The 72089-nt window shown below is 48.6% G+C and overlaps 2 protein-coding genes across 2 annotated transcripts; both read right to left on the minus strand.

The window, feature by feature from the left end:
- Positions 1 to 42570: 42570 nt before the first annotated feature.
- On the minus strand, positions 42571 to 53928 carry RPS19 (ribosomal protein S19). The gene is made up of 6 exons (XM_072113789.1): positions 53845 to 53928; positions 51650 to 51720; positions 51462 to 51562; positions 44775 to 44958; positions 43497 to 43551; positions 42571 to 42640 (listed from the first exon to the last, which is right to left on the minus strand). Exons 2-6 carry the CDS (start codon positions 51718 to 51720, stop codon positions 42614 to 42616), a joined length of 438 nt encoding a protein of 145 aa, XP_071969890.1. The 5' UTR covers positions 53845 to 53928; the 3' UTR covers positions 42571 to 42613.
- A 15958-nt stretch (positions 53929 to 69886) lies between these two features.
- On the minus strand, positions 69887 to 71337 carry LOC140065255 (adenosine receptor A2b-like). The gene is made up of 2 exons (XM_072112852.1): positions 71012 to 71337; positions 69887 to 70619 (listed from the first exon to the last, which is right to left on the minus strand). The coding sequence occupies exons 1-2, from the start codon at positions 71335 to 71337 to the stop codon at positions 69887 to 69889; spliced, it is 1059 nt and encodes a 352-aa protein (XP_071968953.1).
- Between the last annotated feature and the right edge of the window lie 752 nt (positions 71338 to 72089).

Raw genomic sequence — 72089 nt, forward strand, 5'->3', positions numbered from 1 at the left:
CAATACATAACACTGGCTGCAGAGAGCACAGAGCACAGCAGTGTGAGGTATGATTACACATCTCTCCAGGGACAATACATAACACTGGCTGCAGAGAGCACAGCAGTGTGAGGTCTGATTACACATCTCTCCAGGGACAATACATAACACTGGCTGTAGAGAGCACAGAGCACAGCAGTGTGAGGTCTGAGTACACATCTCTCCAGGGACAATACATAACACTGGCTGCACAAAGCACAGAGCACAGCAGTGTGAGGTCTGATTACACATATCTCCAGGGACAATACATAACACTGGCTGCAGAGGGCACAGAGCACAGTAGTGTGAGGTCTGAGTACACATCTCTCCAGGGACAATACATAACACTGGCTGCACAGAGCACAGAGCACAGTAGTGTGAGGTCTGAGTACACATCTCTCCAGGGACAATACATAACACTGGCTGCACAAAGCACAGAGCACAGCAGTGTGAGGTCTGATTACACATATCTCCAGGGACAATACATAACACTGGCTGCAGAGGGCACAGAGCACAGTAGTGTGAGGTCTGAGTACACATCTCTCCAGGGACAATACATAACACTGGCTGCAGAGAGCACAGAGCACAGCAGTGTGAGGTCTGATTACACATCTCTCCAGAGACAATACATAACACTGGCTGCAGAGAGCACAGAGCACAGCAGTGTGAGGTCTGATTACACATCTCTCCAGGGACAATACATAACACTGGCTGCACAAAGCACAGAGCACAGTAGTGTGAGGTCTGATTACACATCTCTCCAGGGACAATACATAACACTGGCTGCAGAGAGCACAGAGCACAGCAGTGTGAGGTATGATTACACATCTCTCCAGGGACAATACATAACACTGGCTGCAGAGAGCACAGCAGTGTGAGGTCTGATTACACATCTCTCCAGGGACAATACATAACACTGGCTGCAGAGAGCACAGAGCACAGCAGTGTGAGGTCTGATTACACATCTCTCCAGGGACAATACATAACACTGGCTGCAGAGAGCACAGAGCACAGCAGTGTGAGGTCTGAGTACACATCTCTCCAGGGACAATACATAACACTGGCTGCACAGAGCACAGAGCACAGCAGTGTGAGGTCTGATTACACATCTCTCCAGGGACAATACATAGCACTGGCTGCAGAGAGCACAGAGCACAGCAGTGTGAGGTCTGATTACACATCTCTCCAGGGACAATACATAACACTGGCTGCACAGAGCACAGCAGTGTGAGGTCTGATTACACATCTCTCCAGGGACAATACATAACACTGGATGCAGAGAGCACAGAGCACAGCAGTGTGAGGTCTGATTACACATCTCTCCAGGGACAATACATAACACTGGATGCAGAGAGCACAGAGCACAGCAGTGTGAGGTCTGATTACACATCTCTCCAGGGACAATACATAACACTGGCTGCAGAGAGCACAGAGCACAGCAGTGTGAGGTCTGATTACACATCTCTCCAGGGACAATACATAGCACTGGCTGCAGAGAGCACAGAGCACAGCAGTGTGAGGTCTGATTACACATCTCTCCAGGGACAATACATAATGCTGGCTGCAGAGAGCACAGAGCACAGCAGTGTGAGGTCTAATTACAAATCTATCAAGGGACAATATATAGCACTAGCTGCAGAGAGCACAGAGCACAGCAGTATGAGGTCTGATTACACATCTCTCCAGGGACAATACATAACACTGGCTGCAGAGAGCACAGGGCACAGCAGTGTGAGGTCTGATTACACATCTCTCCAGGGACAATACATAGCACTGGCTGCACAGAGCAAAGAGCACAGCAGTGTGAGGTCTGATTACACATCTCTCCAGGAACAATACATAACACTGGCTGCAGAGAGCACAGAGCACAGCAGTGTGAGGTCTGATTACACATCTCTCCAGGGACAATACATAACACTGGCTGCAGAGGGCACAGAGCACAGCAGTGTGAGGTCTGATTACACATCTCTCCAGGGACAATACATAACACTGGCTGCAGAGAGCACAGAGCACAGCAGTATGAGGTCTGATTACACATCTCTCCAGGGACAATACATAATACTGGCTGCAGAGAGCACAGAGCACAGCAGTGTGAGGTATGATTACACATCTCTCCAGGGACAATACATAACACTGGCTGCAGAGAGCACAGAGCACAGCAGTGTGAGGTCTGATTACACATCTCTCCAGGGACAATACATAACACTGGCTGCAGAGAGCACAGAGCACAGCAGTGTGAGGTCTGATTACACATCTCTCCAGGGACAATACATAACACTGGCTGCAGAGAGCACAGAGCACAGCAGTGTGAGGTCTGATTACACATCTCTCCAGGGACAATACATAACACTGGCTGCAGAGAGCACAGAGCACAGCAGTGTGAGGTCTGATTACACATCTCTCCAGGGACAATACATAACACTGGCTGCAGAGAGCACAGAGCACAGCAGTGTGAGGTCTGATTACACATCTCTCCAGGGACAATACATAACACTGGCTGCAGAGAGCACAGAGTACAGCAGTGTGAGGTCTGATTACACATCTCTCCAGGGACAATACATAACACTGGCTGCAGAGAGCACAGAGCACAGCAGTGTGAGGTCTGATTACACATCTCTCCAGGGACAATACATGACACTGGCTGCATAGAGCACAGAACACAGCAGTGTGACATCTGATTACACATCTCTCCAGGGACAATACATAACACTGGCTGCAGAGAGCACAGAGCACAGCAGTGTGAGGTCTGATTACACATCTCTCCAGGGACAATACATAACACTGGCTGCACAGAGCACAGCAGTGTGAGGTCTGATTACACATCTCTCCAGGGACAATACATAACACTGGATGCAGAGAGCACAGAGCACAGCAGTGTGAGGTCTGATTACACATCTCTCCAGGGACAATACATAGCACTGGCTGCAGAGAGCACAGAGCACAGCAGTGTGAGGTCTGATTACACATCTCTCCAGGGACAATACATAATGCTGGCTGCAGAGAGCACAGAGCACAGCAGTGTGAGGTCTAATTACAAATCTATCAAGGGACAATATATAGCACTAGCTGCAGAGAGCACAGAGCACAGCAGTATGAGGTCTGATTACACATCTCTCCAGGGACAATACATAACACTGGCTGCAGAGAGCACAGGGCACAGCAGTGTGAGGTCTGATTACACATCTCTCCAGGGACAATACATAGCACTGGCTGCAGAGAGCACAGAGCACAGCAGTGTGAGGTCTGATTACACATCTCTCCAGGAACAATACATAACACTGGCTGCAGAGGGCACAGAGCACAGCAGTGTGAGGTCTGATTACACATCTCTCCAGGGACAATACATAACACTGGCTGCAGAGAGCACAGAGCACAGCAGTATGAGGTCTGATTACACATCTCTCCAGGGACAATACATAATACTGGCTGCAGAGAGCACAGAGCACAGCAGTGTGAGGTATGATTACACATCTCTCCAGGGACAATACATAACACTGGCTGCAGAGAGCACAGAGCACAGCAGTGTGAGGTCTGATTACACATCTCTCCAGGGACAATACATAACACTGGCTGCATAGAGCACAGAGCACAGCAGTGTGAGGTCTGATTACACATCTCTCCAGGGACAGTACATAACACTGGCTGCAGAGAGCACAGAGCACAGCAGTGTGAGGTCTGATTACACATCTCTCCAGGGACAATACATAACACTGGCTGCAGTGTCTGTATGCTCAGACTGGTAGCACGTGGCACATTCGGCTCTGCTACATCTTTATGTGATTTGCTCAGTTTATTGTCAGAATCAAAGTTTCTCATCAACATCACAGGAATCTCGTTGCTTTCTGCCTTGTGTCGAGCAGATGATAGCGACACTTTTATCTGCCAAATATTTCATTATTTTCCGCTTAGTGACAATGTGGCGCTCAGATACATGGAGGCGCGAATCCGTCTGGTGGACATTAAAGAAGGTTATTATTATTATTGTCCTTTTATGGAGAGTAACGAGGAGGACGAGCAGCGGTCAGCGATGGAGGATAAGGGGCCGGACGCCCACCAAGCGGACGCGGCTACGGAGATGAAGAACCTTCTAGAATAAAAGCTTCTCATCTGCTCCAGCCGCGGCCGAGGTGTCAAATCATATAAAGAGAAAGCAGCTCCTCTAAGAATGACTGAAAGAAAATCATTAACTCCTCCGCCGAGGGGATGATGGACGAAGACGTCCGTGTGAGACAGTGTCCGCCATTCATCAGACGCTCTTAATTTTACCGTGCTGTCAATAAGATGTCTCCATGATGGTGAGAACTTCTCTGCAGGACAGTCATTGGGTTCCAGAAAGGAGACGTTAGAGCAGAGGCCACCAGGGAATGTCCTTCTCATCTCCTTATGCCTCCCACCGGTGTCTCTTTTTGTGCCGCTGTCTGAGAGCCTGAGAGATTCCATAACAATTGGTGCGGTGCCACGTGGTGACCGGCGCAGGGCGAATGTGGTGCCAATATTTCTAAAGTCTCTAGAACTTCGACAGGTAACTACAGACCTGTAAACCTATCTTCTGCTCTCCACCAGTGTCTAGTACTATGATAACCATCTATGTGACCTCCCCTGTATAGCTCTTTTAGCCCTCACCTCCATCTTCTAGTTTCCATTTGGGTCCTCCATTGTTTGCATTCCCTTCCTTGTTGCCCATTCCAGGACCTATGCACATTGTTACTCACCGTCGTGCCTTTGACAGACGTCTTCAGTAGAAAACTATTTTAGGACATTAAGTGACTTCCAACAAGTCATGTATAACAATGTGTCCACCACCATTCATCAGACACCCCAAAAGGACATCTACCACCAGGATGAAGGACTGTAAACCAAGCACTGACATACTGGTGTGTGCCACCTCTGACTGCTTTGCATGCCCTTTGAAAGGCTTTGAAATTATGCAAATGGATCTAGGGCCTTGTTCACACTTGAGATAACTTTGATTGTGTATAAAACTGCATGTGTCTCCCTTTTTCATCTGAATCCTAGTACCACACTACCAGCAAGAGGCAGCACAAACCAAAATGTGGAGTGTCCTCCTGAGGTAGCAGTCTATGGCTGGTACCCTAGAAAGTCCCAGAACAGAGGGTCTATATATTTTCTCTCTGTCTGGGTTTCTGGGTCTTTGTGATTTTTGTGTCTCTGTGTGCAGCTACCGCTCAGATTGCTGATGTGCTGTTGAAGCAGCAGAGCCCATCTGGCTCCAGAGGAGATTCTTCCCAGTGCAGCTGACCACTGGCCCATGCTGATGTCCTCGCAGTCCACCAGCGCTAATTATCCCCCAGCCAGCCAATCAGCATCCCTCCGAGCCACTAATGGAAGGAGCTATAGCTACCCTGCTGTTATGCTGCTGTTTTGGAGCCTACCAATAAAAGTAACTGGGCTCTTTAAGTGATCTACACTTCACTTTGTGTGTCCCTGTTCTGATGCTACTGTCATGGGCCTCCCACATCACATCTGCTGGGGTAATAGACATCTAGACTAGGAGTGCCCCAGGTGCCCCAGGGGGATACCTTCTACACCCCCAGACTCCCCCTCTCCTCGCTGCTGCCAGGGAGCAAAACTTTTTTATCATCTCTAGGATCGTCCCTTCTCAAAGGTTCTGGATTGGGCAGCCAATCCCGTTACCATGTGACAGCATAACACAATGTAATACTAAGTGTCGCCATGTGAGGCAGCAGTGCACCTAATGGCCTCTGGGATCTAGTGGCTATAGCCAATTTGTGGCCCCTCCAGCCCTTGTAGATGAGTCTGTCTCCCACCTCTGCATCTACCTGAGCCACCATAAAGTCCCCGTACCTGCGTCATCTCTGTAGCTCTGGTATCAGCCTCAACCTCGGGTAACAGCGCAGGACCAGATGGCGCCCCACAGGTTCTATAATCCTGATCTAGTACTTGTAGCTGCAGAGTCTCTGTCTATACAGCGAGCTAACATTACACCTCGGTGACATCTGCTGAATGACTCCCCCGGCGCTACCTGGGAATCCGCTCTCAGGACCCGCAGCAGGAATCCTAATAAAGGAGCGATGCAAGGACAGGTGCCGGCACAAGACATGGAATAAATGAGATAATGAAAGGGGAGAAGTAGGTCAGGAGCTGATGTATAATATCTGGAGATTATAATCCTCCACCGTCACCAGTCACCTTCCTGGTTTTCACCCTTAAGCCCTATACAGGGAACTGGACTTTGTTTCAGGGTGACCACCAGGTCACTACCTCTTGAAATGATTGTAAGGCAGGTAACACCAATGCCAAGATCACCAGGGTCAGGCAAGGAGTGGTGAAGTACAAGCCGAGGTCAAGGGTTGGGCTGTATATGGGGGCAAATGGAGAGTCATGGTTGACACAGGATGTAATAACGGGAAGTGCAATGTTACCCCCACCGGGACCTTACCGCAGTGTCCATGGCCGGTTTGGAGTGCAGCCTAGGATTTGTCACAGTGGCTTGGTCCAGGCCTTGTCCATGCCCATCAGGGCAAGTGTCTGTGGCAATAGATCCCAGGGCAGATGGTGAAGGGGAGGCCCATGGTGTTAGTGGTAGCAGTTCGGGATCACACTTTCATGGCCGACACAATCCACACCACAGCAAGCAGCAGGTAGATGATGGCCCTTCCTGTAGGCACACACAAGGCAGTGGATTGAATGGCTTTAGTGGAGATTCCGGTGTGGAATAGAAATTTAGGAGAACCTCAGCCTCGATCCAGGGGCAAGAATGGTGGCTAGTATGAGCCAGACTGGCTCTGCTGCTTGGGCAGCAAACTGAATGAAGAGATGAATCTCTCTAAGGCTCAAGGAAAAATGCAGAGACTAATTTGGTCCTCACTCCAGACGGTTACTCACAGAAAGACTCGGAAGCTTGGAATGGCCCCCTATTTATGGATTCATTCATTCCGAAGCATCTACCCATCCCGGCCTGGGATTCTACAAAGATAACTAATGTTGCAACATAACATAAACATTACAACTTAACCCTTTAATAGGAGACATGATATAATGGAGGTGTCTACACAATATTTGATCAGTAGATGACAGCAAAGGACATCTATGGCAAGGATTACTTGTCAAACCAAGGAAACCCCAGTCTTAAAGGTGAAGGAATCTTAAAGGTGAAATGGGGGGGGGGGGGGGGGCTAAACCCTCTGCAGCCAACCAGGAAACTAACTGGAGCTAAATGTAGTGATGACCCATCCACCGTGACATTACACAAGCAGCCAAAGTGAGGATCACAGGAACCCGTCAGTGGGTCGGAACACAGGAACTTTAGAGCCTATAGTGCAGGCACCTTCCTGGAGGAGGAGGAGCCTTATTTACAGGGGAAACTCATAAGTCAAGTGGTTGCAGAACAGATACATTGTATTTAGTGTACAAAACATGGACTTGAGTCTGATACATTGTATCCCTGCCTGGCAGAGGACAAGTGATCTGAATAAGCCCCACTACATACGCGCTCCACAGCGCCATCTAGATCAATATTTGGCAATCAGTGGATTTTCTGAGGTCAGCAATTTATTTATTGTGGCAGAAGCAATAGGACGAGGTGTCGTTACAGTGTGACAGCGCGAGGCTCCGGATCAGAGTTGCTTTCATGTTTTTCCTCCCAGGTTTATTTCTAGGCGTGTTCACATTGTAATTATAGTCCTCACCATGTAAACTGCTGCGGAGCTTTCCGCGCACAAAGAGACAAAGCTGCAGCTCCACCTCTTCAGCACATGGGAAATCCATCACATTTCTGCTTCGTCTGCAAATCTTTTCACCAACTCATTACTGGCCCATATTATTACTATATAAAGGGAACCTGTCAGCAGGTGCGACCAAACAGACTGCAGCCAGTGCTTTGTATTGTTCCTGGAGAGTTAGTAGCAGCAGACTGTGATATATGGATTTATATTCCAGGATTGTTCCCAGGCAGCGCCCCCTGCAGTCCCCGGCACACACTGCAGACCCTGGCAGCGCCCCCTGCAGATCTCAGCACACTGCAGACCCTGGCAGCGCCCCCTGCAGACCTCAGCACACTCTGCAGACCCTGGCAGCGCCCCCTGTAGACCTCAGCACACAGTGCAGACCCTGGCATCGCCCCCTGCAGACCTCAGGACACACTACAGACCCTGGCAGCACCCCCTGCAGACCTCAGCACACACTGCAGACCCTGTGAGTCCTCCCTTCCCTCTGTGATGTCCTGTGAGTCCCTCCTTCCCTCTGTGATGTCCTGTGACTCCTTTCTCCCCCCTGTGATGTCCTGTGAGTCCCTCCTTCCCCCTGTGATGTCCTGTGAGTCCTCCCTTCCCTCTGTGATGTCCTGTGCGTCCTTCCTTCCCCCTGTGATGTCCTGTGAGTCCTCTCTTTTCCCTGTGATGTCCTGTGCGTCCTTCCTTCCCCCTGTGATGTCCTGTGACTCCTCCCTTCCCTCTGTGATGTCCTGTGCGTCCTTCCTTCCCCCTGTGATGTCCTGTGAGTCCCTCCTTCCCTATGTGATGTCCTGTGAGTCCTCCCTTCCCCCTGTGATGTCCTGTGCGTCCTTCCTTCCCTCTATGATGTCCTGTGAGTCCTCCTTCACTCTGTGATGTCCTGTGCGTCCCTCCTTCCCTCTGTGATGTCCTGTGAGTCCTCCCTTCCCTCTGTGATGTCCTGTGAGTCCCTCCTTCCCTCTGTGATGTCCTGTGACTCCTTTCTTCCCCCTGTGATGTCCTGTGAGTCCTCCCTTTTCCCTGTGATGTCCTGTGAGTCCTCCCTTCCCTCTGTGGTGTCCTGTGAGTCCTCCCTTCCCCCTGTGATGTCCTGTGAGTCCTCCCTTTTCCCTGTGATGTCCTGTGAGTCTTCCCTTCCCCCTGTGATGTCCTGTGCGTCCTTCCTTCCCCCTGTGATGTCCTGTGAGTCCTCCTTCACTCTGTGATGTCCTGTGCGTCCCTCCTTCCCTCTGTGATGTCCTGTGAGTTCCTCCTTCCCTCTGTGATGTCCTGTGAGTCCTCCCTTCCCCTGTGAAGTCCTGTAAATCCTCCCTTCCCCCTGTGATGTCCTGTGAGTCCCTCCTTCCCCCTGTGATGTCCCGTGAGTCCTCCCTTCCCTCTGTTATGTCCTGTGAGTCCCTCCTTCCCTCTGTGATGTCCTGTGAGTCCTCCCTTCCCCTGTGATGTCCTGTAAGTCCTCCCTTCCCCCTATGATGTCCTGCGAGTTCTCCCTTCCCCCTATGATGTCCTGTGAGTCCTCCCTTCCCCCTGTGATGTCCTGTGAGTCCCTCCTTCCCCCTGTGATGTCCTGTGAGTCCCCCCTTTCCTCTGTGATGTCCTGTGAGTCCTCCCTTCCCCCTGTGATGTCCTGTGAGTCCCTCCTTCCCCCTGTGATGTCCAGTGAGTCCTCCCTTCCCTCTGTGAAGTCCTGTGAGTCCTCCCTTCCCCCTGTGATGTCCTGTGAGTCCCTCCTTCCCCCCGTGATGTCCTGTGAGTCCTCCCTTCCCTCTGTGATGTCCTGTGAGTCCTCCCTTCCCCCTGTGATGTCCTGTGAGTCCTCCCTTCCCTCTGTGATGTCCTGTAAGTCCTCCCTTCCCCCTGTGATGTCCTGTGAGTCCTCCCTTCCCTCTGTGAAGTCCTGTGAGTCCTCCCTTCCCTCTGTGATGTCCTGTGAGTCCTCCCTTCCCCCTGTGATGTCCTGTGAGTCCTCCCTTCCCCATGTGATGTCCTGTGAGTCCTCCCTTCCCTCTGTGATGTCCTGTGAGTCCTCCCTTCCCCCTGTGATGTCCTGTGAGTCCCTCCTTCCCTCTGTGATGTCCTGTGAGTCCTCCCTTCCCCTGTGATGTCCTGTGAGTCCTCCCTTCCCTCTGTGATGTCCTGTGAGTCCTCCCTCCCCCCTGTGATGTCCTGTGAGTCCTTCCTTCCCTCTGTGATGTCCTGTGAGTCCTCCCTTCACTCTCTGATGTCCTTTGAGTCCCTCCTTCCCTCTGTCATGTCCTGTGAGTCCTCCCTTCCCCCTATGATGTCCTGTGAGTCCTCCCTTCCCCCTGTGATGTCCTGTGAGTCCTTCCTTCCCTATATGATGTCCTGTGAGTTACTCCTTCCCCCTGTGATGTCCTGTGAGTCCTCCCTTCCCCCTGTGATGTCCTGTGAGTCCTCTTTTTCCCTCTGTGATGTCCTGTGAGTCCTCCCTTCCCTCTGTGATGTCCTGTGAGTCCTCCCTTCCCCCTGTGATGTCCTGTGAGTCCTCCTTTTCCCTCTGTGATGTCCTTTGAGTCCCTCCTTCCCTCTGTCATGTCCTGTGAGTCCTCCCTTCCCCTGTGATGTTGTGTGAGTCCTCCCTTCCCCCTATGATGTCCTGTGAGTCCTCCCTTCCCTCTCTGATGTCCTTTGAGTCCCTCCTTCCCTCTGTGATGTCCTGTGAGTCCTTTCTTCCCTCTGTGATGTCCTGTGAGTCCTCCCTTCACTGTGTGATGTCCTTTGAGTCCCTCCTTCCCTCTGTCATGTCCTGTGAGTCCCTTCTTCCCCCTGTAATGTCCTGTGAGTCCTTCCTTCCCTCTATGATGTCCTGTGAGTTCCTCCTTCCCTCTGTGATGTCCTGTGAGTCCTCCCTTCCCCCTGTGATGTCCTGTGAGTCCTCCTTTTCCCTCTGCGATGTCCTGTGAGTCCCTCCTTCCCCCTGTGATGTCCTGTGAGTCCTCCCTTCCCTCTGTGATGTCCTGTGAGTCCTCCCTTCCCTCTGTGATGTTCTGTGAGTCCTCCCTTCCCCCTGTGATGTCCTGTGAGTCCCCCCTTCCCTCTGTGATGTCCTGTGAGTCCTCCCTTCCCTGTGTGATGTCCTGTGAGTCCTCCCTTCCCTCTATGATGTCCTGTGAGTCCTCCCTTCCCCCTGTGATGTCCTCCCTTCCCTCTGTGATGTCCTGTGAGTCCTCCCTTCCCTCTGTGATGTCCTGTGAGTCCTCCCTTCCCTCTGTGGTGTCCAGTGAGTCCTCCCTTCCCCCTGTGATGTCCTGTGAGTCCCTCCTTCTCCCTGTGATGTCCTGTGTGTCCTCCCTTCCCTCTGTGATGTCCTGTGAGTCCCTCCTTCCCTCTGTGATGTCCTGTGAGTCCTCCCTTCCCCTGTGATGTCCTGTGTGTCCTCCCTTCCCTCCGTGATGTCCTGTGAGTCCTCCCTTCCCCCGGTGATGTCCTGTGAGTCCCTCCTTCCCTCTGTGATGTCCTGTGAGTCCCCCCTTCCCTCTGTGATGTCCTTTGAGTCTTCCCTTCCCTCTGTGATGTCCTGTGAGCCCTCCCTTCCCTCTGTTATGTCCTGTGAGTCCTCCCTTCCCCCTGTGATGTCCTGTGAGTCCCTCCTTCCCCCTGTGATGTCCTGTGAGTCCTCCCTTCCCTCTGTGATGTCCTGTGAGTCCCTCCTTCCCTCTATGATGTCCTGTGAGCCCTCCCTTCCCCCTGTGATGTCCTGTGAGTCCCTCCTTCCCTCTGTGATGTCCTGTGAGTCCTCCCTTCCCTCTGTGATGTCCTGTGAGTCCCTCCTTCTCCCTGTGATGTCCTGTGAGTCCTCCCTTCCTCTGTGATGTCCTGTGAGTCCCCCCTTCCCTCTGTGATGTCCTGTGAGTCCTCCCTTCCCTGTGTGATGTCCTGTGAGTCCCTCCTTCCCTCTGTGAAGTCCTGTGAGTCCCTCCTTCCCTCTGTGATGTCCTGTGAGTCCTCCCTTTTCCCTGTGATGTCCTGTGAGTCCTCCCTTCCCTCTGTGATGTCCTGTGAGTCCCTCCTTCTCCCTGTGATGTCCTGTGAGTCCCCCCTTCCCTCTGTGATGTCCTGTGAGTCCCCCCTTCCCTCTGTGATGTCCTGTGTGTCCTCCCTTCCCTGTGTGATGTCCTGTGAGTCCCTCCTTCCCTCTGTGATGTCCTGTGAGTCCCTCCTTCCCTCTGTGATGTCCTGTGAGTCCCTCCTTCCCTCTGTGATGTCCTGTGAGTCCCTCCTTCCCCCTGTGATGTCCTGTGAGTCCTCCCTTCCCTCTGTGATGTCCTGTGAGTCCTCCCTTCCCTCTGTGATGTCCTGTGAGTCCTCCCTTTTCCCTGTGATGTCCTGTGAGTCCCTCCTTCCCCCTGTGATGTCCTGTGAGTCCCTCCTTCCCCCTGTGATGTCCTATGAGTCCTCGCTTCCACCTGTGATGTCCTCCCTTCCCCTTGTGATTTCCTGTGAGTCCCTCCTTCCCCCTGTGATGTCCTGTGAGTCCCTCCTTCCCTCTGTCATGTCCTGTGAGTCCTTCTCTTGTAATGTAATTACTTGTTCTTGGAAGTTTACTAATAAAGAACATTTTAGCCGTTCTTGTTTGTGCTGAACTCTTCAGGCTCCTTCAGGTTCTATAAAGAAAACCTTGATAAAGCTCATGGCGATCATTAGTGATCAGCAGAATGGTGTATACGATTCTCCATGACCTCTATAGGTTGACCTTATAATTCTGAGTCCTCCAGGATGACCGTCTAGCCCCTCCATATTAGTCTGTGATCTCCTCCTAGAGGACCCCGACACATCATTATATCCAGGATCTCGGCTTTCCAGAGCTTGCTGGTTGTTCCTCCTCTGATTAATGTGACTGTATGGGAGATCAGCTGCTTTCCAGGGGTCAGAAGATGTGCTTTTCCTTTAGATATTCGGTCATTCCAGTCCCTGGCGCTAATGGCTGCAGGACCGGGGATAAGAGCAGGTTGTCAGAGGATCAGAGTCAGCGCTGCACTTACAATAAGCGGCTATGATAATCATCTGGTGTGGGCGCCGCTGATTATCCAATGACACAGAATGTGGAAATAATCTGGACCAAATAAAGAAAAAAGGGAAATGTGGGTGCAGATCCCTTTAAGGAGGCCTTTAGGTGGAGCATGTTCTCACTGCAGTAATTCCTGATCGACCGATGGTTAAGTAGAGGGAAAGAGGGAACATCAAAGAAATTTTCATGGAAATTCTAATTTCATCATTTTCTAAGAACTAAACCTGTAAAAGGAGGAATCACAACACGGAATCAGCGTCAGCCGAAGATAGATACAGATATAGATTCTATCAGATGTATGAGATGACACACTCGGCTCTGCTACATCAGATCCCGGGGGGGGGGGGGGGCAGTGTCAGTGCGGCCAGACATCTCGCTCGTCTCAGATTTCGCTTCCTCGCATTTATTGGTTTCTGTTCCGCTAATTACTGTGATATTTTCTTGTGGCTGTTGCTTCTGTTTCAGCTGGAATTGTGTTTATGGCCGAGCGCAGAACGCGTCCGCTCATTACTGAGAATATTCCGGAGTATCCTGACACCGATCCAACACCTGATCCATTATTATACCTGCTGCCAACAAGAGAAAGTAGATAGAGAAATAGGGTAGATAGAGAAAGACAGATGTTAGCACCCAGTGACCTCCTCAGCAGCACCCAGGTGTGTGACACCCAGCACCCAGTGACCTCCTCAGCAGCACCAGGTGTGTGACACCCTGCACCCAGTGACCTCCTCAGCAGCACCCAGGTGTGTGACACCCTGCACCCAGTGACCTCCTCAGCAGCACCCAGGTGTGTGACACCCAGCACCCAGTGACCTCCTCAGCAGGGGCTTCTCCTGGAGGGGATCCCCCAGTGCTGGTCTCCTGCTGCACCCCTGTAATTCTGCACAGTATCCTCCTCAGACACAGTGGGGGTCATTTACTAAGGGCCCGATTCGCGTTTTCCCGACGTGTTACCCGAATATTTCCGATTTGCGCCGATTGTACCTGAATTGCCCCGGGATTTTGGCGCACGCGATCGGATTGTGGCACATCGGTGCCGGCATGCGCGCGACGGAAATCGGGGGGCGTGGCCGAACGAAAAACCCGACGGATTCGGAAAAACCGCCGCATTTTTAAAAAAAATTGTGTCGCGAAAATTTCACTCACCTTCATCCAGGATAGGCGGGTGTATTTCGAGGCATTCCAGTTGACTTCAGCGCAGCAGCGCCACCTGGTGGACGGCGGAGGAACTACCATCATAAATCCCGCCCGGACCCGAATCCAGCGCAGAGAACGCGCCGCTGGATCGCGAATGGGCCGGGTAAGTAAATCTGCCCCAGTGTGGTCATCCTGCTACAAGTGACACTTCTCTGTCTCTACCTCACTCACTTCTCTACTATCCTGCTACACAGGGACACTTCTCTGTACTGTCTTTCTGCTCACTGCTCTTCTATCCTGCTCCACGGGGATATGTCTATGTACTGTCTCCCCCTCATCCTGATCTTCTGTACTGCTACAAGGGACACTTCTCTGTATTTTTTCTCCCCTCTCCTTGCTCTTCTAAAGCGCTACACGGGGACACTTCTCTGTACTGTCTCTCCCTCTGCCTGCTCTTCTATCCTGCTACACAGGGACACTTCTCTGTACTGTCTCTCCCCCTCTCCCTGCTCTTCTATCCTGCTACACAGGGACACTTCTCTGTACTGTCTCTCCCCCCTCTCCCTATTCTTCTATCCTGCTACATGGGGACACTTCTCTGTACTGTCTCCCCCCTCTCCCTGCTCTTCTATCCTGCTACACGGTGACACTTTTCTGTACTGTCTCTCCCTCTCCCTGCTCTTCTATCCTGTTACATGGGGACACTTCTCTGTACTGTCTCTCCCCCTCTCCCTGCTCTTCTATCCTGCTACACGGTGACACTTCTCTGTACTTTCTCCCCCTCTCCCTGCTCTTCTATCTTACTACATGAAAACTTTTCTCTGTATGGTCTCTCCCCTCCATGCTCTTCTTTCCTATAACACGGGGGCACTTCTCTGAACTGTCTCCCCATCTCCATGCTCTTCTAAACTGCTACACAGAACATTACTGTGTACTTTCTCTCCCTGCTCTTCTATCCTGCTACACAGGGACACTTCTCTGTACTGTCTCTCCTCCTCTCCCTGCTCCTCTATCCTGCTACACGGGACACTTCTCTGTACTGTCTCCCCCCTCTCCCTGCTCTTCTATCCTGTTACATGGGGACACTTCTCTGTACTGTCTCGCCCCTCTCCCTGCTCTGCTATCCTGCTACACGGGGACACTTTTCTGTACTGTCTCCCCCCTCCCTGCTCTTCTATCCTGCTACATGCTGACACTTTTCTGTACTATCTCTCCCCCTCTCCCTGCTCTTCTATCCTGTTACATGGGGACACTTCCCTGTACTGTCTCGCCCCTCTCCCTGCTCTTCTATCCTGCTACACAGGACACTTCTCTGTACTGTCTCCCCCTCTCCCTGCTCTTCTATGCTGCTACATGCTGACACTTTTCTGTACTATCTCTCCCCCTCTCCCTGCTCTTCTATACTGCTACACAGGAACACTTCTCTGTACTGTCTCTGCTCTCCCTGCTCTTCTATCCTTCTACATGGGACACTTCTCTGTACTGTCTCCCTCCCCTCTTTACCTGCTCTTCTATCCTTCTACATGGGACACTTCTCTGTACTGTCTCCCCCCTTTCCCTGCTCTTCTATCCTTCTACATGGGACACTTCTCTGTACTGTCTCTCTCCCACTCCATTCTCTTCTATCCTGCTACACAGGGACACTTCTCTGTACTGTCTCTCCCCCTCTCCCTACTTTGCTATCCTGCTACATGGGGACACATCTCTATAAAATTTACCCCTATCTCCCTGCTCTTTTCTCCTGCTACATAAAGACACTTCTCTGTACTGTCTCCCCCTCACCCTGCTCTTCTATCCTGCTACACGGGAGACTTCTCTGTACTGTCTCTCCCCCTCTCCCTACTCTTCTATCCTGCTACATGGGGACACATCTCTATAAAATTTACCCCTATCTCCCTGCTCTTTTATCCTGCTACATAAAGACACTTCTCTGTACTGTCTCTCCCCCCCTGCACTTCCATCCTTCTACATGACGACACTTCTCTGTACTGTCTCTCTCTCCTTGCTCCTGCTACACGGGGCACTTATCTGTACGGTCCCTCCCCCTCTCCTATCCTGCTACATGAAAACTCTTCTGTCCGGTCTCTCCCCTCCCTGCTTTTCTTTCCTGCAACATGGGGCCACTTCTCTGTACTGTCTCTCTCCATCTTTCCCTGCTCTTCTATATTGCTACATGGGGACACTGCTCTGTACTGTCTCTCCCCTCTGTCTGCTCTTCTATCCTGCTATATGGGAAGCTACTCTGTACTTTTTCTACACCCCTTTCAATTTTCTTCTATCCTGCTACACAGGACACTTCTCTGTCCTGTCTCTCCCCCATACCTGTTGTTCTATCCTGCTACATGGGTAAACTTCCCTGTACTGTCGCCCCTCTCTTCTTTCCTGTAATACGGGGGCACTTCACTGTACTGTCTCCCCCACTCCCTGCTCTTCTATCCTGCTACACAGGGACACTTCTCTGTACTGTTTCTCCCTCTCACCCTGCTCTTCTATCCTGCTACACAGGGACACTTCTCTGTACTGTTTCTCCCCCTCACCCTGCTCTTCTATCCTGCTACACAGGGACACTTCTCTGTACTGTCTCCCCCCTCTCCCTGCTCTTCTATCCTGCTACACAGGGACACTTCTCTGTACTGTCTCCCCCCTCTCCCTGCTCTTCTATCCTACTACACAGGACACTTCTCTGTACTGTTTCTCCCCCTCACCCTGCTCTTCTATCCTGCTACACAGGACACTTCTCTGTACTGTCTCCCCCCTCTCCCTGCTCTTCTATCCTGCTACACAGGACACTTCTCTGTACTGTCTCCCCCACTCCCTGCTCTTCTATCCTGCTACACAGGTCACTTCTCTGTACAGTCTCCCGCTCTCCCTGTGCTTCTATCCTGCTGCACATATGTATTATCTGTGCACTGTATGGCGCTGTGTACTACATACGGTATTATCTGTGCACTGTATGGCGCTGTGTACTACATACGGTATTATCTGTGCACTGTATGGAGCTGTGTACTACATACGGTATTATCTGTGCACTGTATGGAGCTGTGTACTACATACGGTATTATCTGTGCACTGTATGGCGCTGTGTACTACATCCGGTATTATCTGTGCACTGTATGGCGCTGTGCACTACATACGGTATTATCTGTGCATTGTACGGCGCTGTGTACTACATACGGTATTATCTGTGCACTGTATGGCGCTGTGTACTACATACGGTATTATCTGTGCATTGTACGGCGCTGTGCACTACATCCGGTATTATCTGTACACTGTATGGCTGTGTGTACTACATCCGGTATTATCTGTGCACTGTATGGGGCTGTGTACTACATCCGGTATTATCTGTGCACTGTATGGCGCTGTGTACTACATACGGTATTATCTGTGCACTGTATGGCTGTGTGTACTACATCCGGTATTATCTGTGCACTGTATGGCGCTGTGCACTACATCCAGTATTATCTGTGCACTGTATGGCGCTGTGTACTACATACGGTATTATCTGTGCACTGTATGGCGCTGTGTACTACATCCAGTATTATCTGTGCACTGTATGGCGCTGTGCACTACATCCGGTATTATCTGTGCACTGTATGGCGCTGTGTACTACATCCGGTATTATCTGTGCACTGTATGGCGCTGTGTACTACATCCGGTATTATCTGTGCACTGTATGGCGCTGTGCACTGCATCCGGTATTATCTGTGCACTGTATGGCGCTGTGTACTACATCCGGTATTATCTGTGCACTGTATGGCGCTGTGCACTACATCCGGTATTATCTGTGCACTGTATGGCGCTGTGTACTACATCCGGTATTATCTGTGCACTGTATGGCGCTGTGTACTACATACGGTATTATCTGTGCACTGTATGGCTGTGTGTACTACATCCGGTATTATCTGTGCACTGTATGGCGCTGTGCACTACATCCAGTATTATCTGTGCACTGTATGGCGCTGTGTACTACATACGGTATTATCTGTGCACTGTATGGCGCTGTGTACTACATCCAGTATTATCTGTGCACTGTATGGCGCTGTGCACTACATCCGGTATTATCTGTGCACTGTATGGCGCTGTGTACTACATCCGGTATTATCTGTGCACTGTATGGCGCTGTGTACTACATCCGGTATTATCTGTGCACTGTATGGCGCTGTGCACTGCATCCGGTATTATCTGTGCACTGTATGGCGCTGTGTACTACATCCGGTATTATCTGTGCACTGTATGGCGCTGTGCACTACATCCGGTATTATCTGTGCACTGTATGGCTGTGTGTACTACATACGGTATTATCTGTGCACTGTATGGCTGTGTGTACTACATCCGGTATTATCTGTGCACTGTATGGCGCTGTGTACTACATCCGGTATTATCTGTGCACTGTATGGCGCTGTGTACTACATACGGTATTATCTGTGCACTGTATGGCTGTGTACTACATCCGGTATTATCTGTACACTGTATGGCGCTGTGTACTACATCCGGTATTATCTGTGCACTATATGGCGCTGTGTACTACATCCGGTATTATCTGTGCACTGTATGGCGCTGTGTACTACATCCGGTATTATCTGTGCACTGTATGGCGCTGTGCACTACATCCGATATTATCTGTGCACTGTATGGCGCTGTGTACTACATCCGGTATTATCTGTGCACTGTATGGCTGTGTACTACATCCGGTATTATCTGTGCACTGTACGGCGCTGTGTAGTACATACGGTATTATCTGTGCACTGTATGGCTGTGTGTACTACATACGGTATTATCTGTGCACTGTATGGCTGTGTGTACTACATACGGTATTATCTGTGCACTGTATGGCGCTGTGTACTACATCCGGTATTATCTGTGCACTGTATGGCGCTGTGTACTACATCCAGTATTATCTGTGCACTGTATGGCGCTGTGTACTACATACGGTATTATCTGTGCACTGTATGGCTGTGTGTACTACATCCGGTATTATCTGTGCACTGTATGGCGCTGTGTACTACATCCGGTATTATCTGTGCACTGTATGGCGCTGTGTACTACATACGGTATTATCTGTGCACTGTATGGAGCTGTGCACTACATCCGGTATTATCTGTGCACTGTATGGCGCTGTGTACTACATACGGTATTATCTGTGCACTGTATGGCGCTGTGTACTACATACGGTATTATCTGTGCACTGTATGGCGCTGTGTACTACATCTGGTATTATCTGTGCACTGTACGGCGCTGTGTGTACTACATCCGGTATTATCTGTGCACTGTATGGCGCTGTGCACTACATCCGGTATTATCTGTGCACTGTATGGCTGTGCACTACATCCGGTATTATCTGTGCACTGTATGGCGCTGTGTACTACATCCGGTATTATCTGTGCACTGTATGGCGCTGTGTACTACATCCGGTATTATCTGTGCACTGTATGGCTGTGTACTACATACGGTATTATCTGTGCACTGTATGGCTGTGTGTACTACATACGGTATTATCTGTGCACTGTATGGCTGTGTGTACTACATCCGGTATTATCTGTGCACTGTATGGCTGTGTACTACATACGGTATTATCTGTGCACTGTATGGCTGTGTGTACTACATACGGTATTATCTGTGCACTGTATGGCTGTGTGTACTACATCCGGTATTATCTGTGCACTGTATGGCTGTGTACTACATACGGTATTATCTGTGCACTGTATGGCTGTGTGTACTACATACGGTATTATCTGTGCACTGTATGGCGCTGTGTACTACATACGGTATTATCTGTGCACTGTATGGCTGTGTGTACTACATCCGGTATTATCTGTGCACTGTATGGCGCTGTGTACTACATCCGGTATTATCTGTGCACTGTATGGCGCTGTGTACTACATCCGGTATTATCTGTGCACTGTATGGCGCTGTGTACTACATACGGTATTATCTGTGCACTGTATGGCGCTGTGTACTACATCCGGTATTATCTGTGCACTGTATGGCGCTGTGTACTACATCCGGTATTATCTGTGCACTGTATGGCGTTGTGTACTACATACGGTATTATCTGTGCACTGTATGGCGCTGTGTACTACATACGGTATTATCTGTGCACTGTATGGCTGTGTGTACTACATACGGTATTATCTGTAAACTGTATGGCTGTGTACTACATCCGGTATTATCTGTGCACTGTATGGCTGTGTGTGCTACATACGGTATTATCTGTGCACTGTATGGCTGTGTGTACTACATCCGGTATTATCTGTGCACTGTATGGCGCTGTGCACTACATCCGGTATTATCTGTGCACTGTATGGCTGTGTGTACTACATACGGTATTATCTGTGCACTGTATGGCGCTGTGTACTACATACGGTATTATCTGTGCACTGTATGGAGCTGTGTACTACATCCAGTATTATCTGTGCACTGTATGGCGCTGTGTACTACATACGGTATTATCTGTGCACTGTATGGCGCTGTGTACTACATCCGGTATTATCTGTGCATTGTACGGCGCTGTGTACTACATCCGGTATTATCTGTGCACTGTATGGCGCTGTGTACTACATCCGGTATTATCTGTGCACTGTATGGCTGTGTGTACTACATACGGTATTATCTGTGCACTGTATGGCGCTGTGTACTACATACGGTATTATCTGTGCACTGTATGGCGCTGTGTGTACTACATCCGGTATTATCTGTGCACTGTATGGCGCTGTGTACTACATCCGGTATTGTCTGTGCACTGTATGGCGCTGTGTACTACATCCGGTATTATCTGTGCACTGTATGGCTGTGTGTACTACATACGGTATTATCTGTGCACTGTATGGCTGTGTGTACTACATCCGGTATTATCTGTGCACTGTATGGCGCTGTGTACTACATCCGGTATTATCTGTGCACTGTATGGCGCTGTGTACTACATCCGGTATTATCTGTGCACTGTATGGCGCTGTGCACTACATCCGGTATTATCTGTGCACTGTGTACTACATCCGGTATTATCTGTGCACTGTATGGCTGTGTGTACTACATACGGTATTATCTGTGCACTGTATGGCGCTGTGTACTACATCCGGTATTATCTGTGCACTGTACAGCGCTGTGTACTACATACGGTATTATCTGTGCACTGTATGGCTGTGTGTACTACATACGGTATTATCTGTGCACTGTATGGCGCTGTGTACTACATACGGTATTATCTGTGCACTGTATGGCGCTGTGTACTACATCCGGTATTATCTGTGCACTGTATGGCTGTGTGTACTACATCCGGTATTGTCTGTGCACTGTATGGTGCTGTGTACTACATACGGTATTATCTGTGCACTGTATGGCGCTGTGTACTACATCCGGTATTATCTGTGCACTGTATGGCGCTGTGTACTACATCCGGTATTATCTGTGCACTGTATGGCTGTGTGTACTACATCCGGTATTATCTGTGCACTGTATGGCTGTGTGTACTACATCCGGTATTATCTGTGCACTGTATGGGGCTGTGTACTACATACGGTATTATCTGTGCACTGTATGGCTGTGCACTACATACGGTATTATCTGTGCACTGTATGGAGCTGTGTACTACATACGGTATTATCTGTGCACTGTATGGCGCTGTGTACTACATCCGGTATTATCTGTGCACTGTATGGCGCTGTGCACTACATCCGGTATTATGTGTGCACTGTATGGCTGTGTGTACTACATACGGTATTATCTGTGCACTGTATGGCTGTGTGTACTACATACGGTATTATATATGCACTGTATGGCGCTGTGTACTACATCCGGTATTATCTGTGCACTGTATGGTGCTGTGTACTACATCCGGTATTATCTGTGAACTATATGGCGCTGTGTACTACATCCGGTATTATCTGTGCACTGTATGGCTGTGTGTACTACATCCGGTATTATCTGTGCACTATATGGCTGTGTGTACTACATCCGGTATTATCTGTGCACTGTATGGGGCTGTGTACTACATCCGGTATTATCTGTGCACTGTATGGCTGTGTGTACTACATACGGTATTATCTGTGCACTGTATGGGGCTGTGTACTACATACGGTATTATCTGTGCACTACATACGGTATTATCTGTGCACTGTATGGAGCTGTGTACTACATACGGTATTATCTGTGCACTGTATGGCGCTGTGTACTACATCCGGTATTATCTGTGCACTGTATGGCGCTGTGCACTACATCCGGTATTATCTGTGCACTGTATGGCTGTGTGTACTACATACGGTATTATCTGTGCACTGTATGGCGCTGTGTACTACATACGGTATTATCTGTGCACTGTATGGCTGTGTGTACTACATACGGTATTATCTGTGCACTGTATGGCGCTGTGTACTACATCCGGTATTATCTGTGCACTGTATGGCGCTGTGTACTACATCCGGTATTATCTGTGCACTGTATGGCGCTGTGTACTACATACGGTATTATCTGTGCACTGTATGGCGCTGTGTACTACATACGGTATTATCTGTGCACTGTATGGCGCTGTGTACTACATCCGGTATTATCTGTGCACTGTATGGCTGTGTGTACTACATACGGTATTATCTGTGCACTGTATGGCTGTGTGTACTACATACGGTATTATCTGTGCACTGTATGGCGCTGTGTACTACATACGGTATTATCTGTGCACTGTATGGCGCTGTGTACTATCCGGTATTATCTGTGCACTGTATGGCGCTGTGTACTACATACGGTATTATCTGTGCATTGTACGGCGCTGTGTACTACATACGGTATTATCTGTACACTGTATGGCGCTGTGCACTACATACGGTATTATCTGTGCACTGTATGGCTGTGTACTACATCCGGTATTATCTGTGCACTGTATGGCGCTGTGTACTACATCCGGTATTATCTATGCACTGTATGGCGCTGTGTACTACATCCGGTATTATCTGTGCACTGTATGGCTGTGTGTACTACATACGGTATTATCTGTGCACTGTATGGCGCTGTGTACTGCATACGGTATTATCTGTGCACTGTATGGCGCTGTGTACTACATACGGTATTATCTGTGCACTGTATGGCGCTGTGTACTACATCCGGTATTATCTGTGCACTGTATGGCGCTGTGTACTACATCCGGTATTATCTGTGCACTGTATGGCTGTGTACTACATCCGGTATTATCTGTGCACTGTATGGCGCTGTGTACTACATCCGGTATTATCTGTGCACTGTATGGCGCTGTGCACTACATCCGGTATTATCTGTGCACTGTATGGCTGTGTGTACTACATACGGTATTATCTGTGCACTGTATGGCGCTGTGTACTACATACGGTATTATCTGTGCACTGTATGGCTGTGTGTACTACATACGGTATTATCTGTGCACTGTATGGCGCTGTGTACTACATCCGGTATTATCTGTGCACTGTATGGCGCTGTGTACTACATCCGGTATTATCTGTGCACTGTATGGCGCTGTGTACTACATACGGTATTATCTGTGCACTGTATGGCGCTGTGTACTACATCCGGTATTATCTGTGCACTGTATGGCGCTGGGTACTACATCCGGTATTATCTGTGCACTGTATGGCTGTGTGTACTACATACGGTATTATCTGTGCACTGTATGGCGCTGTGTACTACATACGGTATTATCTGTGCACTGTATGGCTGTGTGTACTACATACGGTATTATCTGTGCACTGTATGGCGCTGTGTACTACATACGGTATTATCTGTGCACTGTATGGCGCTGTGTACTATCCGGTATTATCTGTGCACTGTATGGCGCTGTGTACTACATACGGTATTATCTGTGCATTGTACGGCGCTGTGTACTACATCCGGTATTATCTGTGCACTGTATGGCGCTGTGTACTACATCCGGTATTATCTGTGCACTGTATGGCGTTGTGTACTACATCCGGTATTATCTGTGCACTGTATGGCTGTGTGTACTACATACGGTATTATCTGTGCACTGTATGGCGCTGTGTACTACATACGGTATTATCTGTGCACTGTATGGCGCTGTGTACTACATCCGGTATTATCTGTGCACTGTATGGCGCTGTGTACTACATCCGGTATTATCTGTGCACTGTATGGCGCTGTGTACTACATCCGGTATTATCTGTGCACTGTATGGCGCTGTGAACTACATACGGTATTATCTGTGCACTGTATGGAGCTGTGTACTACATCCAGTATTATCTGTGCACTGTATGGCGCTGTGAACTACATACGGTATTATCTGTGCACTGTATGGAGCTGTGTACTACATCCAGTATTATCTGTGCACTGTATGGCGCTGTGTACTACATCCGGTATTATCTGTGCACTGTATGGCGCTGTGCACTACATACGGTATTATCTGTGCACTGTATGGCGCTGTGTACTACATACGGTATTATCTGTGCACTGTATGGCTGTGTGCACTACATCCGGTATTATCTGTGCAGTGTATGGCGCTGTGTACTACATCCGGTATTATCTGTGCACTGTATACTACATACGGTATTATCTGTGTACTGTATGGCGCTGTGTACTACATACGGTATTATCTGTGCACTGTATGGCTGTGTACTACATCCGGTATTATCTGTGCACTGTATGGCGCTGTGTACTACATACGGTATTATCTGTGCACTGTATGGCTGTGTACTACATCCGGTATTATCTGTGCACTGTATGGCGCTGTGTACTATCCGGTATTATCTGTGCACTGTATGGCTGTGTACTACATCCGGTATTATCTGTGCACTGTATGGCACTGTGTACTACATCCTGTATTATCTGTGCAGTGTATGGCGCTGTGTACTACATCCGGTATTATCTGTGCACTGTATGGAGCTGTGTACTACATACGGTATTATCTGTGCACTGTATGGCGCTGTGTACTACATACGGTATTATCTGTGCACTGTATGGCGCTGTGTACTACATACGGTATTATCTGTGCACTGTATGGCGCTGTGTACTACATCCGGTATTATCTGTGCACTGTAGGGCGCTGTGTACTACATACGGTATTATCTGTGCACTGTACGGCGCTGTGTACTACATATACGGTATTATCTGTGCATTGTACGGCGCTGTGTACTACATACGGTATTATCTGTGCACTGTACGGCGCTGTGTAGTACATATGATATTATCTGTGCACTGTATGGAGCTGTGTACTACATACGGTATTATCTGTGCACTGTATGGCGCTGTGTACTACATACGGTATTATCTGTGCACTTTATGGCGCTGTGTACTACATACGGTATTATCTGTGCACTGTATGGCGCTGTGTACTACATCCGGTATTATCTGTGCACTGTATGGCGCTGTGTACTACATCCGGTATTATCTGTGCACTGTATACTACATACGGTATTATCTGTGCACTGTATGGCGCTGTGTACTACATACGGTATTATCTGTGCACTGTATGGCTGTGTACTACATCCGGTATTATCTGTGCACTGTATGGCACTGTGTACTACATACGGTATTATCTTTGCACTGTATGGCGCTGTGTACTACATACGGTATTATCTGTGCACTGTATGGCGCTGTGTACTGCATACGGTATTATCTGTGCACTGTATGGCGCTATACTCTTGCAGGTTTGCTCCTGTACTGTATACGGTATTATCTGTGCACTGTATGGCGCTATACTCTTGCAGGTTTGCTCCTGTACTGTATACGGTATTATCTGTGCACTGTATGGCGATATACTCCGGCAGGTTTGCTCCTGGCTCTCCAGCCCACATAAGGCTTCAGCTCCGTCCTCTCCGGAGAGATGTCTTCCTGAGGCTGTTGTTGCGCTGTCTCGCTGATCCCTCGTCTCAATGTGTCAGATGAAATGTGGATATTCTTCTCCCGTCACTGTGACTTAGGATTAACAATCACTGGTGAGACGAGGATCTGGCCGTGTCCCAGGCCCCTCATCCTGACACACACATCACACACTATACATCACACACTATACATCACACTATACATCACACACTGTATGACATCATCACACACTATACATCATACACTGTATGACATCATCACACACTATACATCACACACTGCATGACATCATCACACACTATACATCACACACTGCATGACATCATCACACACTATACATCACACACTGTATGACATCATCACACACTATACATCACACACTATACATCACACACTATACATCACACACTATACATCACACACTGTATGACATCATCACACACTATACATCACACACTATACATCACACACTGTATGACATCATCACACACTATACATCACACACTGTATGACATCATCACACACTATACATCACACACTGTATGACATCATCACACACTATACATCACACACTATACATCACACACTGTATGACATCATCACACACTATACATCACACACTGTATGACACACATCACACACTACACATCACACTATACATCACACACTGTATGACATCATCACACACTATACATCACACTATACATCACACACTGTATGACATCATCACACACTATACATCACACACTGTATGACATCATCACACACTATACATCACACTATACATCACACACTGTATGACATCATCACACACTACACATCACACTATACATCACACACTGTATGACATCATCACACACTACACATCACACACTACACATCACACACTACACATCACATCACACACTATACATCACACACTGTATGACATCATCACACACTATACATCATACACTGTATGACATCATCACACACTATACATCATACACTGTATGACATCATCACACACTATACATCATACACTGTATGACATCATCACACACTATACATCACACTATACATCACACACTGTATGACATCATCACACACTATACATCACACACTGTATGACATCATCACACACTATACATCACACTATACATCACACACTGTATGACATCATCACACACTATACATCACACTATACATCACACACTGTATGACATCATCACACACTATACATCACACTATACATCACACACTGTATGACATCATCACACACTATACATCACACTATACATCACACACTGTATGACATCATCACACACTACACATCACACTATACATCACACACTGTATGACATCATCACACACTACACATCACACACTACACATCACACACTACACATCACATCACACACTATACATCACACACTGTATGACATCATCACACACTATACATCACACTATACATCACACACTGTATGACATCATCACACACTACACATCACACTATACATCACACACTGTATGACATCATCACACACTACACATCACACACTACACATCACACACTACACATCACATCACACACTATACATCACACACTGTATGACATCATCACACACTATACATCACACACTGTATGACATCATCACACACTATACATCACACACTGTATGACATCATCACACACTATACATCACACTATACATCACACACTGTATGACATCATCACACACTATACATCACACACTGTATGACATCATCACACACTATACATCACACACTGTATGACATCATCACACACTATACATCACACTATACATCACACACTGTATGACATCATCACACACTATACATCACACACTATACATCACACACTATACATCACACACTGTATGACACACATCACACACTATACATCACACTATACATCACACACTGTATGACATCATCACACACTATACATCACACACTGTATGACACACATCACACACTATACATCACACTATACATCACACACTGTATGACATCATCACACACTATACATCACACACTGTATGACATCATCACACACTATACATCACACACTGTATGACATCATCACACACTATACATCATACACTGTATGACATCACCACACACTATACATCACACACTGTATGACATCATCACACACTATACATCACACACTGTATGACATCATCACACACTATACATCACACACTGTATGACATCATCACACACTATACATCACACACTATACATCACACACTGTATGACATCATCACACACTATACATCACACACTGTATGACATCATCACACACTACACATCACACACTACACATCACACACTACACATCACACACTACACATCACACACTATACATCACACACTACACATCACACACTACACATCATACACTGTATGACATCATCACACACTATACATCACACTATACATCACACACTGTATGACATCATCACACACTACACATCACACACTATACATCACACACTGTATGACACACATCACACACTATACATCACACTATACATCACACACTATACATCACACACTATACATCACACACTATACATCACACACTATACATCACACACTACACATCACACACTACACATCACACACTATACATCACACACTACACATCACACACTACACATCATACACTGTATGACATCATCACACACTATACATCACACTATACATCACACACTGTATGACATCATCACACACTACACATCACACACTATACATCACACACTGTATGACACACATCACACACTATACATCACACTATACATCACACACTATACATCACACACTATACATCACACACTATACATCACACACTACACATCACACACTACACATCACACACTATACATCACACACTACACATCACACACTATACATCACACACTACACATCACACACTACACATCACACACTATACATCACACACTATACATCACACACTATACATCACACACTGTATGACATCATCACACACTATACATCACACACTGTATGACATCATCACACACTACACATCACACACTACACATCACACACTACACATCACACACTACACATCACACACTATACATCACACACTACACATCACACACTACACATCATACACTGTATGACATCATCACACACTATACATCACACTATACATCACACACTGTATGACATCATCACACACTACACATCACACACTATACATCACACACTGTATGACACACATCACACACTATACATCACACACTATACATCACACACTGTATGACATCATCACACACTATACATCACACACTGTATGACACACATCACACACTATACATCACACTATACATCACACACTATACATCACACACTATACATCACACACTATACATCACACACTATACATCACACACTACACATCACACACTACACATCACACACTATACATCACACACTACACATCACACACTACACATCATACACTGTATGACATCATCACACACTATACATCACACTATACATCACACACTGTATGACATCATCACACACTACACATCACACACTATACATCACACACTATACATCACACACTGTATGACACACATCACACACTATACATCACACTATACATCACACACTGTATGACATCATCACACACTACACATCACACACTACACATCACACACTACACATCACACACTACACATCACACACTACACATCACACACTATACATCACACACTACACATCACACACTACACATCATACACTGTATGACATCATCACACACTACACATCATACAATACATGACATCACCAGTGCCTAGGACTTCCCCTTTAAGGACAGCTCCCCTATACTCAGAGCCTCCCCGGGGCCTGTAATGATGAGCTGTAACTTTCCTCGTCTTCTGGTTGATCTTGTTCCCCCTGATAATGAAGCGCCTGGAGCGGCACATTTCCGCCTGGATGAGGAGCGCGACTATTAAGTATCTGGAGCAGAGAGAATTACCGCCACTCCGGTGGTCACACAGAACAGGTGCGGTGGTCCCGGATCAGGGGGCGCCCGATGTGCTGAATGTGCAGAAGACACGGGATGGCGGCTCAGAGGACGGAGGACTGTGACATCTCTTACACTGATATATAACACAACATGGGGATTATAAATAATACCGCCATACAGTTATATACTGGGGTGTTATACAATGTAATACCGCCATACAGTTATATACTGGGGTGTTATACAATGTAATACCGCCATACAGTTATATACTGGGGTGTTATACAATGTAATACCACCATACAGTTATATACTGGGGTGTTATACAATGTAATACCGCCATACAGTTATATACTGGGGTGTTATACAATGTAATACCGCCATACAGTTATATACTGGGGTGTTATACAATGTAATACCGCCATACAGTTATATACTGTGGTGTTATACAATGTAATACCGCCATACAGTTATATACTGGGGTGTTATACAATGTAATACCGCCATACAGTTATATACTGGGGTGTTATACAATGTAATACCGCCATACAGTTATATACTGGGGTGTTATACAATGTAATACCGCCATACAGTTATATACTGGGGTGTTATACAATGTAATACCGCCATACAGTTATATTCTGGGGTGTTATACAATGTAATACCGCCATACAGTTATATACTGGGGTGTTATACAATGTAATACCGCCATACAGTTATATACTGGGGTGTTATACAATGTAATACCGCCATACAGTTATATACTGGGGTGTTATACAATGTAATACCGCCATACAGTTATATACTGGGGTGTTATACAATGTAATACCGCCATACAGTTATATACTGTGGTGTTATACAATGTAATACCGCCATACAGTTATATACTGGGGTGTTATACAATGTAATACCGCCATACAGTTATATACTGGGGTGTTATACAATGTAATACCGCCATACAGTTATATACTGGGGTGTTATACAATGTAATACCGCCATACAGTTATATACTGGGGTGTTATACAATGTAATACCGCCATACAGTTATATACTGGGGTGTTATACAATGTAATACCGCCATACAGTCACATACTGGGGTGTTATACAATGTAATACCGCCATACAGTCACATACTGGGGTGTTATACAATGTAATACCGCCATACAGTCACATACTGGGGTGTTATACAATGTAATACCGCCATACAGTTATATACTGGGGTGTTATACAATGTAATACCGCCATACAGTTATATACTGGGGTGTTATACAATGTAATACCGCCATACAGTTATATACTGGGGTGTTATACAATGTAATACCGCCATACAGTTATATACTGGGGTGTTATACAATGTAATACCGCCATACAGTTATATACTGGGGTGTTATACAATGTAATACCGCCATACAGTTATATACTGGGGTGTTATACAATGTAATACCGCCATACAGTTATATACTGGGGTGTTATACAATGTAATACCGCCATACAGTTATATACTGGGGTGTTATACAATGTAATACCGCCATACAGTTATATACTGGGGTGTTATACAATGTAATACCGCCATACAGTTATATACTGGGGTGTTATACAATGTAATACCGCCATACAGTTATATACTGGGGTGTTATACAATGTAATACCGCCATACAGTTATATACTGGGGTGTTATACAATGTAATACCGCCATACAGTTATATACTGGGGTGTTATACAATGTAATACCGCCATACAGTTATATACTGGGGTGTTATACAATGTTATACCACCATACAGTTATATTCTGGGGTGTTATACAATGTAATATCGCCATACAGTTATATACTGGGGTGTTATACAATGTAATACCGCCATACAGTTATATACTGGGGTGTTATACAATGTAATACCGCCATACAGTTATATACTGGGGTGTTATACAATGTAATATCGCCATACAGTTATATACTGGGGTGTTATACAATGTAATACCGCCATACAGTTATATACTGGGGTGTTATACAATGTAATACCGCCATACAGTTATATTCTGGGGTGTTATACAATGTAATACCGCCATACAGTTATATTCTGGGATGTTATACAATGTAATACCGCCATACAGTTATATACTGGGGTGTTATACAATGTAATACCGCCATACAGTTATATTCTGGGGTGTTATACAATGTAATACCGCCATACAGTTATATACTGGGGTGTTATACAATGTAATACCGCCATACAGTTATATTCTGGGGTGTTATACAATGTAATACCGCCATACAGTTATATTCTGGGGTGTTATACAATGTAATACCGCCATACAGTTATATACTGGGGTGTTATACAATGTAATACCGCCATACAGTTATATTCTGGGGTGTTATACAATGTAATACCGCCATACAGTTATATACTGGGGTGTTATACAATGTAATACCGCCATACAGTTATATACTGGGGTGTTATACAATGTAATACCGCCATACAGTTATATACTGGGGTGTTATACAATGTAATACCGCCATACAGTTATATACTGGGGTGTTATACAATGTAATACCGCCATACAGTTATATACTGGGGTGTTATACAATGTAATACCGCCACACAGTTATACACTGGGGTGTTATACAATGTTATACCGCCACACAGTTATACACTGGGGTGTTATACAATGTTATACCGCCACACAGTTATACACTGGGGTGTTATACAATGTAATACCGCCATACAGTCACATACTGGGGTGTTATACAATGTAATACCGCCATACAGTCACATACTTGGGTGTTATACAATGTAATACCGCCATACAGTCACATACTGGGGTGTTATACAATGTAATACCGCCATACAGTTATATACTGGGGTGTTATACAATGTAATACCGCCATACAGTTATATACTGGGGTGTTATACAATGTAATACCGCCATACAGTTATATACTGGGGTGTTATACAATGTAATACCGCCATACAGTTATACACTGGGGTGTTATACAATGTAATACCGCCATACAGTCACATACTGGGGTGTTATACAATGTAATACCGCCATACAGTCACATACTTGGGTGTTATACAATGTAATACCGCCATACAGTCACATACTGGGGTGTTATACAATGTAATACCGCCATACAGTTATATACTGGGGTGTTATACAATGTAATACCGCCATACAGTTATATACTGGGGTGTTATACAATGTAATACCGCCATACAGTTATATACTGGGGTGTTATACAATGTAATACCGCCACACAGTTATACACTGGGGTGTTATACAATGTAATACCGCCATACAGTTATATACTGGGGTGTTATACAATGTAATACCGCCACACAGTCACATACTGGCGTGTTATACAATGTAATACCGCCATACAGTCACATACTGGGGTGTTATACAATGTAATACCGCCATACAGTCACATACTGGGGTGTTATACAATGTAATACCGCCATACAGTCACATACTGGGGTGTTATACAATGTAATACCGCCATACAGTTATATACTGGGGTGTTATACAATGTAATACCGCCATACAGTTATATACTGGGGTGTTATACAATGTAATACCGCCATACAGTTATGTACTGGGGTGTTATACAATGTTATACCGCCATACAGTTATATACTGGGGTGTTATACAATGTAATACCGCCATACAGCTATATACTGGGGTGTTACACAATGTAATACCGCCATACAGTTATATACTGGGGTGTTATACAATGTAATACCGCCATACAGTTATATACTGGGGTGTTATACAATGTAATACCCCCATACAGTTATATACTGGGGTGTTATACAATGTAATACCGCCATACAGTTATATACTGGGGTGTTATACAATGTAATACCGCCATACAGTTATATACTGGGGTGTTATACAATGTAATACCGCCATACAGTTATATTCTGGGGTGTTATACAATGTAATACCGCCATACAGTTATATACAGGGGTGTTATACAATGTAATACCGCCATACAGTTATATACTGTAATGTTACACAATGTAATACCGCCATACAGTTATATACTGGGGTGTTATACAATGTAATACCGCCATACAGTTATATACTGGGGTGTTATACAATGTAATATCGCCATACAGTTATATACAGGGGTGTTATACAATGTAATACCGCCATACAGTTATATACAGGGGTGTTATACAATGTAATACCGCCATACAGTTATATACTGGGGTGTTATACAATGTAATACCGCCATACAGTTATATACTGGGGTGTTATACAATGTAATACCGCCATACAGTTATATACTGGGGTGTTATACAATGTAATACCGCCATACAGTTATATACTGGGGTGTTATACAATGTAATACCGCCATACAGTTATATACTGGGGTGTTATACAATGTAATACCGCCATACAGTTATATACTGTGGTGTTATACAATGTAATACCGCCATACAGTTATATACTGGGGTGTTATACAATGTAATACCGCCATACAGTTATATACTGGGGTGTTATACAATGTAATACCGCCATACTGTTATATACTGGGGTGTTATACAATGTAATACCGCCATACAGTTATATACTGGGGTGTTATACAATGTAATACCGCCATACAGTTATATACTGGGGTGTTATACAATGTAATACCGCCATACAGTTATATACTGGGGTGTTATACAATGTAATACCGCCATACAGTTATATACTGGGGTGTTATACAATGTAATACCGCCATACAGTTATATACTGGGGTGTTATACAATGTAATACCGCCATACAGTTATATACTGGGGTGTTATACAATGTAATACCGCCATACAGTTATATACTGGGGTGTTATACAATGTAATACCGCCATACAGTTATATACTGGGGTGTTATACAATGTTATACCGCCATACAGTTATATACTGGGGTGTTATACAATGTAATACCGCCATACAGTTATATACTGGGGTGTTATACAATGTAATACCGCCATACAGTTATATACTGGGGTGTTATACAATGTAATACCGCCATACAGTTATATACTGGGGTGTTATACAATGTAATACCGCCATACAGTTATATACTGGGGTGTTATACAATGTTATACCGCCATACAGTTATATACTGGGGTGTTATACAATGTAATACCGCCATACAGTTATATACTGGGGTGTTATACAATGTAATACCGCCATACAGTTATATACTGGGGTGTTATACAATGTAATACCGCCATACAGTTATATACTGGGGTGTTATACAATGTAATACCGCCATACAGTTATATACTGGGGTGTTATACAATGTAATACCGCCATACAGTTATATACTGGGGTGTTATACAATGTAATACCGCCATACAGTTATATACTGGGGTGTTATACAATGTAATACCGCCATACAGTTATATACTGGGGTGTTATACAATGTAATACCGCCATACAGTTATATACTGGGGTGTTATACAATGTAATACCGCCATACAGTTATATACTGGGGTGTTATACAATGTAATACCGCCATACAGTTATATACTGGGGTGTTATACAATGTAAATTTTTTGTTGGCCGTTCCCCTTACTATAAAAAACGAGTTATCGTTATATGGGTCACCACGATTACGGCGACCCCCCCCCCCCCATTTATGCGGGTTTTTATAGTTGACTTGTTTTGCAGAACATTGAACCCATTTGGTGAGAAATTCTCCATGTTCTAAAGGCACAACAGTTTTTTTTTTTTTTTAATTTTATAACATTTTTATTTTTTTTCTGTATTTTCTGTTGTTTTGTCTTTCTGTCTTTTGCGGGACAAGTTGTACTTTTTATTGGTATTGGGGTAAAGTAGCCCAAAAACCCCCCAGTTTTTCTAATTACAGAATATCTGCCGCTCCGTTTTCCCAGGACTAATGTAACAAAAATGACAGTGACACAATGACCCCTGCTGGCTGGGAGGATGTACTGCAACATAATAACACAGGAGCCTCCAGAAGAGGAGGATCGGCCTCTGTCACATCCCCCCATATATCCGGGGTGTGGGGGTCCCAGGACTCTATTCCCGCACCCTGTAACGTTAGCGCCCTCTTCAGGGGTCTGCAGGTTAATGATAATTCTATTAATTGTGTCATTGACTTATCATTGTTGTGTGAAGAAGAGCGCCCTCTAGTGGCCACACGCATGGATTACACCCCAAGAAAAGGGCGGCTACTGCTTTCCGTATAATGCCGACCTCAGCTGCTGCAGAACCTCCGCCCAAAATGGAAACATCATAAAACAAGGTCAGAACCCAAAGTTTATCCAAAAAGCAGAGGACAATCCCTTTAAGAGAAGCCGCCGCAGAGAGTGAATTACCATCCGCTCCGGTGATTAGAGACGCACAATGATCAGCGCCACCCTCCGCCGCCGCCAGCGCTTTCTATGCCCCATCTGCGCCGTCACTTCTCACCCCCTGCGCCAGGTGCAGCGAGACGCCACCGCCGCGCACAATAATAAATCACGGGGCAGGTTCTATAACGGCGCCGGATTATTCCTGACTGTACGGTGATTGCCGACACCTGCAGGACGCCACCGGGAACCGACCGGAGAAAGTTATAGACGATAATTTTAATCAAGGACATTGTATAGTAGAGATAGAGAAGAGGAGAGCGGAGATTAACCCCTTCTGTACACACAGGAGAAAACTGCTGCAACTGTAACAGAAACTGCTGTGATAAAGAAAGGCCTGAGGCATAAAGGTAACTATCAGTGCTCTGACCCCTCTGTGACTACACCCCCCATACACAGCGAGCTGCCATGTCCTGTGTGTCCTGACACCTTTCTATCATAGCCAGCAGTGGTCAGGGGTCAGCATGGGCGCTCTGACCTCTCTGTGACTACACCCCCCATACACAGCGAGCTGCCATGTCCTGTGTGTCCTGACACCTTTCTATCATAGCCAGCAGTGGTCAGGGGTCAGCATGGGCGCTCTGACCCCTCTGTGACTACACCCCCATACACAGCGAGCTGCCATGTCCTGTGTGTCCTGACACCTTTCTATCATAGCCAGCAGTGGTCAGGGGTCAGCATGGGCGCTCTGACCCCTCTGTGACTACACCCCCATACACAGCGAGCTGCCATGTCCTGTGTGACCTGACACCTTTCTATCATAGCCAGCAGTGGTCAGGGGTCAGCATGGGTGCTCTGACCCCTCTGTGACTACACCCCCCATACACAGCGAGCTGCCATGTCCTGTGTGTCCTGACACCTTTCTATCATAGCCAGCAGTGGTCAGGGGTCAGCATGGGCGCTCTGACCCCTCTGTGACTACACCCCCCCATACACAGCGAGCTGCCATGTCCTGTGTGTCCTGACACCTTTCTATCATAGCCAGCAGTGGTCAGGGGTCAGCATGGGCGCTCTGACCCCTCTGTGACTACACCCCCCATACACAGCGAGCTGCCATGTCCTGTGTCCTGACACCTTTCTATCATAGCCAGCAGTGGTCAGGGGTCAGCATGGGTGCTCTGACCCCTCTGTGACTACACCCCCCATACACAGCGAGCTGCCATGTCCTGTGCCTGACACCTTTCTATCATAGCCAGCAGTGGTCAGGGGTCAGCATGGGCGCTCTGACCCCTCTGTGACTACACCCCCATACACAGCGAGCTGCCATGTCCTGTGTGTCCTGACACCTTTCTATCATAGCCAGCAGTGGTCAGGGCTCAGCATGGGTGCTCTGACCCCTCTGTGACTACACCCCCCATACACAGCGAGCTGCCATGTCCTGTGTGTCCTGACACCTTTCTATCATAGCCAGCAGTGGTCAGGGGTCAGCATGGGTGCTCTGACCCCTCTGTGACTACACCCCATACACAGCGAGCTGCCATGTCCTGTGTGTCCTGACACCTTTCTATCATAGCCAGCAGTGGTCAGGGGTCAGCATGGGTGCTCTGACCCCTCTGTGACTACACCCCCCATACACAGCGAGCTGCCATGTCCTGTGTGTCCTGACACCTTTCTATCATAGCCAGCAGTGGTCAGGGGTCAGCAAGGGCGCTCTGACCCCACTGTGACTACACCCCATACACAGCGAGCTGCCATGTCCTGTGTGTCCTGACACCTTTCTATCATAGCCAGCAGTGGTCAGGGGTCAGCATGGGTGCTCTGACCCCTCTGTGACTACACCCCCCATACACAGCGAGCTGCCATGTCCTGTGCGTCCTGACACCTTTCTATCATAGCCAGCAGTGGTCAGGGGTCAGCATGGGCGCTCTGACCCCTCTGTGACTACACCCCCCATACACAGCGAGCTGCCATGTCCTGTGTGTCCTGACACCTTTCTATCATAGCCAGCAGTGGTCAGGGGTCAGCATGGGCGCTCTGACCCCTCTGTGACTACACCCCCCATACACAGCGAGCTGCCATGTCCTGTGTGTCCTGACACCTTTCTATCATAACCAGCAGTGGTCAGGGCTCAGCATGGGTGCTCTGACCCCTCTGTGACTACACCCCCCATACACAGCGAGCTGCCATGTCCTGTGTGTCCTGACACCTTTCTATCATAGCCAGCAGTGGTCAGGGGTCAGCATGGGTGCTCTGACCTCTCTGTGACTACACCCCCCATACACAGCGAGCTGCCATGTCCTGTGTGTCCTGACACCTTTCTACCATAGCCAGCAGTGGTCAGGGGTCTTCATGGGGGCTCTGACCTCTCTGTGACTACACCCCCAATACACAGCCAGCTGCCATGTCCTGTGTGTCCTGACACCTTTCTATCATAGCCAGCAATGGTCAGGGGTCAGCATGGGCGCTCTGACCCCTCTGTGACTACACCCCCCATACACAGCGAGCTGCCATGTCCTGTGTGTCCTGACACCTTTCTATCATAGCCAGCAGTGGTCAGGGGTCAGCATGGGCGCTCTGACCCCTCTGTGACTTCACCCCCCATACACAGCGAGCTGCCATGTCCTGTGTCCTGACACCTTTCTATCATAGCCAGCAGTGGTCAGGGGTCAGCATGGGGGCTCTGACCCCTCTGTGACTACACCCCCATACACAGGGAGCTGCCATGTCCTGTGTGTCCTGACACCTTTCTATCATAGCCAGCAGTGGTCAGGGGTCAGCATGGGCGCTCTGACCCCTCTGTGACTACACCCCCCATACACAGCGAGCTGCCATGTCCTGTGTCCTGACACCTTTCTATCATAGCCAGCAGGGGTCAGGGGTCAGCATGGGCGCTCTGACCTCTCTGTGACTACACCCCCCATACACAGCGAGCTGCCATGTCCTGTGTCCTGACACCTTTCTATCATAGCCAGCAGTGGTCAGGGGTCAGCATGGGTGCTCTGACCCCTCTGTGACTACACCCCCCCATACACAGCGAGCTGCCATGTCCTGTGTCCTGACATCTTTCTATCATAGCCAGCAGTGGTCAGGGGTCAGCATGGGCGCTCTGACCCCTCTGTGACTACACCCCCCATACACAGCGAGCTGTCATGTCCTGTGTGTCCTGACACCTTTCTATCATAGCCAGCAGTGGTCAGGGGTCAACATGGGCGCTCTGACCCCTCTGTGACTACACCCCCCATACACAGCGAGCTGTCATGTCCTGTGTGTCCTGACACCTTTCTATCATAGCCAGCAGTGGTCAGGGGTCAGCATGGGTGCTCTGACCCCTCTGTGACTACACCCCCCATACACAGCGAGCTGCCATGTCCTTTGTGTCCTGACACCTTTCTATCATAGCCAGCAGTGGTCAGGGGTCAGCATGGGTGCTCTGACCCCTCTGTGACTACACCCCCCATACACAGCGAGCTGCCATGTCCTGTGTGTCCTGACACCTTTCTATCATAGCCAGCAGTGGTCAGGGGTCAGCATGGGTGCTCTGACCCCTCTGTGACTACACCCCCATACACAGTGAGCTGCCATGTCCTGTGTCCTGACATCTTTCTATCATAGCCAGCAGTGGTCAGGGGTCAGCATGGGCGCTCTGACCCCTCTGTGACTACACCCCCCATACACAGCGAGCTGCCATGTCCTGTGTCCTGACACCTTTCTATCATAGCCAGCAGTGGTCAGGGGTCAACATGGGCGCTCTGACCCCTCTGTGACTACACCCCCCATACACAGCGAGCTGTCATGTCCTGTGTGTCCTGACACCTTTCTATCATAGCCAGCAGTGGTCAGGGGTCAGCATGGGTGCTCTGACCCCTCTGTGACTACACCCCCATACACAGCGAGCTGCCATGTCCTTTGTGTCCTGACACCTTTCTATCATAGCCAGCAGTGGTCAGGGGTCAGCATGGGTGCTCTGACCCCTCTGTGACTACACCCCCCATACACAGCGAGCTGCCATGTCCTGTGTGTCCTGACACCTTTCTATCATAGCCAGCAGTGGTCAGGGGTCAGCATGGGCGCTCTGACCCCTCTGTGACTACACCCCCCATACACAGCGAGCTGCCATGTCCTGTGTGTCCTGACACCTTTCTATCATAGCCAGCAGTGGTCAGCATGGGCGCTCTGACCCCTCTGTGACTACACCCCCCATACACAGTGAGCTGCCATGTCCTGTGTGTCCTGACACCTCTCTATCATAGCCAGCAGTGGTCAGGGGTCAGCATGGGCGCTCTGACCTCTATATGACTACACCCCCCATACATAGCGAGCTGCCATGTCCTGTGTGTCCTTACACCTTTCTATCATAGCCAGCAGTGGTCAGGGGTCAGCATGGGCGCTCTGACCCCTCTGTGACTACACCCCCCATACACAGCGAGCTGCCATGTCCTGTGTGTCCTGACACCTTTCTATCATAGCCAGCAGTGGTCAGGGGTCAGCATGGGCGCTCTGACCCCTCTGTGACTACACCCCCCATACACAGTGAGCTGCCATGTCCTGTGTGTCCTGACACCTTTCTATCATAGCCAGCAGTGGTCAGGGGTCAGCATGGGCGCTCTGACCCCTCTGTGACTACATCCCCCATACACAGCGAGCTGCCATGTCCTGTGTGTCCTGACACCTTTCTATCATAGCCAGCAGTGGTCAGGGGTCAGCATGTGCGCTCTGACCCCTCTGTGACTACACCCCCCATACACAGCGAGCTGCCATGTCCTGTGTGTCCTGACACCTTTCTATCATAGCCAGCAGTGGTCAGGGGTCAGCATGGGCGCTCTGACCCCTCTGTGACTACACCCCCCATACACAGCGAGCTGACATGTCCTGTGTGTCCTGACACCTTTCTATCATAGCCAGCAGTGGTCAGGGGTCAGCATGGGTGCTCTGACCCCTCTGTGACTACACCCCCATACACAGTGAGCTGCCCTGTCCTGTGTGTCCTGACACCTTTCTATCATATCCAGCAGTGGTCAGGGGTCAGCATGGGTGCTCTGACCCCTCTGTGACTACATCCCCCATACACAGCGAGCTGCCATGTCCTGTGTGTCCTGACACCTTTCTATCATAGCCAGCAGTGGTCAGGGGTCAGCATGGGTGCTCTGACCTCTCTGTGACTACACCCCCCATACACAGCGAGCTGCCATGTCCTGTGTCCTGACACCTTTCTATCATAGCCAGCAGTGGTCAGGGGTCAGCATGGGTGCTCTGACCCCTCTGTGACTACACCCCCCATACACAGCGAGCTGCCATGTCCTGTATCCTGACACCTTTCTATCAAAGCCAGCAGTGGTCAGGGGTCAGCATGGGCGCTCTGACCCCTCTGTGACTACACCCCCCATACACAGCGAGCTGCCATGTCCTGTGTGTCCTGACACCTTTCTGTCATAGTCAGCAGTGGTCAGGGGTCAGCATGGGTGCTCTGACCTCTCTGTGACTACACCCCCATACACAGCGAGCTGCCATGTCCTGTGTCCTGACACCTTTCTATCATAGCCAGCAGTGGTCACTGGTCAGCATGGGCGCTCTGACCCCTCTGTGACTACATCCCCCATACACAGCGAGCTGCCATGTCCTGTGTGTCCTGACACCTTTCTATCATAGCCAGCAGTGGTCAGGGGTCAGCATGGGTGCTCTGACCCCTCTGTGACTACACCCTCCATACACAGCGAGCTGCCATGTCCTGTGTGTCCTGACACCTTTCTATCATAGCCAGCAGTGGTCAGGGGTCAGCATGGGTGCTCTGACCTCTCTGTGACTACACCCCCCATACACAGCGAGCTGCCATGTCCTGTGTGTCCTGACACCTTTCTATCATAGCCAGCAGTGGTCAGGGGTCAGCATGGGCGCTCTGACCTCTCTGTGACTACACCCCCCATACACAGCGAGCTGCCATGTCCTGTGTCCTGACACCTTTCTATCATAGCCAGCAGTGGTCAGGGGTCAGCATGGGCGCTCTGACCCCTCTGTGACTACACCCCCCATACACAGCGATCTGCCATGTCCTGTGTGTCCTGACACCTTTCTATCATAGCCAGCAGTGGTCAGGGGTCAGCATGGGTGCTCTGACCCCTCTGTGACTACACCCCCCATACACAGCGAGCTGCCATGTCCTGTGTGTCCTGACACCTTTCTATCATAGCCAGCAGTGGTCAGGGGTCAGCATGGGCGCTCTGACCTCTCTGTGACTACACCCCCATACACAGCGAGCTGCCATGTCCTGTGTCTCCTGACACCTTCCTATCATAGCCAGCAGTGGTCAGGGGTCAGCATGGGTGCTCTGACCTCTCTGTGACTACACCCCCCATACACAGCGAGCTGCCATGTCCTGTGTGTCCTGACACCTTTCTATCATAGCCAGCAGTGGTCAGGGGTCAGCATGGGCGCTCTGACCTCTCTGTGACTACACCCCCCATACACAGGGAGCTGCCATGTCCTGTTCTCCATTATGAGGGCTGAACCTCATCACTTATTATCAGATGGACTCCCCTGAATCCTGGTAATAAATCACATCACGGCTTTGTCAGTTTTGGAGCAGAATATTTTATTTTAACAAATTTGGTTAATGTTTCTTGCTTGCAGCTGCAACCTGTAAGGAGGAAGAAAAACCCAGAGATCAGTAATGAGGGGACAATGGGGAGAGGTGCAGCGCTGTGAGATCAGGGCTGTATCTACACACAGTATGGGATATTATATTATAAAGCTTCACCACTTCTCTTTATGTGACATCTGATTAATGACTGAACATCCAGTGACCATCCCTTTTAAATACTTAGGCGGCTCATTAAATGGACGGGGGGTTATTCCCATGATGAGACATTCGTAATGGCAAGAATCTGGGATTAAAGAAAATAGATCCAGGTATTGTGACTGGAAATCTTACATTTGTTATCCATGACCTTAATCCTTCTAACATCAACTTCTATAACTATGGTAATGAGACACAAGGGTTCTGGAGGGTGTTTTCAGAGCTCCTCTAATTTTTCTTCATATGCTGTTACACTGAGCAGCTCTCTCCCCCTGTACATCCGCTGCTGCTAGATTGCACAGTCGGAGGGAGAGGGTTGGGCGAGACATATCAGGAGAGCAAGGTTATGGGGAAAAAAAAATGGATTCTTAAAGTCTTTTTCTAACCTTGTATACTGTGATACTGCTCATTGTAACAGCCTGTGAATCTGCGGTACTGAGGGGCTCTGCTAACACCCCTTAGAGCCCGTCTGACTCATTAGCATGATTATTAAAGTTGAATTCAGAAGGAAGGAGGCCACGGATAACAAATAAGATTCCAACGCTCTCTGTTCCTGCATCTACGAGTCTCTGCTTTATCCGGACGGATTTTGATGGCAGTTGCGTTAATGGGGGGCTACAAATGCCCCTCTATGCCAGGGAGTAAAGGGATTGGGATCTTGCAGGATGGAATCATGGGATAATTAGGAGGGTCTCACCTGTCCAGCAATTCTGTCCAAGTCTCTCTGTCCTTGGGGAGTCACTCTGCGACCGCTGTAACACAAGGAGATTAAAGGGTTAATTATCAACACTTGCTGCTTCACACAAGACCCAGCATAACGCAGAGCCCTCTGGTCCAGCGGTCACCCCGGTGGTCTCTGCTGCAGTTACCCTGCCCCACCACTAAGAGCGCAGCAGCTCCTGCCACTAGGATGTGACCCCCTGTAAGTGATCATGTGATGTCATCTCCGGGGACACAATCCTCCTCTCCCAATCTGCAGCATAACGCAGAGCCCTCTGGTCCAGCAGTCACCCCGGTTTTCTCTGCTGCAGGTACCCTGTCCCACCACTAAGAGCGCAGCAGCTCCTGTCACTAGGATGTGACCCCCTGTAAGTGATCATGTGATGTCATCTCCGGGGACACAATCCTTCTCTCCCAATCTGCAGCATAACGCAGAGCCCTCTGGTCCAGCAGTCACCCCGGTGTTCTCTGCTGCAGGTACCCTGTCCCACCACTAAGAGCGCAGCAGCTCCTGTCACTAGGATGTGACCCCCTGTAAGTGATCATCTGCAGCATAACGCAGAGCCCTCTGGTCCAGCGGTCACCCCGGTGGTCTCTGCTGCAGTTACCCTGTCCCACCAGTAAGAGCGCATCAGCTCCTGCCACTAGGATGTGACCCCCTGTAAGTGATCATGTGATGTCATCTAAGGGGACACAATCCTTCTCTCCCAATCTGCAGCATAACCCAGAGCCCTCTGGTCCAGCGGTCACCCCGGTGGTCTCTGCTGCAGTTACCCTGTCCCACCAGTAAGAGCGCATCAGCTCCTGCCACTAGGATGTGACCCCCTGTAAGTGATCATGTGATGTCCTCTCCGGGGACACAATCCTTCTCTCCCAATCTGCAGCATAACGCAGAGCCCTCTGGTCCAGCGGTCACCCCGGTGGTCTCTGCTGCAGGTACCCTGTCCCACCAGTAAGAGCGCAGCAGCTCCTGCCACTAGGATGTGACCCCCTGTAAGTGATCATGTGATGTCATCTCCGGGGACACAATCCTTCTCTCCCAATCTGCAGCATAACGCAGAGCCCTCTGGTCCAGCGGTCACCCCGGTGGTCTCTGCTGCAGGTACCCTGTCCCACCAGTAAGAGCGCAGCAGCTCCTGCCACTAGGATGTGACCCCCTGTAAGTGATCATGTGATGTCATCTCCGGGGACACAATCCTTCTCTTCCCAATCTGCAGCAGAAACCGGAGCCCCCGGCAGAGGATGCGCCACTCACCCATTGGGGTCCTTCTCCACCATTTTCAGGCCCTCCAGCGCCTGTAGTACTTTCCTGGCTACGCTCTTGGACCCGCGGCTGAAGTGGCTTGGCTTGACACCGTTGCGCTGACGTCCACCATAGATCTTGGTCATGGAGCCCACGCCGGCACCGCCACGGAGGTACAAGTGACGCACTGTGGAGGCTGAAAGGAAGCGGATACCATTATTGTGGGGTCTGAATACGAGGAAACAGAGGCATCCAAGGGGTTAAATAGCCACAAGTCCATTGCTAGTAAAGGACCAGGACATGTCAGGACATGTTCCCACTACAGAGCGAAGGCTGGTGCCCCCCCCTGGCAGAAGGGGGGACTGCAGGTAGATAAAGCAGCGGGGAGTGACTGCCAGGGACATGCACACATAGGGTGCAGATAAAAGACACCCCCACCTATACCAAATACATGGACAGCTGTATACCGCCCCCTTAAAGGGAAGGTCACACTGCACAACATGATGGAAACATTTCCAGTGCATTACATCCTAGACGTGCCCAGAGGATCCCCTGAAGGAAACAAGCCTGACCCCCCCCCCCCCGGATACTGGGTCACCCCTTACACCTGCACCTCAGAGACCAGGACGTCTCCTTCTACAAGCTGCAGCTTATGTCATGTCTCCATAGTTGTACAGGGTCTTTTTGTGGTCCCTCATGGCCCCTCTTATTAACCCTTTCTCTAGGGTGTATTTATAATACAACAATAAAACTACGCACCTGACACATTTTGATGCATTTACCCTGGAACTCAAACTATCAGACAATAGACAATTTTTTTGCATCTCCTGGGAGTCGCCCGGTCCTGGGCGTTCGTGTCGGGTCTGGTCTGTGAGGACACCGGCACTTACAGGACCCGATGTCCCGCAATCTTTTTCTGATGTGCGGTGGGGCAGAAAACGTACCCTTAATGGCCGCCGTAAAAAAAAAACAAAATTCTACTTGTTTGTGTTTTCTAGGGAGAGGGGGGTGTGAGGAGAATTTTATGATTCCTGCAGTATACTATACGTGTACGGCCTCTATAGCAGAGACTATTCTATACTAGACTAACAGGCTCCCAGCTGTCATTGCCCCGATCTTCCATCCAAGATGGCCGCAGCAGCACCCGTGTGTCAGCCGTGTAATACAGCAGACACCCCCTCAGCCCTCACTGCTGTACAATGCATAAATCCTTCCTGCAGTAACAAGGTGGTTACAGCAGGGGGCGTTTTTGTGCGTTACTGTTTATGTAAAGTAAAAAGGAATCTCATTACGGCCGGATGTATCGCAGTTGTGGCGCATTACTTACGCAGCGTTGGGCCTGAGTTATCACAAGCTACAACCATCTGATAAAGTGAGGAACAGGGATGTTTGATGCGCTGCTGGTTTGGCTAAAGAGAACCTGTCACCCAGAAATTCTCCACTAGGAGCCGCTTAGTAAAGTGCGCAGCTCCTGGTGCTAAAACAAACACCGCAGTGTTAGAGTGATAGCGTTACTGGAAACCTCCGATAACGCTAACAAACACTGCGGCGGAGTACAATGTAAACACCGGACCGCTCGCCAAGCGGTCCTGATGTACTCATGAGGGGGCAGGATTAGGGACGGCTGGCCTAAGGAGCGAGCAGGGCGATCTGGGGAAGAGGCAGCACCCCCTCATGAATACATCGTACCACAGAGCGGTATCTTGTACTGCGCAGCAGTGTTTGTTAGTGTTCTCAGAGGTTTCCGGTAGCGCTATCATTCTAACACTGCGGCGTTTGCTTTAGCACTAGGAGCTGCGCACTTTAGCAATCAGCTCCTAGTGCCCAATTTCTTGGAGACGGGTCCCCTTTACGCGCAAAATTACTGGGACAAAAATCAAGAAAAAAACCCCCCAAGTGATACACCTGCCGCTATGGGGGCAATGACTGGGGATCTATACAGAGAACATAATACAGCAAACCCCTGTGACCGCTGCAGGACACCGAGATCTTGGGGCCATTTCACAACGAAAAAATAAATAAAAGCGTCAAAAAGGGCGACAGTCCCTGAGCAATCGCAATGAAAACGTCATCTCCTCACAGTAACACAGACATTGCTCCGGTCTGTACAGAGAAATGGGGAGAAGTCATTGGCCTCGGCATGTGACAATCTTAACCCCTAGGCGCACCAGGACGTTATAGTACATCCCCGGGGCTAGATGCTTAGCGCACGGGGACGTTCTATAACGTCCTGCTTCTGGCACCGGCTCACGAACGGAGCCGGTACCAGAAGCAGCGGCTGTCAGCTGTCTAGTACAGCTGACAGCCTGCGCTAACACCCGCGATCGGAGCCGGCTCCGATCGCGGGTGTTAACCCCTTACACGCCGCGGTCAAACATGACCGCGGCGTGTAAGGGTGTTTGCGCTGTGTATCGGATCCCCCGTGCCGCTTACCGGGGGATCCGATCCACTTCTGGGCAGCTCCGAGGACTGGCATGTGCCCCGGAGCTGCCCGGTCTCCATGGCAGCCAGACCCCTTCCGGGTCTGACTGTAAACTGTCTGCGCATGCGCGAGCACCGCCAGACATTGTACACTGCTCTACAATGAAATAGTATTGTAGAGCAGTGTATTGAACTTAAACCAGTGATCAGAGCATCAGAGAATCAGAGCATCACTGGTTTAAGTTCAAGTATGTATAAGTAAAAATATGCAAAAACACTTAACACTACACATTATAATAAATAAAAAATAAATACATAAAAATATAAGCCCCTAAAATGTCACTTTCCCATAAAAACACTTAATAAAGTATAAAAAACACAAAAACACAAAAAACCCCGCATATTTGGTATTGCCGCGTCCGTAACAATCTGTATAATAAAACAGAATCGTTACTGGACCCGCACGGTACACGCCGTAGAAAAAAAACGCAAAAACGTTCCGAAAAAAGATAATTTTTAATTAATACCCTATAAAAAAATGCTCTAAAAAGTAATTTAAAAATGTTATGCACTCCAAAATAAGCCCACTAAAAAGAACAACTCTTCTCGCAAAAAATAAGCCCCTAACCAGATTTGTCAGCCGAAAAATAAAAAAGTTATGCATATGAAAAGATGGTGATGCTAAAATGAACAAGATTTTCTCCAAATTGGTTTTTATTCAGTACAATTGAATAAAATACACAAAAACCCCACATATTTGGTCTCCCTGCGTCCGTAACAATCTGTATAATAAAACAGAATTGTTATTAGATCCGCAAAGTGAACCCCGTAAAAAACAAAACAAAAAAAAGCTCCAGAAGATAATTTTCAATTAATACCCTATAAAAATGCTATAAAAAGGGATTTAAAAAATGTTATGCACTCTAAAATAAGACCACTAAAAAGAACAATCCTTCTCGCAAAAAATAAGCCCTTAAACAGATTTGTGAGGCGAAAAATAAAAAAGTTATGCATATGAAAGACGGTGATGCTAAAATTAACAACATTTTTGCCAAATTACTTTTTATGCAATAAAAATGGGAAAAAAATAAAAAATCTATATAAATGAGGTCTTTTTGTAATCGTGGCGACCCATAGAATAAAAATAATATACTATTTTCATGGTGTGGTAAACAGCCAAAAAAAAAAACCCATAAAAATCTTCCTGAAAAGTGATGATTTTCATTTCCTCCACCAACAAAGAGTTAATAAAATCTCATCAATTAGCTATAGATGCCCCAAATTACGTACCAGAAAAGTGCATCTCATGTGGCAAAAGAAATAAGCCCCTATAGGTCCACATTAAAAAAAAGAAAAAAATTATAGCCTGTACAATGTGACATAGCAAATCTGATGTGGATGGTGTCTCCTTCCCTTCTATGCCCGGCCGTGCGCCCATACAGCAGGTTACCACCACATATGGGGGATCGGCTCTGGATGGCTCCTCCCATTCTATGCTCCTCCTTCCCTTCTATGCCCGGCCATGCGCCCATACAGCAGGTTACCAGCACATATGGGGGATCGGCTCTGGATGGCTCCTCCCATTCTATGCTCCTCCTTCCCTTCTATGCCCGGCCGTGCGCCCATACAGCAGGTTACCAGCACATATGGGGGATCGGCTCTGGATGGCTCCTCCCATTCTATGCGCCTCCATTCATCCTATGCCCGGCCGTGCGCCCATACAGCAGGTTACCAGCACATATAGAGTATCCGTGTACTCGGGAGAAATTGGGTAACAAACTTTGTGGAGCCTTTATTCATTTAATCCATTGTAAATGTTTAATTTTCCACCCAACATGAGTGTATTGTGAGAAAATATTACAATTTGTAGACTGCACCTCCATTTTGTTTTAACCCCTATAAAACACATAAAGGGTTAACAAACTTCTTAAAAGTGGTTTTTCATACGTTGAGGGGTGTAGTTTCCACAATGGGGTAATTTATGAGTCTCACTATTATTTAGGCCTCTCAGTGTCAATTAGAAGTTGAGCAGGTCCATCTAAGTATGGGTTTTGGTGATTTTACAAAAAATGTGAAAAATGGCCCCAAATTCTGAGCCTCATAACATTCTAGTAAAATATGTGGAATCTTAAAAAACCATGCCAGCATAAAGCAGATACTTGGGAAATGTAAGTTATGAATTTATTTGGGTGCTTTGACTATCTGCATCAAAAGTAGAGAATTTAGAACGTTGAAAATAAAGAATTTTTCCAAATTTTTGCCAAATTTTGTTTTTTTTCATAACTAAACACAAAAGATTTCATCCAAATTTTTAAACTAATTTGAAGTACAATGTGTCACGAGAAAACAATCTCATAGCGTTCCAAAACTATAACCACTTATAGTGACACAGGTCAGATTTGAAGAATGGGGCCGCGTCCTTAAGGCCAAAAGAGGCGGAGTCCCGTAGGGGTTAAAATGGATTAAAATCCAAATAAACTTGTCACCTCTTATTGTACTGACACAAAAAAGGGGAGGAGTCACCTGGAGCGCAGCGTCTGTCATAGGTTTCCATCGTCCCAGTATATGGTGCGGACCATCGCGGCGGAGGACAAACCTCACACCACGGGAAGATAAAAGGGGCACAAAACAAACGTAAACTACAAAGAGGGCACCAGAGGGAGAGCGTTCTATAGCGCCATCATGTGCCGCAGTGCTGTATATACTTTCCGTTTTTCATTATACTGACATTTCTCTTTCCTTCCTACTATCCACTCCAAAAAGATGGAAGGTCTAACGAAAATTGTAATAAATACTAACAGACACGACTGAAATCAATGGGAAAACCTTATGCATTACTTATCCTGACACCTACTACCAGGATGAAGGTTCGGAGACCAAGCACTGACATACTGGTGTGAAAGAAAAAAGGGCTTTAAAAATTATGCAAATTAGCTTTAGGGGCATCAGCTTTTAAAACCCTTTTTCCCCCCCAAATACCAGGAGAGGCAGAACACACGTCTTGGCATGGCAAGTCTCGTCATTCTACCTCTGTAGTCACCGGAAGGACTTGCACCCAATGGCGTTTTTTGGACCGCGCCAGTTTATGCCTCGAAACAAATGAGGGCTCATTCACACGTAACACACAAAATGGTTTGTGCGATTATAAGTGTTAAGACCCAACAGAGAGGTGATCGAGAATGTGAAAGGATTATACAAGTCTTCTGTTACCTAGTATGGGGAGCGCAGCAGATCTCCTCCAACTATCCAATCAAATTACAGAACAGAGGATGTAATACCAGACTCCATTATAAGTCCAGCGCAATCAATGTAGTAAAAAAAAACTGATCCGTCATCAACGTTACAAAACTGAAGCCTCTACACAGATATAACAGAGTAATAGAGGAGCCAGGGCGCTGCGCACAAGAGCTGACAATCTAGGAGATACTATGTCAGGGCGACGCACTGGAACGCTGGAAAAAAAAATTCCAAATCCGGAGGAGCAAGAAGTTTGCAATTTACATGTAGAACAAAGATTGTCCAGACGTTATAAACCTTAAGTACGCGATCGATTCATGTGTAGAATTATTAAGTGACCGCCACATGGTTTTATGTTTTTAGGTCCTAGTGACCGCTTGTATTTTATGCAGTTCAATAAAAATTTGACTTCTTGATAAAACCTCCCCCGTTACATGTATTATAATGTACTACTAATGCAGAGGTTTCGGGTTTGTACGTTTTGTTTCTCTTATGTCAGGCCCCCCTTGGGTGCTTTAACACTAAGGGGTCTGATCACTACTGTATGGGGCGTATAACACGCTATGAAGGCCTCGGAGGGGCTCCCAGCTGTCAGTGTAACAGAGGACGACAATCCCACCCAATAGGGCGGTGCCGTGTCATCAGACACCTACGAGTGGGACAAGCACTTACTGCAGGTGTTGTGGAGCCAGGTCCTGAAGATGCAACATAACGCACACCTGAGCCAGGGAATGTCAGCAGGTAGCAATATCTGCATCCAATAGGCAAGTGAGGAGCAGAACCCAGAGCCCCCAGGCCTAGGAGACACACAGGACAGTGATTCCTATACAAAAAGGGAAGCGTAACCCAAGCTCTGCCCCTCCGGCGGACATCGGCCTGCACCCATGTTACGTGCCCTGCACCAAGCTCCACTAATGGTAATGAGCAGCATGCAATGCACCATCAGCGCTGCAGATCTGTGACACAGAGATAGAAAAGCTACAGAGACCCCGGCGGGGCGACAGAAGAGGCGCCCGGCCAGCCGCACGGCGAGGATCTTACCAGCGCGGGTGTAGAACCAGTTCTCATCGTAGGGCGCCAGCTCCTTGTGTTTTGCGAGTTTCACGATGTCCACCCAATCCGGGACCTTTAGTTTACCAGACCTGGAAGCGGAGATGGAAGATTAGTACAGAGCAACAGGGACAACAACTACCACCATCATCATCATTCCCACCACCATCACTACTCACTTCTTTAGGAAAGCAGCCAGGGCTCTGACGAACTCCTGCTGGTTCACGTCTTTCACTGTGACTCCGGGCATCTGCAGGGACAGAAACAGCAATGAATCAAAGAGCAGCAAACTGCAGGAGACAGAAAAATACTAAATGTAAGATCAGACGCACAGAAAGCCGGAGCCGAGACCCAACTGCAAGAGTCACAGCAGTGTCCGATCCAGGACTACAACTCCCAGCATGCCCCAGAGTGATGGGAACAGTCACAGCAGTGTCCGATCCAAGACTACAACTCCCAGCATGCCCCAGAGTGATGGGAACAGTCACAGCAGTGTCCGATCCAAGACTACAACTCCCAGCATGCCCCAGAGTGGAGGGAACGGCTAGAGTCACAGCAGCGTCCGATCCAGGACTACAACTCCCAGCATGCCCCAGAGTGATGGGAACAGTCACAGCAGTGTCTGATCCAGGACTACAACTCCCAGCATGCCCCAGAGTGATGGGAACAGTCAGAGCAGTGTCCGATCCAAGACTACAACTCCCAGCATGCCCCAGAGTGGAGGGAACAGTCACAGCAGTGTCCGATCCAGGACTACAACTCCCAGCATGTCCCAGAGTGGAGGGAACGGCTAGAGTCACAGCAGCGTCCGATCCAGGACTACAACTCCCAGCATGCCGAGAACTGCAAGAGTCACAGCAGTGTCCCTACTGGTCCAAGACTACAACTCCCAGCATGCCCCGGAGTGGAGGGAACTTCAGTAGTCACAGCAGCGTCCGATCCAGGACTACAACTCCCAGCATGTCCCAGAGTGGAGGGAACGGCTAGAGTCACAGCAGCGTCCGATCCAGGACTACAACTCCCAGCATGCCCCAGAGTGGAGGGAACGGCTAGAGTCACAGCAGCGTCCGATCCAGGACTACAACTCCCAGCATGCCCCAGAGTGGAGGGAACGGCTAGAGTCACAGCAGCGTCCGATCCAGGACTACAACTCCCAGCATGCCCCAGAGTGGTGAGAACTGCAAGAGTCACAGCAGTATCCCTACTGGTGCAAGACTGAAACTCCCAGCATGCCCTGCCAAACCATCTAATGCAGCAATCAACAAACTGCAGACCTGGGGGAATGCTGGGGGTAGTAGTTCTGTGTCCTCCATACCACAATTTCTCTTCATGATTGTGTGAGAGCTGAGTGACACCTTGTCCCTCACTACAACCCCCATCTGGTCACCCATGTATAGCTCAGGGGCCACAGCCTCCAGGACTAGGGGGGCTCCGGCACAGACTGCACCCATCTTCCCCAGTTATAGGGACAGAAATTAAGTTTAACAAGGGACAATACAAGAGCCCCTTATAGTAGCAGACCCTGTGCCATCCCACCCCCCCCCAAAAAAAAAAAAAATATCAGGGAGCACAAAAGGCTGACAACAGGGAGCAGCAGCAGTGTATCCCATGGAACATGACATTTATGGTCCTGGGGATCAGAGGGAACAGCTCAGGACTGAGGAAGTGTCTGGCTGATTCGGTGGTGGCTGATAACAGAGAATAATAGACACAGGGCGCTATTACACGGGTGCAGGAGGCTGATAACAGAGAATAATAGACACGGGGCGCTATTACACGGGTGCAGGAGGCTGATAACAGAGAATAATAGACACGGGGCGCTATTACACGGGTGCAGGAGGCTGATAACAGAGAATAATAGACACAGGGCGCTATTACACGGGTGCAGGAGGCTGATAACAGAGAATAATAGACACAGGGCGCTATTACACGGGTGCAGGAGGCTGATAACAGAGAATAATAGACACAGGGCGCTATTACACGGGTGCAGGAGGCTGATAACAGAGAATAATAGACACAGGGCGCTATTACACGGGTGCAGGAGGCCTGGGGCTGATAACAGAGAATAATAGACACAGGGCGCTATTACAGGAGGCGATGCTGGAGCTAATACGATGTATATTACACTATACACCGGATGACTGTGGCCCCTGGCGGGTAACATGTGCGTTCTCCCCGGCCGCATGCACACGGCGCGGTACCGGATGCGGCTCACAGGAAGCGCAGCGGCCTCAGGCCCCGGAGTCCGCACCCAGCCCTCCCGCTCCTCCACCGTATTACAAACTCCCGCCCGTCACCGCCCTCACATTCCGGCTACAGAAGCAGGAAAGGCCGAGGCTCGGGCGCCGCACAGGCCGCACTAGGCCGCACTCACCTTCTCTCTGCTGAGGCGAGAAGGCAAAAGGGAAAAACGGGGTCTCCCGGCCGCTGAAGAAGGGGAGCGGCGTGACGTTACGCCTCTAAGGGACAAGGAGGCATCCGATTGGACGACGTGCTGCTCACGGAGGGCGGAGCCGGTGCGTGTCAAGCCTTGATGTGGGTTGGAACGCTTCAACAGGCTTCCGGTGTGGTCACATGGTTGGTTGTGGGTGCGTCCTAACATTCATTGCGCTCCTATGGAGGGAGCAGATCCGCGTTGCATGCTGGGACTTGTAGTTCTCGGATTTAATTTAACAGAATCGAATAATTTATTTCATCAGCCCTGAAGTAGATTAGCATAGCAGAGCATTAGGAGCAGAGCATAACAAGGACAGACGAGAGCTCAGGAGAAGAGCATAGCAGGGGCAGCAGAGCATCAGGAGCAGGGGACAGCAGAGAGCTTAGGAGCAGAGCACCAGGAGCAGAGCATAGCAGGGACAGCAGAGCATCAGGAGCAGAGCACAGCAGGGACAGATGAGAGCTCAGGAGCAGGTCACAGCAGGGACAGCAGAGAGCTCAGGAGCAGAGCACAGCAGGGACAGCAGAGAGCTCAGGAGCAGTGCACAGCAAGGCACAGCAGAGAGCTCAGGAGCAGAGCACAGCAGGGACAGCAGAGAGCTCAGGAGCAGAGCACAGCAGGGACAGGAGAGAGCTCAGGAGCAGAGCACAGCAGGGACAGCAGAGAGCTCAGGAGCAGAGCACAGCAGGGACAGCAGAGAGCTCAGGAGCAGAGCACAGCAGGGACAGATGAGAGCTCAGGAGCAGGTCACAGCAGGGACAGATGAGAGAGCTCAGGAGCAGAGCATAGCAGGGACAGCACAGAGCTCAGGAGCAGTGCACAGCAGGGACAGATGAGAGCTCAGGAGCAGTGCATAGCAGGGACAGCAGAGCATCAGGAGCAGAGCACAGCAGGGACAGCAGAGCATCAGGAGCAGAGCACAGCAGGGACAGATGAGAGCTCAGGAGCAGGTCACAGCAGGGACAGCAGAGAGCTCAGGAGCAGAGCACAGCAGGGACAGCAGAGAGCTCAGGCGCTGGTCACAGCAGGGACAGCAGAGAGCTCAGGAGCAGAGCACAGCAGGGACAGCTGAGAGCTCAGGAGCAGAGCACAGCAGGGACAGCAGAGAGCTAGGGTGCAGAGCACAGCAGGGACAGCACAGAGCTCAGGAGCAGTGCACAGCAGGGACAGATGAGAGCTCAGGAGCAGAGCATAGCAGGGACAGCAGTGAGATCAGGAGCAGAGCACAGCAGGGACAGATGAGAGCTCAGGACCAGAGCATAGCAGGGACAGCACAGAGATCAGGAGCAGCGCACAGCAGGGACAGCAGAGAGCTCAGGAGCAGAGCACAGCAGGGACAGCAGAGAGCTCAGGAGCAGAGCATAGCAGGGACAGCAGAGAGCTCAGGAGCAGAGCACAGCAGGGACAGCAGAGAGCTCAGGAGCAGAGCACAGCAGGGACAGATGAGAGCTCAGGAGCAGAGCATAGCAGGGACAGCACAGAGCTCAGGAGCAGCGCACAGCAGGGACAGCAGAGAGCTCAGGAGCAGAGCACAGCAGGGACAGCAGAGAGGTCAGGAGCAGAGCACAGCAGAGACAGCACAGAGCTCAGGAGCGGAGCCCAGCAGGGACAGCAGAGAGCTCAGGCGCTGGTCACAGCAGGGACAGCAGAGAGCTCAGGAGCAGTGCACAGCCGGGACAGATGAGAGCTCAGGAGCAGAGCACAGCAGGGACAGCAGAGAGCTCAGGAGCAGAGCACAGCAGGGACAGATGAGAGCTCAGGAGCAGTGCACAGCAGGGACAGATGAGAGCTCAGGAGCAGTGCACAGCAGGGACAGATGAGGGCTCAGGAGCAGAGCACAGTAGGGACAGCTGAGAGATCAGGAGCAGAGCACAGCAGGGACAGCAGAGAGCTCAGGAGCAGAGCACAGTAGGGACAGCAGAGAGGTCATGAGCAGAGCACAGCAGGGACAGATGAGAGATCAGGAGCAGAGCACAGCAGGGACAGCAGAGAGCTCAGGAGCAGAGCACAGCAGGGACAGATGAGGGCTCAGGAGCAGAGCACAGTAGGGACAGCTGAGAGATCAGGAGCAGAGCACAGCAGGGACAGCAGAGAGCTCAGGAGCAGAGCACAGTAGGGACAGCAGAGAGGTCATGAGCAGAGCACAGTAGGGACAGCTGAGAGATCAGGAGCAGAGCACAGCAGGGACAGCAGAGAGCTCAGGAGCAGAGCACAGTAGGGACAGCAGAGAGCTCAGGAGCAGTGCACAGCCGGGACAGATGAGAGCTCAGGAGCAGAGCACAGCAGGGACAGCAGAGAGCTCAGGAGCAGAGCACAGCAGGGACAGATGAGAGCTCAGGAGCAGTGCACAGCAGGGACAGATGAGAGCTCAGGAGCAGTGCACAGCAGGGACAGATGAGGGCTCAGGAGCAGAGCACAGTAGGGACAGCTGAGAGATCAGGAGCAGAGCACAGCAGGGACAGCAGAGAGCTCAGGAGCAGAGCACAGTAGGGACAGCAGAGAGGTCATGAGCAGAGCACAGCAGGGATAGCAGAGAGTTTCAGACAAGACTCAAAGAATCTTCCTGCAGTCCCAAGCAACATAAAAGATGCTGCTTTCAGTCATACTTTGATACTTTCTCACTACTTGGGACTGTAGGAAGAGGGAGGATGAGTAGACAAGTCTGAATTATCTTTGGAGGACTCCTGCCGGCCCCAGGATTCTCTGTGTACAGGGGGACACTAGAAAGAAGCTAAAATTATGCAAATTTTCAATTTTTCTACCGTGTAGCTGTCTTCAGGAGGCCAATCTGATTGAAAGGTGTTAAAGAACAGGGAGCAATAAGTTACTGCTTTAAGTTTTGGTTTCCACCTCGCGATAAATAAGGAGAGTTTTGGGCACTCGGCCACTAAAAGGTTCCCCATCTCTGATATAAACTATGTATCTATGTAAGAGAAATTTCCTGTCTTTATAAACTCTGCGCTCACAGTGACATCTTGTGGACAAGATGGAGATTACAGAACGGGACGCGTTATACAAGGAAGAAACAGCGACACCCGGTGCAGAAATCGCAGCAGATGCTGAGTGTTATCTCTGTGTAATGTACAGGACAAGTAACTTCTTCCCGAGTCATGAGACAACTACGGTCCCAGAGCAGAGGGTCCACATTGCCGTCCTCTGCACCCCAGCCCCCGGACAGAGACCAGTCCAGTCTTCTGCTGTCTGCGGGGGATTATTATTCCACCAGCATGAAACATCAGAAGAAAATAAATCTAAGCAGCCAAGTGCTGAGGGATCATTCACAACTAAGATACCAGCAGCAACTATACCATGTGTAATGTACATGTAAAAAGGCATCTAGACCCTTCTTGAAATTCTCTGCTCCTGAGCTCTCTGCTGCCCCTGCTGTGCTCTGCTCCTGAGCTCTCTGCTGTCCCTGCTCTGCTCCTGAGCTCTCTCCTGAACCCTGCTGTGCTCTGCTCCTGAGCTCTCTGCTGTCCCTGCTGTGCTCTGCTCCTGAGCTCCCTGCTGTCCCTGCTCTGCTCCTGAGCTCTCTCCTGAACCCTGCTGTGCTCTGCTCCTGAGCTCTCTGCTGCCCCTGCTGTGCTCTGCTCCTGAGCTCTCTGCTGTCCCTGCTCTGCTCCTGAGCTCTCTCCTGAACCCTGCTGTGCTCTGCTCCTGAGCTCTCTGCTGCCCCTGCTGTGCTCTGCTCCTGAGCTCTCTGCTGTCCCTGCTCTGCTCCTGAGCTCTCTCCTGAACCCTGCTGTGCTCTGCTCCTGAGCTCTCTGCTGCCCCTGCTGTGCTCTGCTCCTGAGCTCTCTGCTGCCGCTGCTGTGCTCTGCTCCTGAGCTCTCTCCTGAACCCTGCTGTGCTCTGCTCCTGAGCTCTCTGCTGCCCCTGCTGTGCTCTGCTCCTGAGCTCTCTGCTGTCCCTGCTCTGCTCCTGAGCTCTCTCCTGAACCCTGCTGTGCTCTGCTCCTGAGCTCTCTGCTGCCCCTGCTGTGCTCTGCTCCTGAGCTCTCTGCTGCCGCTGCTGTGCTCTGCTCCTGAGCTCTCTCCTGAACCCTGCTGTGCTCTGCTCCTGAGCTCTCTGCTGCCCCTGCTGTGCTCTGCTCCTGAGCTCCCTGCTGTCCCTGCTCTGCTCCTGAGCTCTCTCCTGAACCCTGCTGTGCTCTGCTCCTGAGCTCTCTGCTGCCCCTGCTGTGCTCTGCTCCTGAGCTCTCTGCTGCCGCTGCTGTGCTCTGCTCCTGAGCTCTCTCCTGAACCCTGCTGTGCTCTGCTCCTGAGCTCTCTGCTGCCCCTGCTGTGCTCTGATCATTTTTTATTCAAATATTCATTGATGGCAAACAAGAAGGTCTCTGCTCTTCCCAAGGTTCCGTCTTAGGCTGCATACACACTACCCTATGTAGGACGTATATACGACCGATATACGTCCCCCATACACTTCTATGGGCTCACAGCATGGTACGGGTGCGGTAGGGTGGAGCACACATGCGGCACCGTACCGCTCCATAGCTCGGGAAAAGATGGGACATGTCCTATCTTTTCCCGTATTACGGCACTGCGGCCATATATCGCTATGGAGAGGGGCGGGGGTGAGCAGCACTCCCCACCCTCCTCCTCTCCCCGCGCTGCCGTGTGCCCGCCGTGCTACGGTGCGGCGGGCTCACGGCAGTGTGAATGTAGCCTAATACATGTAACACCTGAAAATCTCTGGGCAGATAAATTATTTGCAGCTGCTCAACACTGGATGAAGGATTATTAGAGGAACGTCATAGTTCTGTATCAGGTCCATGTGGTATCACTGGTACTGGTAATTGGCATCCGGGTCATCTTGGTGCCCTCCATGTTCTCCTGATGTGGAGCTGCAGGGACCCGCGGCACAATCATAATGTCTGCCTAATGTCACTCGGACTCCGTCTAATCACTGACTGTGGTCTGGGTGGTAGTTGATGGTTTTTCTAAGATTTTCTTCTGAAAATGACCCAATGTGACAGGCTGCATATTCAGGCTGTCGGCGCGGCTTGTGCACCCCTGATGAATGTGGCTGCACTTTTTGTACATGCTCAGCAGTGAAGCTTCTCTGCTATAGATTAGAGGGATAAGACGCTGGGAGGGAATGGCCACATTTATCTCAGCTCTACTAGAGGGACCAGGAAAACAGGAATGAAGAGTCGGAGTCGGTGACCATTTTGGTGGAGCTGGAGTTGGAGTCGGAGGTTTGGCTTAAAAACTCCACAGTCCGGTGCTTGCTATAGACGTTGTCCCCGTCTTATAAAGAGGTTTCTTACTTTGAACCTCAGTAATTCTGCGCCCTTGGGAAAAGGTCCGTTGACCTTTTCACAGAGGGAATGGTGGCCCATCACTGGGGCTTTCGCTCAGCTGTAAGCAGTGAATTCTTGTGGAACTCCACATTCAGATGATGGTTAATCTGGTTTCTTTCTTCCACTGTGATATTGTGATGTTATTCTGACCATAGTTATGTTTTTTTACTAATCTTTGTCTAATGTTTCTGTACCTCGCCGCCATCCTGGTTATCCTGACTTTGCTTGTCTGGGGGTTTGTCTGTCTCTCTCCTTCCATTTCATACTCAGATTAGAGTCTGTGGTCCAGTTGTCACTGGCAGTTTAGTGCTGGCAAGTAAGCAGGGCATGACTGCACACATAAATATATAGCAGCATTAGATGTACTGCAGCGCAGGGCTGTGATCAGGTTGGCAAATCCTTTACCATAACAAATCATAGGGACCCATTGTAGTTTCTCTAACAGGTTCTTTCCGTTACCCTCTTACGTCTGTATTCACACAGGAAACACTATAACACATCGAGGTCACAGTAATAATAGACTTGTATTTGAAGCATCAATCCGTAGTTACTTATCCATTGCTAAGTTTAGAATTATGGATTGATGATTTGACACCAAACCGCCCAGAGGTCCTTATAGACCAGTGGTTTAGTGTCCCCCTAACTGACCACACTGTGCCCCCACATATATCATATATACCCCTCACACCACAACTGACCACACTGTGCCCCCACATATATCATATATACCTCTCACACCACAACTGACCACACTGTGCCCCCACATATATCATATATACCTCTCACACCACAACTGACCACACTTTACCCCCACATATATCATATATACTCCGCACACCACAACTGACCACACTGTACTCCCACATATATCATATATACCCCTCACATCACAACTGACCACACTGTACAACCCCATATGTCATATATACCCCTCACACCACAACTGACCACACTGTGCCCCCACATATATCATATATACCCCTCACACCACAACTGACCACACTGTGCCCCACATATATCATATATACCCCTCACACCACAACTGACCACACTGTGCTCCCACATATATCATATACACCCCTCACACCACAACTGCCCACACTGTACCCCCACATATATCATATACACCCCTCACACCACAACTGACCACACTGTGCCCCCACATATATCATATACACCCCTCACACCACAACTGACCACACTGTACCCCCACATATATCATATATACTCCGCACACCACAACTGACCACACTGTGCCCCCACATATATCATATATACCCCTCACATCACAACTGACCACACTGTGCCCCACATATATCATATATACCCCTCACACCACAACTGACCACACTGTGCCCCCACATATATCATATATACCCCTCACACCACAACTGACCACACTGTGCCCCCACATATATCATATACACCCCTCACACCACAACTGACCACACTGTACCCCCACATATATCATATATACTCCGCACACCACAACTGACCACACTGTGCCCCCACATATATTATATATACCCCTCACACCACAACTGACCACACTGTGCCCCCACATATATCATATATACCCCTCACACCACAACTAACCACACTGTACCCCCACATATATCATATATACCCCTCACACCACAACTGCCCACACTGTACCCCTATATATATCATATATACCCCCTCACACCACAACTGACCACACTGTACCCCCACATATATCATATATACCCCTCACACCACAACTGACCACACTGTGCCCCCACATATATCATATATACCCCTCACACCACAACTGACCACACTGTACCCCCACATATATCATATATACCCCTCACACCACAACTGTCCACATTGTACCCCCACATATATCATATATACCCCTCACACCACAACTGACCACACTGTACCCCACATATATCATATATAGCCCTCACAACACAACTGACCACACTGTACCCCCACATATATCATATATACCCCTCACACCACAACTGACCACACTGTACCCCCACATATATCATATATACCCCTCACACCACAACTGACCACACTGTGCCCCCACATATATCATATATACCCCTCACACCACAACTGACCACACTGTACCCCCACATATATCATATATACCCCTCACACCACAACTGTCCACACTGTACCCCCACATATATCATATATACCCCTCACACCACAACTGACCACACTGTGCCCCCACATATATCATATATACCCCTCACACCACAACTGACCACACTGTGCCCCCACATATATCATATATACCCTCACACCACAACTGACCACACTGTGCCCCCACATATATCATATATACCCCTCACACCACAACTGACCACACTGTGCCCCCACATATATCATATATACCCCTCACACCACAACTGACCACACTGTACCCCCACATATATCATATATACCCCTCACACCACAAATGTCCACACTGTACCCCCACATATATCATATATACTCCGCACACCACAACTGACCACACTGTGCCCCCACATATATCATATATACCCCTCACACCACAACTGACCACACTGTACCCCCACATATATCATATATACCCCTTACACCACAACTGACCACACTGTGCCCCCACATATATCATATATACCCCTCACACCACAACTGACCACACTGTACCCCCACATATATCATATATACCCCTCACACCACAACTGACCACACTGTGCCCCCACATATATCATATATACTCCTCACACCACAACTGACCACACTGTACCCCCACATATATCATATATACTCCTCACACCACAACTGACCACACTGTGCCCCCACATATATCATATATACCCCTCACACCACAACTGACCACACTGTGCCCCATATATCATATATACCCCTCACACCACAACTGACCACACTGTACTCTACATATATCATATATACCCCTCACACCACAACTGACCACACTGTACCCCACATATATCATATATGCCCTCACACCACAACTGACCACACTGTGCCCCCACATATATCATATATACCCCGCACACCACAACTGACCACACTGTGCCCCCACATATATCATATATACTCCTCACACCACAACTGACCACACTGTGCCCCCACATATATCATATATACCCCTCACACCACAACTGACCACACTGTGCTCCCATATATATCATATATACCCCTCACACCACAACTGACCACACTGTGCTCCCACATATATCATATATACCCCTCGCACCACAACTGACCACACTGTACCCCCACATATATCATATATACCTAACACCACAACTGACCACACTGTACCCCCACATATATCACATATACCCCTCACACCACAACTGACCACACTGTGCCCCCACATATATCATATATACCCCTCACACCACAACTGATCACACTGTACCCCCACATATATCACATATACCCCTCACACCACAACTGACCACACTGTGCCCCTACATATATCATATATACCCCTCACACCACAACTGACCACACTGTGCTCCCACATATATCATATATACCCCTCGCACCACAACTGACCACACTGTACCCCACATATATCATATATACCCCTCACACCACAACTGACCGCACTGTGCCCCCACATATATCATATATACCCCACACACCACAACTGACCACACTGTGCTCCCACATATATCATATATACCCCTCGCACCACAACTGACCACACTGTACCCCACATATATCATATATACCCCTCACACCACAACTGACCGCACTGTGCCCCCACATATATCATATATACCCCACACACCACAACTGACCACACTGTGCCCCCACATATATCATATATACTCCTCACACCACAACTGACCACACTGTGCCCCCACATATATCATATATACCTCTCACACCACAACTGACCACACTGTACGCCCACATATATCATATATACCCCTCACACCACAACTGACCACACTGTGCCCCCACATATATCATATATACCCCTCACACCACAACTGACCACACTGTGCCCCCACATATATCATATATATCCCTTACACCACAACTGACCGCACTGTACCCCCACATATATCATATATACTCCTCACACCACAACTGACCACACTGTGCACCCACATATATCATATATACCCCTCACACCACAACTGACCACACTGTACCCCACATATATCATATATACCCCTCACACCACAACTGACCACACTGTGCCCCCACATATGTCATATATACCCCTCACACCACAACTGACCACATTGTACCCCACATATATCATATATACCCCTCACACCACAACTGACCACACTGTCCCCTGCATATATCATATATACCCCTCACACCACAACTGACCACACTGTACCCCCACATATATCATATATACCCCTCACACCACAACTGACCACACTGTCCCCTGCATATATCATATATACCCCTCACACCACAACTGACCACACTGTGCCCCCACATATATCATATATACCCCTCACACCACAACTGACCACACTGTACCCCACATATATCATATATACCCCTCACACCACAACTGACCACACTGTGTCCCCACATATATCATATATACCCCTCACACCACAACTGTCCACACTGTCCCCTGCATATATCATATATACCCCTCACACCACAACTGACCACATTGTATCCCACATATATCATATATACCCCTCACACCACAACTGACCACACTGTCCCCTGCATATATCATATATACCCCTCACACCACAACTGACCACATTGTATCCCACATATATCATATATACCCCTCACACCACAACTGACCACACTGTGCCCCCGCATATATCATATATACCCCTCACACCACAACTGACCGCACTGTGCCCCCACATATATCATATATACCCCTCACACTACAACTGACCACACTGTGCCCCCACATATATCATATATACCCCTCACACCATTACTGACAACACTGTGCCCCCACATATATCATATATACCCCTCACACCATTACTGACAACACTGTGCCCCCACATATATCATATATACCCCTCACACCACAACTGACCACACTGTGCCCCCACATATATCATATATACCCCTCACACCACAACTGACCACACTGTCCCCTGCATATATCATATATACCCCTCACACCACAACTGACCACACTGTGCCCCCACATATATCATATATACCCCTCACACCACAACTGACCACACTGTACATCCACATATATCATATATACCCCTCACACCACAACTGACCACACTGTGCCCCCACATATATCATATATACCCCTCACACCACAACTGACTACACTGTCCCTCCATATATCATATATACCTAACACCACAACTGACCACACTGTGCCCCATATATCATATATACCCCTCACACCACAACTGACCACACTGTGCCCCCACATATATCATATATACCCCTCACACCACAACTGACCACACTGTGCACCCACATATATCATATATACCCCTCACACCACAACTGACCGCACTGTGCCCCCACATATATCATATATACCCCTCACACCACAACTGACCACACTGTACCCCCACATATATCATATATACCCCTCACACCACAACTGACCACACTGTACCCCCACATATATCATATATACCCCTCACACCACAACTGACCACATTGTACCCCACATATATCATATATACCCCTTACACCACAACTGATCACACTGTACCCCCGCATATATCATATATACCCCTCACACCACATCTGACCACACTGTGCCCACACATATATCATATATACCCCTCACACCACAACTGACCACATTGTACCCCACATATATCATATATACCCCTCACACCACTACTGAACACACTGTGCCCCCACATATGTCATATATACCCCTCACAACATAATATTTGTCCGTGCGTCTCGCATGCGGTTTCTCCCGGTCTCTGGAGGACATCGGCTTTCCCATGCTGTTGCTGCTATCACGTTGTGCGGCTCCTATGACTTACTCCGGGCTTTATCTCTCCAGGGCTAATGATCTGTTATCTAGAACCTGCGCCTCATTCTCTCCGCACAACATCTAGAAATCCATACTGACCCCGGACACATCTGCTGGGAGATTACTCCTCCACAGCGGGCACCCATGTATGACAGCACCCAGAGATACCGGGACCATTAGTGACACATCTGCGATATCCAGGGAAATCTATAGCAGAAATAATCACCTGTAGATGATAGAACCTGGTATTATGTAGTTTATAAATATTGTATCAATTTTCACACTTAAATCAATAAAAACAAATATGTCCTTAGATGCAGACTGCAGCCAGTGTTATGTATTGTCCCTGGAGAGATGTGTAATCAGACCTCACACTGCTGTGCTCTGTGCTCTCTGCAGCCAGTGTTATGTATTGTCCCTGGAGAGATGTGTAATCAGACCTCACACTGCTGTGCTCTGTGCTCTCTGCAGCCAGTGTTATGTATTGTCCCTGGAGAGATGTGTAATCAGAACTCACACTGCTGTGCTCTGTGCTCTCTGCAGCCAGTGTTATGTATTGTCCCTGGAGAGATGTGTAGTCAGACCTCACACTGCTGTGCTCTGTGCTCTCTGCAGCCAGTGTTATGTATTGTCCCTGGAGAGATGTGTAATCAGACCTCACACTGCTGTGCTCTGTGCTCTCTGCAGCCAGTGTTATGTATTGTCCCTGGAGAGATGTGTAATCAGACCTCACACTGCTGTGCTCTCTGCAGCCAGTGTTATGTATTGTCCCTGGAGAGATGTGTAATCAGACCTCACACTGCTGTGCTCTCTGCAGCCAGTGTTATGTATTGTTCCTGGAGAGATGTGTAATCAGACCTCACACTGCTGTGCTCTGTGCTCTCTGCAGTCAGTGTTATGTATTGTCCCTGGAGAGATGTGTAATCAGACCTCACACTGCTGTGCTCTGTGCTCTCTGCAGCCAGTGTTATGTATTGTCCCTGGAGAGATGTGTAATCAGAACTCACACTGCTGTGCTCTGTGCTCTCTGCAGCCAGTGTTATGTATTGTCCCTGGAGAGATGTGTAGTCAGACCTCACACTGCTGTGCTCTGTGCTCTCTGCAGCCAGTGTTATGTATTGTCCCTGGAGAGATGTGTAATCAGACCTCACACTGCTGTGCTCTGTGCTCTCTGCAGCCAGTGTTATGTATTGTCCCTGGAGAGATGTGTAATCAGACCTCACACTGCTGTGCTCTCTGCAGCCAGTGTTATGTATTGTCCCTGGAGAGATGTGTAATCAGACCTCACACTGCTGTGCTCTCTGCAGCCAGTGTTATGTATTGTTCCTGGAGAGATGTGTAATCAGACCTCACACTGCTGTGCTCTGTGCTCTCTGCAGTCAGTGTTATGTATTGTCCCTGGAGAGATGTGTAATCAGACCTCACACTGCTGTGCTCTGTGCTCTCTGCAGCCAGTGTTATGTATTGTCCCTGGAGAGATGTGTAATCCGACCTCACACTGCTGTGCTCTGTGCTCTCTGCAGCCAGTGTTATGTATTGTCCCTGGAGAGATGTGTAATCAGACATCACACTGCTGAGCTCTGTGCTCTCTGCAGCCAGTGTTATGTACTGTCCCTGGAGAGATGTGTTATCAGACCTCACACTGCTGTGCTCTGTGCTCTCTGCAGCCAGTGTTATGTATTGTCCCTGGAGAGATGTGTAATCAGACCTCACACTGCTGTGCTCTGTGCTCTCTGCAGCCAGTGTTATGTATTGTCCCTGGAGAGATGTGTAATCAGACCTCACACTGCTGTGCTCTGTGCTCCCTGCAGCCAGTGTTATGTACTGTCCCTGGAGAGATGTGTAATCAGACCTCACACTGCAGTGCTCTGTGCTCTCTGCAGCCAGTGTTATGTACTGTCCCTGGAGAGATGTGTAATCAGACCTCACACTGCTGTGCTCTGTGCTCCCTGCAGCCAGTGTTATGTATTATCCCTGGAGAGATGTGTAATCAGACCTCACACTGCTGTGCTCTGTGCTCTCTGCAGCCAGTTTTATGTATTGTCCCTGGAGAGATGGGTAATCAGACCTCACACTGCTGTGCTCTGTGCTCTCTGCAGCCAGTGTTATGTATTGTCCCTGGAGAGATGTGTAATCAGTCCTCACACTGCTGTGCTCTGTGCTCTCTGCAGCCAGTGTTATCTATTGTCCCTGGAGAGATGTGTAATCAGACCTCACACTGTTGTGCTCTGTGCTCTCTGCACCAAGTGTTATGTATTGTCCCTGGAGAGATGTGTAATCATACCTCACACTGCTGTGCTCTGTGCTCTCTGTTATGTTATGTCCTTGGAGAGATGTACCTTTGTTTATGTTGTTAGTAACTGCTGGACTGTGATTACCAACTGATTACTGCTGTGCTCTGTGCTCTGTGCAGCCAGTGTTACAGTGTTATGAATTGTCTCTGGAGAGATGTGTAGTCAGTCCTCACACTGCTGTGCTCTGTGCTCTCTGCAGCCAGTGTTATACATTGTCCCTGGAGAGATGTGTAATCAGACCTCACACTGCTGTGCTCTGTGCTCTCTGCAGCCAGTGTTATGTATTGTCCCTGGAGAGATGTGTAATCAGACCTCACACTGCTGTGCTCTGTGCTCTATGCAGCCAGTGTTATGTATTGTCCCTGGAGAGATGTGTAATCAGACCTCACACTGCTGTGCTCTGTGCTCTCTGCAGCCAGTGTTATGTATTATCCCTGGAGAGATGTGTAATCAGACCTCACACTGCTGTGCTCTGTGATCTCTGCAGCCAGTGTTATGTACTGTCCCTGGAGATATGTGTAATCAGACCTCGCACTGCTGTGCTCTGTGCTCTCTGCAGCCAGTGTTATGTATTGTTCCTGGAGAGATGTGTAATCAGACCTCACACTGCTGTGCTCTGTGCTCTCTGCAGCCAGTGTTATGTATTGTCCCTGGAGAGATGTGTAATCACTCCTCACACTGCTGTGCTCTGTGCTTTCTGCAGTCAGTGTTATGAATTGTCTCTGGAGAGATGTGCAATCAGACCTCACACTGCTGTGCTCTGTGCTCTCTGCAGCCAGTGTTATGTATTGTCCCTGGAGAGATGTGTAATCAGACCTCACACTGTTGTGCTCTGTGCTCTCTGCAGCCAGTGTTATGTATTGTCCCTGGAGAGATGTGTAATCAGACCTCACACTGCTGTGCTCTGTGCTCTCTGCAGCCAGTGTTATGTATTGTCCCTGGAGAGATGTGTAATCAGACCTCACACTGCTGTGCTCTGTGCTCTCTGCAGCCAGTGTTATGTATTGTCCCTGGAGAGATGTTTAATCAGACCTCACACTGCTATGCTCTGTGCTCTCTGCAGTCAGTGTTATGTATTGTCCCTGGAGAGATGTGTAATCAGACCTCACACTGCTGTGCTCTGTGCTCTCTGCAGCCAGTGTTATATATTGTCCCTGGAGAGATGTGTAATCAGACCTCACACTGCTGTGCTCTGTGCTCTCTGCAGCCAGTGTTATGTATTGTCCCTGGAGAGGTGTAATCAGACCTCACACTGCTGTGCTCTGTGCTCTCTGCAGCCAGTGTTATGTATTGTCCCTGGAGAGATGTGTAATCACTCCTCACACTGTTGTGCTCTGTGCTCTCTGCAGCCAGTGTTATGTATTGTCTCTGGAGATATAAGCAATCAGTCCTCACACTGCTGTGCTCTGTGCTCTCTGCAGCCAGTGTTATGTATTGTCTCTGGAGATATAAGCAATCAGTCCTCACACTGCTGTGCTCTGTGCTCTCTGCAGGCAGTGTTATGTATTGTCTCTGGAGATATAAGCAATCAGACCTCTGTATATGCTGGTCCAGAGCTGCAAAATATTGATTTATGTTCCAGGATTGTCGCTTGTCTACAAACTCTATTAAAACTGGTTTTAAATATTTATGATGCACAGTGTTGAATATCTGAAGTTGGGGGCAGTGAGGGGACATTCGTCGTACTGTGCTGTACTGGAAGATGAGAGAGTTTTCTGGTGGGTAACCCATCTCCATGTGCCCTATGAGGGTACATGGTCATCACAGCCAGAAGACCCTCACATGAGACCCCCCTATCATCTTAGTGACCATGGCTGCCCATTGATATGACTTGGTGCCCAGTGATATGACTTGGTGCCCAGTGATATGACTTGGTGCCCATTGATATGACTTGGTGCCCAGTGATATGACTTGGTGCCCAGTGATATGACTTGGTGCCCATTGATATGACTTGGTGCCCAGTGATATGACTTGGTGCCCAGTGATATGACTTGGTGCCCATTGATGTGACTTGGTGCCCATTGATATGACTTGGTGCCCAGTGACATGACTTGGTGCCCATTGATATGACTTGATGCCCATTGATATGACTTGGTGCCCAGTGATATGACTTGGTGCCCAGTGATATGACTTGGTGCCCATTGATATGACTTGATGCCCATTGATATGACTTGGTGCCCAGTGATATGACTTGGTGCCCATTGATGTGACTTGGTGCCCAGTGATATGACTTGGTGCCCAGTGATATGACTTGGTGCCCATTGATATGACTTGGTGCCCAGTGATATGACTTGGTGCCCATTGATGTGACTTGGTGCCCAGTGATATGACTTGGTGCCCATTGATATGACTTGGTGCCCATTGATATGACTTGGCTCCTGGGCAGCCACTGAGCAGGTTACGGGGTCACTAACGCTGGAGACCATGACGTTATACATCCTGTGGGTGAACCTTGTGATTCCGAGACACAACCTTGGGTGATGGACAGCAGTGCACAAGGCGCGTGGCCACAGATCGGAGGGCTACACCAAAGTCTTTTTTCCTCATGGCGTAGACCAAGGGGTTTGCGAAGGAATTGATGTGTGAGAAGAGCACGGCCAGACGGATGAGAGGGGTGGAGAGGGTGCAGGACTCACACAGGAGTCTCAGGCTGTTGATCGCATTGAGTGGGATCCAACACAAGCAGAACATCCCAACCAGGAGCAGAAGAGTCCAGGCCATGTGGACCTCCCGCTTCTTAGAAGATCTCAGGTGCCATCGGACCACTCTGAAAATGTCACCATATATAGTCAACATGATAAGTAGGGGCACCAAGGTGCATCCAAAAAACACAAAATAGACGAGGTACTCGGGGCTGAAGACGGCGGTCAGGGAGCAGCAGCCCAGGTGGTCACCTTGGACGCTGCTGTTGGAAGTCACTTCCATGTGGCTAAAATAGGCCTTGGAGAAGTCTCGGCGGCGGGGAGGTGCCGGTGGATAGATCACGATGGACCTCTCAAAAGCCATCACAGATCTTTCAGAAGCCGTCTGAGACTTATTGGAGTCCACATATTGCTGGAACTGGTTCCATCCCATCATCGGAGAGAAGCCAATGAGACACGATAGGAAAAAGCACAGGAGGACCGCCAGGAGTAACCGGCGACCGGTCAAGTACACCATGTAACTGCAACACAAGAGTCACAATGAGAATCAGTGGAGAGCTGCCGATGAAACCCTTACACCCAGGTACATGTCTCCTATGTCCTTCAGAAGACCCCTTGTCAACCATGGAGCTTCTATTAAACTCAAAATGGAGCCAACAAGAGACAATGGGGGTCAATGTTTTCTTGGCAACAAGTTGGGGTCTACAGCTGCTAATCTGCAAATATTCAGGGCAAATAGCAATTGTTTTGCTGAAATGACCCTTCAAGCCACAGACAGTACTAGATGTCGCTGGTATCAGTGGTGGCATGTACTGGTGGGCACGCTCACTGATTCCACTACCTCTCCATGACCTCGTAGAGTGAGCTCCACCATTCAGGTAGAATGATCATTTTTGTATCCTCTCCCTCCTACCTGTTTGGTAGCCGGATCTTGAGGTGGGCATTGATAGCGATGAGTAGAAGGAGCAGAATGGAGAACTGGGTGGTGACCAGCGGGAAGCAGGTGATGAAGAGACAAGTGTAGAAGCAGAGGATGTACTCCATGCTGAGGACGATGGAGAACGGGATGGCCAGGGCCCCAACACCAATGTCTGCGGCCGCCAAGCAGACAATTAGAAAATTAGTCTCCGTCCTCAGCTCCTTGTGCAGATAGACCGTAGCACAGACCAACAGGTTCAATGCCACAATGCTGAGGGCCAGGAGGATCTCCAGGAAGATGAAGGGAATGTTATCATCCATGGTCTGTGGAATGGAAAGTCTCAATCACTACTTACAGGATTTTGAGGATGACACCCTCCAACCATGGAAGCCATAACCCCCCCCCTATCATTACCCTCCATCATCAGGCTCAGCTCTACTTGTTATTAGAGTCTCTACAGGTATAAACGCAGAGGTAGACGGAGCAGTTTCAGGATTCTGGCTCCTTTAGTGCAGAGAGCGGTCACTACTGAATGAGGGACTCAGTAGCTCTGCTGACTCTTAGCACTTCTACTCCTGGTGCGCTGACTCTTAGCACTTCTACTCCTGGTGTGCTGGCTCCTGCCTTCTACCCTTGGGGTTCTGTCTCTTACCTTCTACCCCTGGTGCGCTGGCTCTTACCTTCTACCCTTGGGGTTCAGGCTCTTACCTTCTACCCCTGGCATTTTGGCTTTTACTTTCTGCCCCTGGTGCGCTGGCTCTTACCTTCTACCCCTGGTGCGCTGGCTCTGACCTTCTACCCCTGGTGTTCTGGCTCTTACCTTCTACCCCTGATGCGCTGGCCCTTAACTTACCTTCTACCCCTGGTGCGCTGGCTCTTACCTTCTACCCCTGATGCACTGGCCCTTAACTTACCTTCTATCCCTGGTGCACTGGCTCTGACCTTCTACCCCTGGTGCACTGGCTCTTACCTTCTACCCCTGGTGCGCTGGCTCCTGCCTTCTACCCTTGGGGTTCTGGCTCTTACCTTCTACCCCTAGTGCTCTGCCTCTTACCTTCTACCCCTAGTGCTC

The sequence above is a fragment of the Engystomops pustulosus genome, chromosome 6 (assembly GCF_040894005.1).
Source record: "Engystomops pustulosus chromosome 6, aEngPut4.maternal, whole genome shotgun sequence".
In the NCBI taxonomy this organism is placed as follows: domain Eukaryota; kingdom Metazoa; phylum Chordata; class Amphibia; order Anura; family Leptodactylidae; genus Engystomops; species Engystomops pustulosus.

What these genes read in the sequence shown, in the direction of transcription:
- RPS19 (XM_072113789.1), bottom strand. Translation starts at nt 51,720, where the DNA reads ATGCCCGGAGTCACAGTGAAAGACGTGAACCAGCAGGAGTTCGTCAGA. An exon ending in CTGGCTGCTTTCCTAAAGAA is followed by an intron (nt 51,563 to 51,649) that starts GTGAGTAGTGAT and finishes CTCCGCTTCCAG; the next exon opens with GTCTGGTAAACTAAAGGTCC. An exon ending in GTGGAGAAGGACCCCAATGG is followed by an intron (nt 43,552 to 44,774) that starts GTGAGTGGCGCA and finishes CTTGTGTTACAG; the next exon opens with CGGTCGCAGAGTGACTCCCC.
- LOC140065255 (XM_072112852.1), bottom strand. Translation starts at nt 71,337, where the DNA reads ATGGATGATAACATTCCCTTCATCTTCCTGGAGATCCTCCTGGCCCTC. An exon ending in AAGATCCGGCTACCAAACAG is followed by an intron (nt 70,620 to 71,011) that starts GTAGGAGGGAGA and finishes CTTGTGTTGCAG; the next exon opens with TTACATGGTGTACTTGACCG.